This window comes from Mustela nivalis, assembly GCF_964662115.1.
Source record: "Mustela nivalis genome assembly, contig: HAP1_SCAFFOLD_428, whole genome shotgun sequence".
Classification (NCBI taxonomy): Eukaryota; Metazoa; Chordata; class Mammalia; order Carnivora; family Mustelidae; genus Mustela; species Mustela nivalis.
The window spans coordinates 379,704-451,792 of NW_028136226.1; the positions used below are offsets into that span (position 1 = coordinate 379,704).

The following is a 72,089-nucleotide window of genomic DNA, read 5'->3' on the forward strand; positions in this document are numbered from 1 at the left end:
CTGTCCAGATTTTCATAAACATAGGGACCTTTGAATATCAGGCTATAAATAAGTTCTAAATGGAGGGGGCAAAAGCAAAAAGTAGAAATTTTTATGTTTGATTTTTAATCATGATTAATTGACTTTATTGATTATTAAAAATACTAACATTATAAAAGTGTGGATCTTTGTAAAACAATGTCTTAATGTAAGAAAGAAGTTGCATAGTCCTTTTGAGAATATTAAACCAAGTGTTCAGGTGCCATCTAATTTCTTGTTTAATCCAGAACTTTGGTGTGCATCATCTTGAGGAATAGGATTTTGAAGTCCAGACAGACTAAGAGAAAACTGATCCAAATGTGTGTGTTTATATTTCTGCTTTTGTTGTAAAAATCAAAGTGTGATTGCTGGTTTAAAATGGTAAAACTAATAATGTTCATGGACTCGATTATAAATTTTCTAATTGTATGGGAAGAATCCAATAAACATAGAATTAATTGATTTGCAAATCCTCAAAGAGCTACAGGATCAGGTAGTGGTATGTTCTGATTCAACAGCATCATAATGCAGCATTTTATATGTGTGGCTAATGGATATTTTCATGAATGTTTGCTAGCTAGTCAGCCAATACAGAGAAATATTAGGTAGCGTAATTACTCACAGTTGTGTTTAATAAAATGAGAGAAAATTATCAAATGACACTAATAATAATAATCCTATAGCAGGCTAAATATTCAATGATAATTACAAGTATTAATCTAGCTTTCTTCCCTGATTATGACTCTGCTCTCCTTTATCATAATGGGAGTAGCACATTGTCTGCAATGAATTGTGAAAACCCAGCAGTGACTTTGGCAGTGAAGGCCTCCCATCAATTTTGATAGGTTAAAAGGATTCTGGTTGGTCTTGAGCAAATGTGTCAATTTTTTTATTCTGTGTGTGTCATAAAAGAAAGAAGCAATAGTAAATTCTTGCTGTTATTCCATGGAGCCAATAAAATCATACTGCCAACAAGAGGCTGTTGACACCATAGGTGTAGTTAACTGTCTTGAAATACTACGCCTGGAAATAAAATCCTAATATTTCACATAACCTCTTTTTTTAAAAGAAACAAAACAAAACAAAACAAAACAACTATACTGCTTACATTTAGGGCCCTGCTGTTGTGTAACTATTTTTGAACATGTCTTCTGTAAGTGTATATATATATATATATATATATATATATATATATATACATATTTTTCTGTGCAATAAATTCATTTAGAGATAAATTTGGATTGCAAATTATTTTGGGGGAGGCGTGGTATTTGTGGCTAGTCTTACAAGTAAAAAGGACTAAAAGAAAGAAGAAAAACATTTTTTATTACAGCATATTTACATCTGTCCAAAGTACTTATCTACTATAATACTGACTAATGTATAATACTGTACACAAAGAAAGAAGCTAAATGAGTTATAATTCAGTCAGTGTATAGCTGGCCATTTTAAAACTTACCACTGAATCTTTCTGGTATGCAATGTGATATCTGGCAATCTGGTCCAGTTCATTACATCAGGTCATTTGTATGTTCTTATTACCATTTTGATAGCATAGCACATTTTATAACCCAGACATTTTACAATGGAACTATGATGCATGTATTTTCAAAAGTATAGACATACATGAAGCTATGAGGTCAAAAAAGATGAATGTCCGTAGTACCATATAGACTCAACAAATAAAAGTGTCCAAGGGTCTGAGTGTGACTTATGAATATTGTATAAGATTAGGCCAACATGTGGTTTTGATATAAATAATCTGTTCTTAAATTAGAATTACAATCGTTGAGTACAGTGTTGAAAATGGCAGATAGATTTTAGCTATCTTTGCTCACTAGGGAAAATGGAAAAATGTTTAGTTTGGTCAGATTTTCACTTAACTTCTGAAAAATCTTACGTTTGAGAGAACCCTTCTGAAATAAGAATCCTTAAAGACATAACCCCTTTGGCACAAGTTTTCAAGAAACTTGTTTGATGTTGTAGACAATTCTATGGCACACGTACTGTTCTAGATGTTTCATGCCAATAATATGTAAGCCATACCAAGGCTACATATACATATAGAGATGTTCCTCAGCTTACAAGGGGGCTATGTACAGAGAAACACATAAAAAATTGAAAATGCATTTAATACCCCAAAACTATCAAATATCATAGCTTACCTTAAGCTTATTTAAACATACTCAGAACACTTACATTTGCCTGCATTTGGGCAAAATCATCTTAAGCAAAGCCTATTTTATAACAAAGTATCAAATATCACATGCAATTTATTAAATATTACACTAAAAAAAGAAGAATATATATATTCTATATATATATTCTATATATAGAATGCTTGTAAGAATATCAGGTGTTCACCCCTGTAATCTTCTAGCTGACTGGAAGCTGTGGCTCACTGCCGCTGCCCAGCATCACAAGATGGCACCATATAGAACAAGAGTTTCAGGTGGTAGGTGTTGTAAGTTTTACCCAAACTGACATTGGTTTTTGTCATCATATATGTCAAGTAGTTTTCTCAGGTTTATTTTTAGAATATCCTTGTATAATGAATATTTACACTGATATCTAGTATAAAAATCTTGCAATTTAACATTAGAAACATTAAGATATTGAAAATCAATCTATTTCTTTAATTCATTGAAGACATTTTTGGCTTGTTTTCAGTACTTTCTTACTGGTTAAAAAATGAATTTGAAGTAGTCTGGATTTCATTATTATATGGCACTTTCCCTTTGATGAATACAAAGACGATATTCTATATTAGCTATCTGAGAAGAATTTATTTTTTTAATTTTATTTATTTGTAAGAGAGAGAGTGAGAGAGAGCACAAGCAGGGGGAGCAGCAGGATGAGGGAGAAGCAAACTCCCGGCTAAGCAGGGAATCTGTTGCAGAACTGAGTCCCAGGACCCTAAGATCATGACCCGAGCTAAAGGCTCAGGCGTTTAACTGACTGAGCCACCCAGGTGTCCCAATCTGAGAAGAGTTCTGTATGCTATTCCTATTAATATGCAGTTTAAAGTCTAGGTAATTAACTTAATATTTTAGTGGCTATTGCATAGATAGCACTATGTTCCAGGCAGAGAGTAAGAAAGAAATATTAAATCAACCATATTCTATGCATTCTAAATGAAAATAATTAATCGATCATAAAAATCCTTCTATTTATGGAATATCAACTTATAAGCTTTCCTCCATATGAACAATGCCAAATACCAGAATAAAGGGTCATCTAATACAAATAAAGGATAGAATTAAAGAATTCTGGTAAGCCATTTAATTTTGAAAAATGGTGTTCTATTGTTGCTGAGTTGTGGTTTTCAGTTACATAATATCTGATAAGTGTAGAAGTAACATGAGTGTTACGTGAGATGAGAAATGGTATATAATTAAGATATTTTTAAAAGTACAGATAAATACAAATTTGTAAACATAGCATTATGGAGGAGTAAAAATAAATGATAGCTACACACTCTAAAGTGAATAAAACTTGGAAAGCTAATAGAGAAGTAAAACAAGGACAGTGCAAAAAGTATGGTACATTTTTAAGAAGTTCAAACTAATTCTGTGAAATCATAGATGGACTTAAAGATACTATTATGTATCAAATATTGTAAAAATTAAGCAAGGAAATAGCAAACATAAAACAACCAAAGCATACAAACTTGGGTAGATACAAGAGGTGTGATCATGTTCTACTTCATAAAGAGATGAGTTAATAGATAAATACAAGTAACTAGACTTTTTAGAAGTTAATAAAACGTTGCCTGTTATTTCTTAGTAATATAAAATATATGGTTTTCTAACAAAAACGTTTATCTTAAAATATTTAAAAATAAATTTCAGGCTACTCCTAAGGTTATATTTACTTTTCCACTGTAGGAAAAGCTGGTTGTTGTAGTTGTATTTGTTTGTTTGTTTTAGTCTCCTCCTAGTTTTTATTATTATAATGTGGAATGAGGAAAGTTAGATTGAAAAGTGAATTATTTTATAGACAAAAATCATTACTTGATTCACCTCCTGGTACAGCAGATGGAACTCCTGAAAATATGCCCTTTTGCCTTATGGAAGAGTAACAGTTATGCTTACTTCTGAACATACTTGGTGGTGGCCCTAAATAGTGACACCATAGTAAACATTTTGAATATTTGCAATTAATTTTTATAGTCATAGGGCTCCAAAAGGCACTGCAGGTATCTTAGCAGGTATTTCAATAAGGCTAAAATTTGCCTGACTGTTTAAAAATATTAGCAAGGCACAAAACATGGCAGAAGTATTGTCCTCAGATATTATTTATTTCCATATGCTCCTGATTCCAGACATGGCAAGTTATTTTTCAAATATTTATTATAAAAGTTTTTATTTATTTATTTGACAGAGATCACAATAAGGCAGAGTCAGGCAGAGAGAGAGAGGAGGAAGCAGGCTCCCTGCTGAGCTGAGAGCCCGATGTGGGCCTCGATCCAAGGATCCTGGAATCATGACCTAAGCCGAAGGCAGATGCTTTAACCTACTGAGCCACCCAGGCTCCCCCATGACAAGTTATTTTGATAGATGTATATACAGTGTATTTTCCAGTTATAAGAAAAATGGTTCTGCTATTTTTAACCTTTTTAAAAATTAAATAATTTTTTTCATTGAAATTTTATTTTTTAATGTTTTACTTTTCTTTTCTTTTTTTTTAAAGATTTTATTTATTTATTTGAGAGACAGAGATCACAAGTAGGCAGAGAGGCAGGCAGTGAGAGAGAGAGAGAGGGGGGGAAGCAGGCTCCCTGCGGAGCAGAGAGCCCGATGCGGGGCTCAATCCAAGGACCCTGAGATCATGACCCGAGCTGAAGGCAGCAGCCCAACCCACTGCGCCACCCAGGCGCCCCAATGTTTTACTTTTCAATATACTACTTAGAATATAAAACCTATTCCATTTTGTAAGATGTTTACCATTTAAAAAATGGTAATTTTCTCATTGTGTTTCCCCTCACATTGCTTTATTTTGAATAAAAAATTTCACAATAAACATAACTGATGCTTTCCTTCTGATGGTCCCTCTGTTGGTCATATTGTATATGAGCCATGACAATTAGTTTTACAAAATTTATTGATGTTTGTTGATATGTTTTATCATAACTAATTTTCCCTCCCTTATCTAGATTCCCCAGCTTTCAGACAGGTGGACACTTCAATAAACCATACCCAAGGGATGTATCAAGTACTTCTTAGACATTCTCTCAGATCCTTGAGGTGTCATTTTGCCTAGGGATTTGCAATAGGTTCTGCCAGAGGCACCACTGTGACAACTGATGTCCATGGTCTATCTCCTGCTAAGCTCAAGAGGTCACTGGTTTCCAAGTTTATCTATAAAATTAATGCATTCCAGCAAGTTCTTTTTTTTAATATTAACAAACTTATTTTAAAGTTTATATGGAGAGGCAAAGACTCACAATAGTCAACATAGTGTTGAAGGAGAACAAAGACTGAGGACTGACTTCAAAGTTTACTAAAGCGATTGGGCACCTGGGTGGCTCAGTTGGTTAAGCCTCTGCCTTCCGGCTCAGGTCATGATCCCAGGGGCCAGGGATCGAGTCCGGCATTGGGTTCTCTGCTCAGCAGGGAGCCTGCTTCTCCTCATCTCTCTCTCTGGCTGTCTCTCTGCCCATTTGTGATCTCTCTCTCTGTCAAATAAATAAATAAAATCTTAAAAAAAAAGTTTACCATAACGATAATTGTAAGCATGATATTGTAATACCACAGAGAGACTAGATTAAAGCAACAGAATATATATTATCAATTATATTTTATATTTAATAGAAAAGCAAAAGCAATACAAGAGAGCAAAATACAATCTTTTAAACAAATGGTTCTGTAGCAATGGTGAAGCTAAATCTAAAAATATAAAATAAAATAAATCCAGGCAGATATCCTACACTCTTCACAAAAATTAACTCAGATTGGATTATAAACCTAAACATGAAACATGTAGAAGGTAATATAGAAGAAAATTTAAATGACCTTGGTTTTCGCAATAACTTTAGCTACAAAAGCACAAGCACTGAATTTAAAAATGTCTACTCTGTGAAACACAATGCCAAGAGAATGAAAAGGCAAAGCACAGACTATGAGAAAAAATTTGCAAAATACACATCTGGCAAAGGACTGTTAATCAAAAATACACAAAGACCCCTAAAAACTCAACAATGGGGGAAAGACCGGATTAAAAATGAGCCAAAGGCCTTAGCAGATACCTCACCAAAGAAAATATTACAGATGGCAAATAAGCATATAAAAAGATGCTTCACATCATATGTCATCAGGAAAATGCAAATTAAAACAAAAAAGAGACACCAGTACATACCCAGAATCCAGAGCACTGACAACAGAACATGAAATGTTGGTGAGGATGTGGAGCAACAGGAATGTTCTTCCATGTGTATTGAGAATAAAGAATGGAAAACAACTTGGCAGTTTCTTACAAAACTAAACATATTCTTGCCAGATGATTCAGCAGTAGCAGCTCTTGGTATTTATCCAAAGAAGATGAAATCTATACCCACAAAGATGTCTATAGTAGTTTTATTCATAACTGACAAAAGCTTGGAAGCAACCAAGATATCCTTCCATAAGTGAAAGGTCAAAGAAAGTGTAGTACATGCAAACAATGGAATATTATTTAATGCTAGAGAAATGAATTACCAAGCTATGAAAAGATATGGATATAAATATTTAATAAATATTTGATTTTAGGCTTCTACAAGTCTATCAATGTTATTAGTATATTTTAACAGTGAATGCTCAGCATTCATGAATTTACCTAATAAAACATTTTGGGTTCAATATTTTAAATACTTCAACCTCTATGATTATATTCCTAATAATTTTGAATTGGGGTAAATAAACCTTAATTTTTTGTAACTTGTTTCTTATTGCAAGAGAGCTCAATGAAATTTTAGAAAATAAAAATTTACAAAAAAAAAAGTTTAGTTTATTATTGCCAAATAATTTAAAACTTTATCTTATATTCAAATACATATATTTTTCTAAATTGATTTATATGCTACTAAAACCAAAAACTTTTAGTTATACTAGATTTCATATCCTGCAATCAATGCCAGAAATCCATCTGGCAATGATTTGTCTTAAATAGAGTTAAGATGGGTGTTATTACAATGCAAGATGGAAACAAAGATAGTATAACAATTGGTGTTACATAACTTTTCCGTTTTGATCAAGTTACTAATCTACAAAAGGCTTTTATCAGTGACAGACTTGGGACTTTAACAAAACTTTTAAACTAGCATGTGCGACTCATTCCTAGAAAACTACACAATCAATAACACTTTATTTAGATTAAATCATGACTATTTCTCCATTTGAATAAAAAAGGTAGCAACCCCAATAAGTTTATTGAACATGAAAAGTTGAAATGCTATAATGCTCCTAAGGAATTAAATGATCCAGTCAAGAATTACTAAAAAAGGATATAAATTACCAAAGTGTTTGTATAATTGTAATGTACAACTGCCCATTATCGTTCCATAGTGTAGGCTTGTACAAGAACTCTATAAAAGAACTCCACTTCTAAACTGTGGAAAATATGTTCCCTTTTCCCCTATATACAACTATTAAGCCATTCATTTAGCTTTTAAAATATCCACTTAATACAGGCTTTTTACACATTTGAACAGGCAGCAGGGCTCTATTCTTATCGCTTACATCTGAAGGATAGACTTCTAGCGTAAGAGGTAAAGCCCATAAAGGAGCCCAATAATAACAACAAAATACAGTTTAGTGAGCCCTTACAATCTGCCAGCTACCTTTCTGAGAATACTTCAATTAATAAAACATATAAAATACCTGACCACAAAGAGCTTACATTCTTTTGAAATATAATAGTGAAATAAACCAATAATAGAGGGGCACCTTGGTGGCTCAGTCCATTGAGTGACTGCCTTTGGCTTGGGTCATGATCTCAGGGTCCTGGGATGTAACTCCCCAGCAGGCTTTCTAGGCAGTGGGGTGTTTTCTTCTTCCTCTGTGCACCCTCCCAATTCTCTCTCTCTCTGTCTCAAATAAGAAAATAAACCAGTAATAGAATAATGATTGATGGTTGATGGTGATAAGTGATACAAAGAAATACAAGAAAGGTAAAAGCCATTGGGGAATGCTGGGATGAAAGTTAATTTTATTTTGTTTTGGGTGGTTATATCTCATTTATGAGATGTTATTTGCACAAAGACCCAGGAAGTGAAGGAGAGTGTTATACAAATATTAAAGGAAAAGATTGCTCTAGGCAGAGCAAGTAAGTATATAGACTTTGTGTGAACAGCTTGTCTGTTACTTTTGAGGAAAAGCAAGGAGGCCAATGAGGAGTTCATAGTGGTGGAGAGAGGAAGAACGTATTGATGTATGACCTTCTAGTACATTGAAACGCCTTCAGTTTTTATTTAATATGAAAGGGGAAGATACCAAAAGTCTTTCAACAGCAGAATAAAATCATATGACTTGATTTTTAGGTTAAATTGCTGTACCAAAATAAATTTGCATGGAGAAAGGAGTGCAGTATGTGTGGAAGTGGGGTTATCAATCAAGTCAATAATTCAGGAACATATGATGGTGTTTTTAGCATGCTGGGTGGTAATAGAAGTGGTGAGGTATGGTTTTCATTGTGTATATATTTTGATGGTGAATATTCTGGTGAACAGGATGGGGTATGTGCAGGACAGACATCAACATTTATTTTACCTGCACAAACAGAAGGGTGGAGTCTTCATTCCCTGATATGGAGAGAACTCTGAGTTCAAATGTTCTTTCTCATTAAATGGCATAGTGATGATGAGGATTTAGTCAGACAGTGAAAGAGAGCAGTAAGCATAGTGTTAAGCGGTAAGACATTATAATACATTGGAACATCAAAAAACGTTGTGTTGGATCATCTGTTTATGTGAGTAAATAAATAAATAAAGCTTCCTGGGGTTCTGATAGAGGTAAAGAAGACTGCTATATGATCCAAAGGGGCACGTGCACCAAATGTTTATAGCAGTAATATCCACAATAGGCAAACTATGGAAAGAACATAGATGTCCATCAACAAATGAATGATATATATATATATATATATACACACACACAATGGAATACTACTCAGCCATCAAAAGAAATGAAATCTTGCCATTTGCGTTGACATGGATGGAACTGGAGGGTATTATGCTTAGCAAAATAAGTCAACCAGAGAAAGGCACTATCATATGATCTCCCTGATATGAGGAAATGGAGGTGCAATGTGGGGGGTTTGGGGAACAGGAAAAGAGTAAATGAAACAAGATGGGATCGGGAGGGAGACAAACCATAAGAGACTCTTAATCTCACAAAACAAACTGAGAGTTGCCGGGGGGGGGGGTGGGGAGGTTAGGGAGAGGGTGGTGGGGTTATGAACATTGGGGAGGGTATGTGCTGTGGTGAGTGCTGTGAAGTGTGTAAACCTGGCGATTCACAGACCTGTACCCCTGGGGCTAATAATACATTATATGTTAATTAAGAAGAAGAAAGAAGAAGAAGAAGAAGAAGAAGAAGAAGAAGAAGAAGAAGAAGAAGAAGAAGACTACTATAAATCAAATGCTATGGTTTTCAGCATAGAGTGTGTAATCAGGCATATTTTATTAAAGTAACCAAGTAAAATGAGGTCGAAAATTGGAATAACAGAAAACATAAAAATCAGAGATTTTAAAAAGAGATATGGGACAGTGTAGAGAATATAGTCAATGATATTATAATAGTGTTATATGGTGACAGATGGTGGCTATATTTGTAGTGATCATAGAATAATGTATGGAGATCTTGAAAACCTGAAACCAATGTAACACTGACTATCAACTACACTCAAATAAAAAAATAGTAAAAGGAAACATTTTAATTTAAAAAGATAAAAAGAGGGACAAGAATTTGAAAAGTGAATTTCAAAAAGAGTAAAGATGAGGCTAAGACATACTCTGAACCTTGAGGAAAACACCATTTTGAAAATTCTTCCCATTTTGAGAAAACTCAAATGAATCAATACCATAAAAGAACCCATTTTAACCGAGAGATGTAATGAATGCTCAAGAAATAATTTTATGACAGGATAATTCTTCCCTATGAAACAGCATACAGAAACCCGGGGAAACACCTGGAAGCCAAATAAACTATACTGAAAATAAGAATTAGGAAAAAGATAAATGATGAAAGATAAGAAAATTAGACCTGCGACAGAGACCTAGTGAAGAGAATTTTTAGCTTGTGGTTTAATGTTTTTGAGGATAATCTAGAGTTCATAACTGCCTTGAGGCAGGCTGGTTGTAGGCAGTTTAGGCAGACCCCTAAGAGAGGCCTACTTTGGGCTGGACAAAGACAAATCCAACCATTTGACTAAAGTGTCTGTGAAGATGTTGAAGTCAGATGCAGCAGAGAAAGACCTGTCAAACCTAATCTCAGAAATGGAGATGATGAAGATGATTGGACAGCACAAGGACACCATCAACCTGCTGGGTCCTGCACACAGGATGGTCCTTCGTACACTATCATGGAATATGCCTCCAAAGACAACATACAGGAGTACCTGCAGGCCCAGAGGCCTCCTGACCTGGAGTACTGTTACAATATCAGCCACAATGCAGCAGAGCAACTCTCCTCCAAGCACCCGGTATACTTTGCCTACCAGGTAGCCTGAGGCATGGAGTACCTTGCCTCCAAGAAGTGCATACACCAAGACCTGGCCACCAGGGAAGTGCTGGTGACAAAGGACAACATGATGAAGATCTCAGACTTCAGCCTTGCCAGAGATATCACCACATCAGTTACTATAAAATGAGAACCAACAGTGGACTGCCTGTGAAGTGGATGGTCCCTAAGGCCATGTTTGACCAGATCTACATCCACCAGAGTGACTTCTGGTCTTTTGGGGGTGATCCTGTGCAAAATTTTCACTCTGGAAGCCTCCCATATCCTGGAGTGCCTGTGGAGGTGGTTTTCAAGCTGCTGAAGGAGTCATTTGATGGATAAGCCAATAAGTGCACCAGAGAGTTATACACAATAATGAGGGGTGGCTGGCATGTGGTACCTTCAAGCTGCTGGTAGAAGACCTGGATCATACTGTGGCCTTGACCTCCAACCAGGAGTACCCGGACCTGTCCTTGGCCCTGGAACAATACTGTCTATGCTTTCCCAACACCCAAAGCTTCACCTGCTCCTCAGAGAAGAATTCCACCTTCTCTCATGTGCCGTTGCCCAGGGAGGCCTATCTGCCCTGACACCCAGCCCAGCTTGCCAATGGTGGACTCAAATGACTAGTATCCCTATTACTCCTGTCCAGATTCCGTCATAAGCTGTAACCCTTACCCCCCACCCTCCCTGCAAGACTCACTGCCTTCTCCTTTGTCCCTTTCCTACTGGCAGGAGCCAGCTGCCTACCTGAGGCCTTCACCCCTTGAAGTTCACCTCTCTTCCCCTTCCTCTTCCTCCTCCTTACAACCTGCTCATGAAAGAAAGGAACAGAGAGGCAGGTACTTGCTCGTGGCTACTTCCTTCCCTCCCATATGTTGGACCAAGACCCCTCCCTGTCATCTGGTACTGCCTAGACGTCGAGAGAGTTGGAGATGAGGCATGCCAGTGAAAGCTGTCGGAGCTTTCCTGGTTTGGTTTTGTCTGCTTAGCATAACATGTAAGACTGAGTTCTGGTGGCAGGGACCTAGTCCTTGGGGCTATAGCACTAGCGAGGGGAGGTCAACTGCTCTGGGCCTTGGCTAAGAGCAAGCCCTGCTCCAGAGATATGGTGCCAAGGGCTTATCAATTTTGATACTAATTTGCTTTGCTGACCAAATACCTGGTATCAAAAGATGGGAAGGCAAAGACTGGAAGCAGTGTTGTGACCATGGGGTCCAGCCCCAAACTATGAAGAAAACACAAACTGTATAAATCTGAGTAAGTATATATTTACACACCTTTTTAAATAGGTTGTTATCAAAGATTTAATCAATGGGTAATATGCTCCTCGTGGCTGGGAAGCATCAGTTGCCATATATTAAAAACAAAGAAAAGAGGTGTCTGGGTGGCTTCCTCCAAGAAGTGTCCCTTCTTTTCAGGTCATGATCCCAGGGTCCTGGGATGAAGCCCCACATCAGGCTCTCTGCACAGTGGGAAACCTGCTTCTCCTTTTCCCTCTGCCCTGCTTATAGTTCCTCTTCCTGTCTCTCTGTCTGTCAAATAAATAAAATATTTTAAAAAAAAAACAAGAAAGAAACAAAATGTTTTAAAAGGCCTTTTTTTTTTTAATTTTCTAGGGGTGCCTGGATGACTTAGTTGTTTAAGCAGATGTTTGCCTTTGGCTGAGGTCATGATTCCAGTGTACAGGGATCCAGCCCTGCATGGGACTACTTGCACCCCAAGGAGCTTGCTTCTTCCTCTCCCTTTGCACATGATTCCCCCTGTTTGTGTGCTTCTTCTCTCTCTCTCTCTCTCTCTTGCTGTCAATAAATAAAATAAAATCTTTTACTAAATAAATAAAAAAATAAATAAATTTCTAAACCTACTTTCAGTTTAGGTCCCTTAACAAAAATTGCTACTGCTTCATTAAAAAAAAAAAAAAAGGATAATTTAGAAAGATGCTTCCAGAGTTAAAAAGCTGTTTTGTTTCTTTGTCAGGATTCAATATAGAAGTGCTTTAAAAAGTAAAAGAAAAAATATGCTATATTAACTCTAATCACACTATAACTTTGGTGGTTATATCAAGATAATGAAAAGTGATTTTAAAGCAAATTTCATTATCAGACATAAAGATCAAGTCAAAATTACAGAAGAGTAAAAGGATGAATTCATCAGGGAGTATAATAATTCTTTTTTTTTTTTAAAGATTTTATTTATTTATTTGACAGAGAGAGATCACAAGTAGGCAGAGAGGCAGGCAGAGACAGAGAGAGGAGGAAGCAGGCTCCCTGCTGAGCAGAGAGCCCGATGCAGGACTCGATCCCAGGACCCTGAGATCATGACCTGAGCCTAAGGCAGCGGCCTAACCCACTGAGCCACCCAGGCGCCCCGGGAGTATAATAATTCTTGAATTTTAATACGTAACAACAGATTTGGGGATATATAGGGAAAAACTAAGAACAAAAATCATAACTTCTACCTTGGACGACAAATGGAAAATAATTTCAACACCCTTATTTTAAGATTACATAGACAAATGGTCATCATATTGGTAAGATATGTAAGACTTGAACAAAATGATCAACTAACTAGATATGCTTGATATTACATTACAGTAACTGAACTAAATGAGGTCAGTCTTTGGTGAATCACAGAAACAGGTGGAGTTGTCAAACAAAGGAATCTTTGTTTACAACATACAAGGAGTTCACAGGGAATAAGTTCCAAAGCCTTGACTGTTTGAACAGGAGAGAGATTTTTATTTAGTATTTAAGATGAATACTCAGAAGGGAGAGTTTTATTATCCCGTGTATGGTTGGTCATAAGGTTGTGGATGCATGCACATCCACATATGTATTTGTGCAATATGTATTGCATGTTCACCTGAATGAAGCTTGTATTCCACCGAGGGCAGAAACTTCAACGTTAGAATAAAGCAGAGGTAACTGTTGGACAAGGGAAAGGAACTCTGCAGGCTTCAAGAGCAGATAGAAACTAGATGGGGTCTTGGGCTCATTTTCTGGGACAAGGAATGAAAGGCCTTGATTGCTTTTGAAATAGCACTAGGAGTTTTACCACTGATTTATTGTCTCAATAGCTTAGGCTATTTCCTGGTCTGGTGGTGACTGTTAGTTTTCCCATTGCCTTGTTCCCTCAAAATCCTTAGGAGTGAGGTTTTTGCATTTCTTTGTAAGAACCTCCCAGGAATTTTTGGAAGAAGTGTGCTGGGGCAAGTACACAGGTGGGGTATAGATCATTGAAAATAGCTGGGGACAAAAAATGACTTTTCTTATGTCAGGAAAACTATATCTCTTCTTTAATTTTCTAGGAACCTCTAACTCTTTCTGCTGATGTTACCAGCAGGCATCTGAGATATTACTGATTGTTGTCTTGAACCCAAGGAAAAGGAAATGTAGAAAGCAAAAGAAAAAACTTTAAAATCTATCCTGCAACTCATCAATGTACTGCAGCCACCTCTCTGTCTTTCCCTTTCTCTTTTTCTCTCTTTCTCTTTCTCTCTCACTTTCTCTCTCACATACGCACAACACACGCAAATCGACTTAAAGCAATTTTTAATTTTCCCTATTCCATTTTAATATACTTGAGGCATGATCATTTTCTTAGTAAATACAAGAAAAAAAAATCTAGGATTCCATCATTCTGTGTGATTAAAGTATTGAGGAATTTACTTCCAATAGCACTTATAAAAACATATTTTATTTAAGGAATATTATATAATCAGGTGCCTGCATTTTTCTTATTCTCTAACTAGTGTTATTTGGCAATTAATATTTTGTCAATCAATATTCCCCTATACCTGAATGTGTGGGCAGTGAGAGATGAGTTAGAGGCAAGGATGGTGAACACTCCCAACAACTGCAGACTACATATATCTTAAGCCATGATTTTCTTTGCAAAGGTCAACATTGATAATGTTCTAGTCATACCTCCGTGTACCAGGAAAGAAGTAGCATATTTCTTGAAAGACACAGCTATCAAAGCTCCATTGAGAATCCGTAAAGATGGAGAAGGGATTTGCAAATTAAATATCTGATAATGGACATCTACTCTGATTATTTAAAAATGAATAAAAATAAAAAACCTTACTAATAACCAAACAGAGTATCCAATTTTACATGTGAAGGAAATAATGGAAGAGACATGTCACCAAAAGTATATGGATGGCTTATAAGTACATGGCCAATTTCTCAACATTTAAACATTAAAGAAATAAAAATTAAAATCATAATGAGACATGCTTACATATCTATTAGAATGGCTAAAATTATAAAGGCTAATTGTACTTGGTCTGAGCTAGATTGAGAAGAAACAAAAAATCTAAACTGTTGTTGGCATATATCATGATACAACCACTTTGGAAAATAGTTTCAAAATTTTTTTAAATGAAAAATATGTTGCAGTTACACAAATAGCCATTTTATTCTAGGCATTTCACCAAGAGAAACAATCCCTATGTTCATACAAGGACTTGTATGTGATTTTCATAGCAGCTTTATTTTTAAGAATTGAAAACAGTGGAAATGTTCATCAATGTCCATCAATAGAGCAAAGACAATTGGAGATTCTCAAAGTAATGATGCCGAGAAAAGAAAATCCAGGCCATGAATCGTATATACTGTGTGATTCCATGACTACAAAAAATCTAGAAAATACAAATTTATATATAGTCACAGTCATCAAATATATGGTGTGATTTTAGTGCCTTCTTCTGTGCTCCCATAGCTTCCTACACTTGGATCTCCGAGCATTTCTTACACCATGTGAAAATATGAACTCTTTCTCTTTATTCTGTCTTACTAGAATAAGAATCCTTGAAATTTTATGGACATTTGAACTCTCAGTTATTAGCAAAAATTCTATCACACAGTAAGTTTCCAAATATAAAAGCCAGAGTTTTACAATGACTTCGAAGCTTTTACTTGATCTAGCCACTCATTTAACCTCTGTGACCTCTTTCCCTGCTACTCTTCAGTCACTCACAGTGGCCTCCTTGCTATTCCTCAGATATGCCAGGCATGATCCAACCTTATGGCCTTCAAGATAGCCAATTCCTTTGTCTGGAGTGACCTTATTGCTGATAGTTCTGCGCAAATTCATCACCTTTCCATACATTTGTTCAATTGTCAGCTTCATTGTAACTACCCTGATCTTTCTATTAAAAGATTTAACTCCCCATCCCCTGCCTAGCAACCTTGATTTTTCTCACCCTGATCGAATTTTTCTTTTTCCCCATTGTACTCTTCCTTTTTGAATGCACTATGCCATTTTTATTAAGGTTTATAGCTTTGAATTGTCTCACCCATTAAAATAAAAGTTCTACAAAGCCAAGTATTTCATTTACCAGTGTAGTCTGAAGTAATATCTGCCATATAATAGTTCAGTAGACAACTGGTAAATTTCAAAATAAATCAATGTTGAGAGTATACTGAATTTCATAAGTCATTTCAATATTTTTTTCCAAAAAATAAACTACATAAAACATACTTTAAATTTACTTTCAAAATATTTTATAGCATATAATGGACAATATACATAAGCCTAAAGAAACAATCCTATAATTAACCATTTCATACCTACTTAAAAACTGCATAATACCACACTCTTAGATCCTCTTTGAATGCTCTAAAATAACCCTTCAAAGGAAATACATTTTTAAAACTCACAGATTTTTTGGCAAATAATTTAATAAAATAAAAGTTTCATTCATCTATGTAGATCAAAATAAATATTTTTAATAAGCATGAAATTATAACTCTGAAGTGTGCTAAAATGAAACCACCTGCTAAGGGTGAGAGAACAAAAATAAACATCCTTTTTCCAAATAAGAGGAATTTATTACCTTTGAATCAAAGCATGTGGATTTGTTTTAACTGGCAATAAAGCAATATGGAGACACAAACCATAGAAAGTCATATTTTAGATTTCTAAAAGACTTCTAAGTGAAGAGTATACATTTTTTAATTGCTACATAATGCTACATAATGACAAGATGACAGGTTGTGACAAATAGCATTTTAAAAGCTCTACTCATAATGGAACGAAAGATGTCATTTCCCTATAATTTTATATATGTCTTTAATTTACTATATCTGGATCAACATATTACCAAACAGATGTTCATCAAAGACTAAATCATTTTTAATGGAACATAATAATTTGAACCTACATCTATTAATCATTTTTTTCGATCTAACATTTATAGTCTCGCTAAACATTTTATCAGTTGTTGACAAAATTCAAAATAAATAGGATAAAAAGTCGTGTTTGGAAAAGTAGATTTCTTTTCAAATTTGCATTTAAATGAAAATATTTGCTGATATTTTTAAAACTTTAAAAGTAATTTTATATATATATCTGACCTATCAGATGATATAAAATTTTTGGAGAAAATATGACATATTTTTTGATCTTGGTTGAAGGTATTAATAAAGAGCAACTGTTTGTATTATTTGTATTGTGATATCTTAGTTAATAAACATGGATAACTGGTATAAAATATGTTTTTTTAAAAATTTTATTTATTTACTTGACAGAGATCATAGGAAGGCAGAGAGGCAGCCAGAGAGAGAGGAATGGAAGCATGCTCCCAGCTGAGAAGAGAGCCCACTGTAGGACTCAATCCCAGGAACCTGGAATCATGACCTGAGCCGAAGGAAGAGATTTTAACCCACTGAGCCACCCAGGTGCCCTAAAATATGTTTTTTTTTTAATATAGAAGTATAGTTCTTGCCAAAATATGGAACTAGCTGGAACTGAATGCCTCCTTCAAAGTCAGCTCTGGAGAAATTATGCCAGTGTAATATGGAACTATTTCAGATATTAACCAAAAAGAAAGAAATGATGATAAATTCCTTAAAAGACTCAAAGTTGCCCTTGACTGGTATGTTTCAAGCTCTATTCCTGGTTTGAAGACAGGTTTTAACAGGCCTGTCACTGTAGAAATCCACTAGATGTTTAGAGGCTATCAGAACTTTACAAAAACCTTGAAGGGGTAAAGACTTGAAAATTCTTTAGAGAGATTAGCTCCCTAAGGCATTATTCCTCCACACATTTTCCTCCAATCAATTAAGACTGATGGATGAGGGGCACCTGAGTGGCTCTCTCATCACGTGGGTGGTGGGTTAAGCCTCTGCCTTCATCTCAAGTCATGGTCTCTGGGTCCTGGGATCCAGCCCCACATCGGGCTCTGCTCAAAAAGAAGCCTGCTTCCCTCCCTGCTTGCCTGCCTCTCTGCTTACTTGTGATCTCTCTCTCTCTCTCTTTCTCTCTCTCTGTGTCCAATAAATAAATAAAATCTTTAAAAAAAAGCTGATGGATGATAAATTATGAAAACTGCTCCCTCCAAATGATGCTTCTTCATAAGGATTTAAGAATTTAAAATTGTAAGAATTTAAAATTGAAACTTGATCATAGGATTTATCTTATAGAATAAAATCAAGTGAAGGCAGTTATTATTAGTTCTGAAGTATTGGTGATTCTGAATTCTTGGCCTCATTAGTAAATTTATTTTTAAATTCTCCCATGGAGTGGTGATTGGCCTTCAGTCTTTCATTGATATACATCATTGGGTCAAATGAGATGTGTGTGCCCAGAACTATATATAATCTTTTTTGTATTTCACTGGAGATGGCATTTCTGAGTTTTGTTCAATTGAATTTGGACAGATGTTTTAATAGTCACTTCTAGAGTTGGCCCTGGAGAATATCTTCCTTTTTTTCTCTTCCCGATTCTCTGAAAAACCCTGACTAATTCACATTATCACAGTAATATCACATTTCAAGTTTTTCCAAACACTAAAGCTGCAAAATAGAAGGAAGCTACTCAGAATGGAATACTATTATGAATGATTGAGAAAGAAAACATTATTATAATTAAGCTACCAGGTTTCAATGTATTTTATTGTTGCTTAGAAAATCCTAGCATACCCAGACTTTACAGAGATTTGATGATCCTAAGAAGAGCTGAACTCATGGACCAAAATAACTATGCACATAAAAAGTACAATTACTTACCTAAAAAATATGATGTGGTTAACTTTATATGCCAATCCAAGTGTTATTGGAACAGGAATTAAAAAAATAGCTTAGGGGCGCCTAGGTGGCACAGTGGATTAAGCCACTGCCTTCAGCTCAGGTCATAATCTCAGGGTCCTGGGATCAAGTCCTGCATCAGGCTCTCTGCTCAGCAGGGAGTCTGCTTCCCTCTCTCTCTCTCTGCCTGCCCTCTGTCTACTTGTGATCTCTCTCTGTCAAATAAATAAATAAATAAAATCTTAAAAAAAAAAAAAAGAATGACTGTACTTTTAAAAAATAGCTTAAAAGGAGCGCCTGGGTGGCTCAGTGGGTTAAGCCGCTGCCTTCCGTTCAGGTCATGATCTCAGGGTCCTGGGATCAAGCCCCACATCGGGCTTTCTGCTCAGCAGGTAGCCTGCTTCTCTTCCTCTCTCTCTGCCCACCTCTCTGCCTACTTGTGATCTCTCACTGTCAAATAAATAAATAAAATATTTTTAAAAATAGCTTAAAAGTATATGATAAAATAATGATATACATATACAAGGAAAAGAAAGATACTATACTGTGAATATAAATTAAGTGAAAATTGTTGAAATAAAGAATACAATAAATGGAGACTAAGATGAATATAGCTGTAAAATGAATAAATGAGTTGGGAAAAACAAACAAATTAATGACTTCTGCCCAAATACAGCAGAAAAGAAAAAAAAAATAAAGAAAATATTTAAATAAGTACTGAGATAAATTTTGGAGAATTAAAGAAAGATAAAAGATACCAGACTTAAAATGATGCCAAACATGAGATATCAGAAACAAAACAAAACAAAAACTACACACACTAAAAACCACTCGTATACATTATGGTGAGTTTTAAGAATATCAAAAACAGAGAAGAGCATAAATGATGCCCAAGAGAAGAACAGATCACCTAAAATGTACAAGAATAATACTGACAGCACAATTCTCAATAGTAATAGCATATAAAGAGACAGCTGGGAGTTTTTATAGATGGAAAAGATATTTGAAACTAGGTATTATACATCAATCCAAATTATTGATTAAATTTGAGAGCACAGTAAAAATACAATGAAGCATGTTAGGTCTTAGAACATTTATCACACAGAGACACACATTTTGGAAAACTTCCTTGGAAGACAGCTCAATTGAGATCGAGAAAACAGAATTATGTACTCAAAGGCACATTTTGAAGGAAGGATTGAATATAGTCTGCACTGCAAATATTCTTTAATCGTATGTTCTGAATTTCCTAAATTTAAGAAGTATTTGTTCAAATATTTATCTTTAAATAAATCCTAGGAGACTTTTTCTTGGATTCTGGAAAATCAGTCCATTTGGATACAAATCTTTTTGTCACTGATGGAAATTTTGATAGCCCTTAACTGTGGAATGCCTAATGTATTGTTACAGCAATTGTGATTTGCCAATACATGGGTGATGTGTGTGTGTTGTGTGTGTTTATTTTTATTTTTGATGGTTTAACTCTTCTATGAGATTTTTAAGTAGACATGATTTTAATAAATTATGATTTGTTGAAATTTATCTGAGGTCATATATAATAAAATGAAATTTGTGTGAACTAAAGAAGTGCATCTCCATTTTTTTTGTTTTAAGAGTAGACTGGTCTTTAAAAATTGTCCAAAGAAGTACATTATATTCATTATTAAATTTGATAATATACAATAAAGTATTTATGGTCATACTGGACCATATCAAATTCTACTATTAATTCATATTCATAATTACCATAAGAGGAAAAAGGGATATTTTTCAAAATAATAAAAAATTAGCGTATTTTTCAGAATATGATATAGTGTTATTCACTGAACTGAGGGAACAAATGTCAAAGTCTAACACAGTTTACAGAATGTTTTAACATAAATTGAAATTTAAATCTGACCAAATTTCACAGTTTTACGTAAAATGATAGCACTTTATATCCTTGAAAAGTGGTAAGTGACCCAAAACATGGCTTAGAAAACCAAATTTAACACTACACTAGTCTGAGATGGTTAAGTTATGGTACAACTTGCCATTGTGTATCATCAAATGGTATATTTTTTTCTTTTGGGCTTGTCATTATATTTTATTTTAGCCATTCTGGTAAGTGTGTAGTGATATCTCAGTGTCATTTTAATTGCATTTCCTTGATGTCTAATTATGTCAAAATATATTACTTTGATGTTTAATGCTCTGAACTTTCTCAGTTCAAGACCATGAAGCCACTTAGGAAAAATACAGTTGCAGAGGCACTCATAGACCAACTCTTATTTCGAAATAAGAAGAAACATTACTACCCATTCCAACAAAAAATAGATTTGTTATGCAGCAGGGATTTTATAAATTACCTGACACAACTTATATAGTAAGATGAAATGGGACAGGCGGCTTCTTGCAGCTATATACAACATCATTTTAATTTCAGTTTTCAGTATAATTTTTCCAAGGTATACACAGAATATATATTTAATGTAAATTGTGAACATTTTAAACTCTGTATATGGAAATTAGTCAATTTTAAGTTTATAACAATCAAAATTAACGGAAGTTTATTTTAAATTAGTTAGCTTTCTCTGCATTGCAAGACAGAATAATCAAGAATTGGTAAGAAAAAAGTAATCTCTGTAAAATTACCGGGGGTGCATTATAAAGTGTTCGGTAACCGATCAAACTCACAATTTGGATTGAATGGCAAGTGATTTTTAAAATCTGGAACTCATTGTCAATTTTTTTTTCTTCATTGTGTCTTAATAAATTACTGTGTTCATTTGCATGGAAGTGAAGAAAAATGCATGACATTTCATCTCAACACTAACACCTTTAACTGGCAACTCTGAATGTACTTTACAGCAGTGTAACAAAGTAAAGATCAATGATGTTTCATGAAATATCTGTTATAATTCTCAAGGAGATAGGGAGTTTGTGCAAAAATGCAAATCACTTTGCGACTAAACACATTGTTTATTTCAGCTAATTTTAAGAAAATATGCTGAGAATCTCTCAAAAAAGGAAGCAATGATTTAGGTTTGCCTTCAAAATCCTTATCTAATCCTGAACCAACAGCACATAGTTCAAAGAGCAACTAATTTGAGTAGCTCCAATTTACACATTTCCTAACAATGCTTAATTTAGTGGAATTTCTGTCCAATTATGTTAATTTGATGTAATGAAAGACAAAAGTTCAAAAAGATCATCCTTAATTTATATAGATGCCAAACTCTGCATTTTCTGAATGACGCCCAGGAACGTATTTTCAAAAACAAACAAACAATGCCAGAACCACTATTAGGTCATCTCTAGGCAGAAAGTGACTCAGAGCTTACATTACTCTCTCCCTGAAAGTATACTGTAGGCACTGAAACTACTACCCTGAGTCTGTGCTATCAAATTCCTTAAGTTAGAAAGTTTTAAAACCCGTCTGTGTGGGAGTATTTCATTTACAGATAGAGATTTGGTTGTTTATACATTTTCATACTTGATTTTTAGGGTGTAATAACTATGTTTTAAAATTCATGGTGGTTTTGAATACTGTTGGATAATTGAGCTAAAATGGTATATCCATTCCTCCTAGGAAACAGAAATTATAGAAAGGTAGTGCTTTTCAAATCTGACATCTTTGAGTCATTGCAGTTTCATATAAATGCAATAGGAAAAGTGTCATTCATGTTTATGATATTTTCTATAAATAAATTAGAATGTACTGGAGGCCTGATATAAAGTGGGATGCCTAAACTTCAGTAAGATCTTGTTTTCAATTCAAAATAAATTTTATTTTTTATTTTTTTATAATGTCCCTCAATTTCAGATAAGCACCCCCATAAGGTCCACTCCGTTTTTTTTAAGATTTTATTTATTTTATTTGACAGATAGAGATCACAAGTAGGCAGAGAGGCAGGCAGAGAGAGAGGGAAGAGGAAGCAGGCTCCCTGCTAGGCAGAGAGCCCGATGCGGGGCTCGATCCCAGGACCCTGGGATCATGACCTGAGCCAAAGGCAGAGGCTTTAACCCACTGAGCCACCCAGGCGCCCCCAAAATAAATTTTAAATTGAATTATGCACCTCTAAGTTCAGAGACAATAAACATCAACCAACACAATTAATAAGTTCTATTTCTTGAAATTTCGGGAACATTGATAGTCTCATCTCCTGGAAGAACAACAGCTAAAATTTTTGGTCATGGATTCTTGCTAAAATATCACTTTCCCAAAGAAAATTAATGTTGTGAATTTTTATTGATTGTTATTGATCATGAAGAATATAACAACCACGATAAAAAGAGTAGGAAAAACATGATATCTCATCTGTAAGGGCATGTGGAAAGTAGGAAATGCTAATAAAAATAACTACCATTATTTCCTAAGTTAACATAATATAAAAGAACAAAAATATTTCAAAACAATATTTTCTTTTTTTTAAGATTTTGTTTATGTATTTGACAGAGAGAGATCACAAGTAGGCAGAGAGGCAGGCAGAAAGAGAGGAGGAAGCAGGCACCCTGCTGAGCAGAGAGCCCAATGTGGGACTCGATCCCAGGACTCTGAGATTATGACCTGAGCCAAAGGCAGCGGCTTAACCCACTGAGCCACCCAGGCGCCCCCATAACAATATTTTCTAGGCTCATTCTGATAACTCTTTTCTACATTCAAATTTAAAGGTTGAGGCATGTGATATATATTACACAAAAAACATCCCAAGGAATTCGTTAAAAAAAAACTTTAATAAAGAACAAATCCAAAGGAATTTCTTTTCTAATTTAATTAACAAATTATGAATTGACTTACCTATTTCATCACAGTGTATCAGGCACCAATAATATTTTTTAATCGTCACACCTGATGCAATAGTTATCATCTTTCAGACATACTGATCACGAACAAGCAAATAAACAAGAGCACCGTAGCTTAAGATCTACCTGCATAAATATAGGCTACTTCAGACAATCTCTTCACCACAACATAGAAATGAATAGAAATCATACATGCTCTGTATGGACATACAGATGAGATAGAAGGGGATGGATGTTAATATATGCAGAATCTTTATTAATTACATTGTAAACCATAATATGGAAAAACAGAATACAATTTTAGAAATACCCAGGTCACCATCATTGTTTTATTTTTATATGTGTAGATAAGGAGTTTAATAAACAATCCATGACTATTCAACTCTTTATATTTTGAAAATTTTAGTAAAAGTAACAAACCTACCACCTAGAAAATTATACTTATCTGCAACATACAGCTTTGCCAGCATGGTAGAGGAAAAGCAAAACAAAATAAGTAAGAAAAGTTTAACATTTCACAAGAGATTTACTTTTATTTTTTTATTTTTTAATTTTTATTTTTCATTAATTATTTACTTCTATTTTCTACTTTATTTTAATGAAAATGTCATGACCATAACATAAGAGCAGAATTAAACCAACATGAGAAATTATTTTTTCATAAGTTAAAATAAACTAGCTTGGTGATTAATTCAAAATTATATTACAAATTTCAGTGTTCTTGAAGTAAGTATCACTGCATAAACAAATGAGTCAGGAGTCATAAACTAATGATGATTCTAAATGTTATTTAGAGAGACATTCTGTACTTAATATATTTCAAATATTCTACACAAGGCAAAGTGGATCCAAGTAATCTGTAGGCAAAATAAGATTTTAGAGAAGTATATATTTCCAACAGTATTTATAAAATATTACCTTTATGTAAGGCATCATCCTGGACTTTGTGGAAAACACACAAAGGAGTAAGAAGTGGCCCTTCAAGAAACATATACAATATCAAGGTTTAACATGAAGCAGCATGTCTTCTCTAAGTAAAAAAAAAAAAAACATTGTACCAACTGACTTTACTGAAACTTTATATTTATTGCTCTCATTTTAGGTCATAGTGTCCTTCTGCATGCAGGCTGCTATAACGGACATGATATAGACTTAATAGCTTATAAAGAACAGGAATTTATTTCTCACAGTTCTAGAACGGAGAAGTTCAAGATTAAGGAATGGGCAGATCCAGGGAGAGCCCACTTCCTCATAGATGGCTATCTTCTCACTGTAAACGTACATGATGAATGAAGCAAGAGAACTCTCTGGGGTCTCCTTTAAAAGGACTGTAATCCCACTTATGACCTAATCACCTCCCAAAGGCCCCTAAGTTTTAATTCTATCACTTCCAGAGTTAGATTCCATAATATGATTTTGGGAGACATATACATTCACACCATAGTATATATAAACAAAAAAAGACACAAAAACAACAAACAAAAAAATTATTTTAACTACCTATTATTTTCAACTACATAAACTTTTAATTTGTTTCTATATAATATTAAATAACTCATTTGAGTGATTCACTTATATCCAATGCATCTGAGTGCAATTAAATTTGCTTACCCAGCATATCCAGAAGCATATTTCTTCAGACTATCCCATTCCCCACCTTACAGGATTTACCACAATTAGAAGACATGGGATAGAGGATAGATAGATAGATGTATACATAAACACACTTGTACATACCCATATGCATATTTTTTCCTGTTAATGATACTCATGCAAATAAAATTTAAGCTCAAGAAACCTGTCTTGTGTGTTACTTAATATCCAGTTTTTAGTCAACATCCAAAAACAAATAATCCAATAAAACCATGGATAGAAGACATGAACAAGTGTTTCCCCAAAGCACACATTCAAATGTTCAGTAGATACATGAAAAGATGTCCATCATCATGTATCATCAGGAAATTGCAAAGCAAAACTAGAAAGAGATACCACCTCACACCTGTCAGAATGGCTAAAATCAACACTACAAGAAACAAAAGGTGTTGGAGAGGATGTGAAAAAGTAACACTTGTGGGGGCTGCCTGGGTGGCTCAGTGGGTTAAGCCTCTGCCTTCAGCTCAGGTCATGATCTCAGGGTCCTGGGATCAAGTCCCACATCGGGCTCTCTGCCAGGCATGGAGCCTGCTCCCTCCTCTCTCTCTCTCTACTTGGATCTCTCTCTGTCAAATGAATAAAATCTTAAAAAAAAAAGTAACAATTGTGAACTGTTGGTGGTGATGCAAACTGATACAGCCATATTTGAAAGCAGTATGGAATTTCCATAAAATTTAAAAATAGAAGTCCTTTGTGATCCAACAATCCTGTTGGTGTGTATTTACCCAATGAATATAAGAAAACTTATTCAAAGGGATTCTAGCACCCCTATGTTTATAGCAGCATTATTTATAAAGCTAAGATATGGAAAGCACCCAAGTATCCATCAATTGATGAATAAATAAAGAATAAGTGGTATGTATATACAATGGAATATTATTCTGCCATAAAAAAGACTGAAATCTTGCCATTTGCAATAACATGGTTGGAACTAGACAGTATAATGCTAAAAGTGAAATAAGTCAGTCAGAGAAAGACAAATACCTTTACTCATATATGGAATAAAAGAAACAAAACAAACAAGCAAAGGGGAAATAATAAGACATAGAAAGAGAAACAAAGCAAGAAACAGACATTTCATTACAGAGAACAAACTGATGGTTACTTGACGGGATCTGAAAGGAGTGATGGATTAAATAAGTGATGGGGGTTAATTAGAGCACTTGTCATGATGAGCACTGAGTGCTATATGTTATATTGTACACATGAAACTAATACAACCAAATATGTTAACTAACTGGATTTCAAATGAACATTTTTTAAAATCCCAGTTTTTAGCTCACATTCTGGCTTACAAAAGGGATTTAGTCAGGAATTTGGAGATTAGTTAATGAACAAATAAGGGGTGAACAGGCAGTTGTTAGATAAAATTACTATCCTTTCTGGCATTATCTTATACCTTTTATCTAGAAGTATTTTTAGCACTTTAGACTCTTCCTATTTTATTTTGAGTCATTAAACAAAAATTTCCTCAAAGGACCTTAGACTCCATCCAATTTGAGCAACAGTGTGAGAGAGGAAATGGTGTCAGGAGGAAAAAAAAAAAAAAGATGAATCTACTTTTGTTTACTAGTGAATGCATAGTTCTTCCACAGAAGAAGCTCTAAATGGAAAGGGCTCCAGCTTTATATGTGTTCAGTCATATGTTCAGAAGTAGGTAACACTATCAAAAAATATAAAGCATCTGAGATTATTTTCCCTTATTTGAAAGCTGGTGTATGAGTCTGCCGTAGTTTCTTGGGTGTTGATAGAAGACGCAGACTCATGGTTCAGAAATAATATAGTTTATTATTCACAGCAATAGAGGTAGCCAGAATATTAACAGTATTTGTGTATGTGTGTGTATTTGTGTGTGTGTGTGTGTGTGTGTGTGTGTAGGGGTGGGAGTTATATATCAGTTCTGAGCCTCAGTTCCCACAAGAAGAATCAAAACAGAGGCAGATAATATTTGCAAACACAACAGGTTAAGTTAAAAAAAAAGATACTATTTCTGTCTTCCAAGTCTATTCAATACAACCATCTTCAAAGGATGGCCTAGAACAAATAATAAATGCAGAAATGTAAGCAACCAATTGAAAAGTGTCTCCCAAGAAACATACTTTGAGAGTATTCATTTGACAAAAATACTATAGGATATTACATGGATCAGGTGCATTGAATACTGGAAGGTTAAAATTACAAGGGACCAAATATTTTTAAGCAGTTCTGGCATCCAGTAGAGTTCAAATAGGTTTTATAAGATTGAGGAAAGAAGCCATCAAAACCTGGGCCCAGGGGCCCCTGTGTAGCTCAGTGGGTTAAGCCTCTGCCTTCGGCTCAGGCCATGATCTCAGGATCCTGGGATCAAGCTCTGCATCAGGCTCTCTGTTCAGCAGGGAGCCTGCTTCCCCCCCCCCCTGCCTCTTTGCCTACTTGTGGTCTCTGCCTGTCAAATAAATAAATAAAATCTTAAAACAAAACAAAACAAAAATCCTGGGCCCAATTTTCCCAAAAGTATGATTCTGATTCTAGTCTCTATGATGTTATCCCTTGAAGACAATGCCTCTAATTGAGTTGAATTAGTTTACTAAAGAGCATACCCCCATTTGTTGTAGGAGATGAACAATATGCAAGAGGCAAAATGCCACATGGAAGCCACCTGGTCTTCAGTGGAATATAGAATCAGTTCCTTTGGGATAAATTTGTTCCACATTTGACTTCCCACTTAAGGGAAAATAAGAGTGCCTTCTAATAGATTTTAAATAGGAAATGACAACGGAAGCTTATACAAGATTATAAAATGGGAAATTTCATTTAGATAAGCAATCATTTCAAAGTCATCTTCTTAATATTACAGACTCTTCACATAATCATAATTTTATTTTGGTATTATATGGTAATTTCAAATATAGTAAATATAAAGAATTTACCTCTGTAATTATAGCGAGTCTGGTCATAGTTTAATGGCAACAAATCTTCAATTTAGAAGTATGGTCTACCAATTATTAATACATTTGGAAATGGTGTGTCATCTTCACTCCACTTGTCTCACTAAAACAGTGAGCCAAAAAAAGTAGGTCCAAGCTGTTTACTATGGTCAAAATGGGTTGCTTTTGCACTTGGTAAAGAAGCAGTCATATTTTGGAAGAAGAAACTGAGGCTATTAATATTTTCAACTTATTTTCAGAAAAGGAAAGAAAGGATAATCTAAGCTAAAGCCAAAATCTTACACAAGGTGGCAGGAGAATGATCTTTTCCCAGATAAAGGGTTTTTCATCTTAGCCATGTTAGGAGGAAGAAGAGATGAGACATTGTGGACTTGACTAACGTTTGTACACTGTTCAAAAAGTTTTCAAAATAATGTGTATTATTTTTCTTCTTTTAGTTGAGACAAAAACAAACAAACAAACAAAAAACACTAATGAGCTTACTCTTAAAAGGAGGTAAACAAGAAACTAGCAAAGATTGAGTGTTAGGTATTGTCCCCCTCCTTTTCTTTTTAATTATGTTATGTTAGTTACCATACAATACATCATTAGTTTTTGACGTAGTGTTCCATGATTCATTGTTTGTGTAAAACACCCAATGCCCCATGCAATATGTGCACTCCTTAGTACCCATCACCAGTCTCACCCATCCCCACATCCTTCTCATCTTTAAAACCCTCAGTTTGTTTCTTGGAGTCCATAGTTTTTCATGTTTCATTTCCCCTTCCAATCCCCCCACTTCATTTTTCCTTTCCTTCTCCTAATGTCCTCCATGCTATTCCTTAGGTTCCACAAATAAGTGAAACCATATGATGATTGACTTTCACTGCTTGACTTATTTCACTTAACATAATCTCCTACAGTCCCATCCATGTTGATGCAAAAGTTGGGTATTCATCCTTTCTGATGGCTGAGTGATATTCCATTGTATCCTTGGATCACATCTTCTTTATCCGTTTGTCTGTTGTAGGGGATCTTGACTCTTTCAACAGAATGGCTATAGTGGACATTGCTGCTATGAACACTGGGGTGCATATGGCCCTTCTTTCCAGTAAAATAGAGCTAGCCTATGACCCAGCGATTGCACTACTGAGTATTGACCTCAAAGATACAGATGCAGTGAAAAGAATTAGGTATTGTTAAAGCACAAATGCAGGGGATAGAAGTTATGGTACAGAAGAGGGAAGGGCAACCATATGGCAGAGTAGAATAAAGTAGCTCAGGAAGAAATTAGTCATATCCAGATATTGTAAGGCATGTGGGGTTGGCAGGGAGAGCATGAGAAATCATGAGAGAAGAGAGAGAAAATGGACCAGGCAGGAGAGGTTTATAACATTTTAACATCTAAGGTAAGCATATGCAAAGCAGAATAGGGAAAGAAATAAAAGTTCTTATAAGAATCAATACATAAGGAATAACGTGGAGGACACTGGGAGATGGAGAGAAGTGTGCTGGGGGAAATCGGAGGGAGAGACAAACCATGAGAGACTGTGGACTCTGAGAAACAAACTGAGGGTTTTGAAGAAAAGGGTGGCAGGTGGTTGGGTGAGCCCAGTGGTGGGTATTAAGGAGGGAATTTATTACATGAAGCACTGGGTGTGGTGCATAAACAATGAATTTTGGATCCCTGAAAATAAACTAAAAGAAAAAAAAGACTGACTACAGACATGGAACTCAGTGTAACACAGATATGGAACTCACTGTAATACCAGCCACTTCCCACCGACACACACAGACTATGATAATAATAAATAATAATGCAATTAAGAAAATTTCCTGCCAAATAATTTTTCCTCTTTTTTATTTTTATGATTATTATTTTTATTTTATTTTTAAAGTTTTTATTTAAATTCCAGTTAGTTAAAATAAGGTTAATATTAGTTTCAGGTGTACAATATAGTGATCAACACTGCCATACAATGGCTTAAATAAAAAAATGAAAAAAATTTTTTTAAAGATTTTATTTTTAAATAAAACCTCTACACCCAAGGTGGATTTCAAACGTACAACTCCAAGATCAAGATTTATATATTTTACTGACTGTTCCAGCCAGGCACCCCAACAAATAAAAATTTTATAAAATTGTTGATTTTGTGGGAGTCTCATTTGCTTAGTCAGTTAAGTGTCTGCCTTTGGTTCAGATCAGGATCTCAAGAGTCCTGGGATCGAGCCCCATATTGCTCATGCTCTCTCTCTCTCTCTCTCTCTGGCTTTTGCTCTTAAATAAATAAATAAAATATTTTTTAAAAAATTGTTGAATTTGTTTAACTAGTTTTAAACTAGTAGACAGAGATGAAGATAAAGTATGATGTCATGGCACGGAATAATACAACTTACACTTTTTAAAAAAAAATGTGCAATGCAAGTTACCTCACTTCTTTTATCACCACACTGGGACTTTCCCTACTGAGTTGTTGTAATGTAAGGACCTATTTTATATTTTTATATTTTAGCAAGAGGCTTTCATTGAGGTTAACCCTTAAACTGTCCTTGCTCCCCTTCCCCCAGGGGATTCACTTAAAAACAAGTCCTGGAAATCAGCTCCAGGTAACAAAGCCCATATACAAGGGTGGGTCAGGCCAGGTGGAGACATCAATGAGCAGAGGGGGGGCGCGGTGTTTGCATATTGTCTCCCTAGATACTAAGGAGTATGCCCCACTCCTCTGCTCTTTGGGAACCTTTTTGGCACTAATCCTAATCAAGGTGTAATAGGCTGGGTCAAATGTCTATACTAGGGTAAATTGAACCTCAATTGGTCACCTAGCCTCACTGTGGAGTTTCCTGTGTGTGTTAAAATCTCATTGGTCACCTGTGCGTGGCCAGGCCTGACTGCATGGCCTTTGCCCTTAAAAGCTAGACTGTGAAACAGCAAAGGGTTGCCTTCTCTCATAAGAGGTGTGGCCCCAAACGTTCGGTTAGATTCTTGATGCTTCGCATGAAATAAAGCTTTGCTTGACCTTTGCTTTACATCAGTCTCGCTCCTTTAATCATAGACCCATTATTGGGGCATAACAGTATTAATCTTAAAGTTATAAGTCCACAATGCATCCATCATCCATTCTACCCCTTAACATTCCCCTTTGGACAGACCCATGATCTAGAACAAGCCTTATTTTATAGTGCCTTGTAGGAGATTTTTTCTGCTGCCTAAATTGCCTACTTTCCTCTCACCATTACCACGGAAATTGGGTCCACTGAAACAAAGGGGTAGTGTAAGAAATTAAGACTTCCATAAATCTCTTTAAATAATAAAGTATAAGATAGTGATACCTTTTTTTCTGCCACATAACCAATTCTTGCAAGAATAAGGTCATATAAAAGAATTTACAACACATGCTAGCATTATCCTACTGGACCCAGATCATTTGTATGTTTCTCTGTCTCTGAGAAATGTAGTTATTTACATGACTGAAACCTGAAAATTGTTTGATATGACCACTAATATCACCTTCTTTTTTTAAAGCCTGTTTAAGGCTTCTGTAATACATAGGTTTTTTAAAAACTTATTAAGCATATTGTATATATCAAACACTTTAAAAATCTCTGCTTTAAAAAAAAAAAAACTCTACCTCAATGGAACTTTGAGTCTGAAAAAGATACAGGCAATATACAAGGCAACAGATAGAATAATTACATATTTGATTATATACTCTGAGGATGTCACATTAAATTGATATGAAAACGATCAGAAGGATCTGGATTTCTTGTCAAAATTTTTTGCCTTACAAAGAAATTGATATTTAGGGAAAGTTGTTACTGAAAGAGGTCCTGTGTCAACCAAAAATGTTAAATCATGATCTCGCTAAATTTTCCAGTTGTGATCATTGCTTTGTTTAGCTGTCTTCTATTAAGACTGAATTTAGTAATTCAGTCTCAGATTTCAGTAAGTCTTTTTTTAAAAGATTTTATTTATTTATTAGAGAGAGAGAGGGAGGGGCAGAGGGAGAGGAAGAACCAGACTCCTTGCTGAGCAGGCAGCTGATGCAGGACTGGATCCTAGTACCCTGGCATCATGACCTAAGCTGAAGGAAGACACTTAACCAACTGAGCCACCCAGGCACTCTAGACTGTAAACTTCTTAAAGGTAAAAAAGTTTATTCTTCTAGTAGTTCCACAGACATTTCTAACATCCATAAGAAAGCATGTACTGATGTAAAATGCCAGCAAATCAAATTATTTAAAAAAGAAAGAAAGAAAGAAAAGATATATCTGGATAAAGAGAAAAACAGAAAATCTAATAATACATTGAATTATTAGAGCAAAGAGTGGAGGAAGAGAAAATAAATATGAAATAGAGATTTCCACTAAAAGAAAAAAATTGAATAAGGCAGGAGATTTAGAAAATTATTATGACAGACTTGAGAAAAAAATAAAATAGGAATTTTTAGAAAATAGCAATAAATGAAAAGGTAAATTGTTCCTACCTTTATAATATTAGCTGTTTGTTGTTGTTGTTGTTGCTAATTTACCTATTTAAGCTAATAAACATAGAAAGGTTTCATTTAGGAATAAGGTTTCTATGTATATATATATATATATTTTTTTTTTCCATTTAGGGATAAGGTATATATATATATATATATTTTAATTTTAATTGTTAGAAAATGTGTCACAGAAAGTGTTTAAACTTTAAGATACAGATGCAACATGTAATGAACTGCATTGTTTGAACGTCTAATTTGTAAATGCTGTTAGAGGAAACTTGGTGGAAATGTTCCTATGTGCTTGTGTTTCTGGAACTAAGTATATTTATTAATAAGGAATAGTTTAAAATTATGAAATGACCAGGAGTGGACAATTTTCCTAATCCTATCAGCTCTTTGCAGCTCTTTTATTAGCCCCCTTCAGGAATATCAGCTTTTTTATCTAATTAAATTTTATATTAATGTGCTTTTGACTTTTGGCCTTTCTCTTCCTTCTGTTCTTTTTTTTCCCCTAAATTACATGTTTCTGTTTAACAGCTACTATCAATTCTTTGATATGAATTCTCAACATCAATTTACTAACTCCAGAGATGAAGGAGCATCAATATTTAGAAGCGAAGAATACAAAGCCTTGGGCATCTGGATGGCTCAGTCACTTAAGCATCTGCCTTCGACTCAGGTGGTGATCCCAGGGTCGTGGGATGGAACCCCAGGTTGAACTTTCTGCTCAGCTGGGAGCCTACTTCTCCCTCTCCTTTTGCCTGCAGCTCCCTTTGTTTGCGTTCTCCCTCTCTTTGTCAACGAAATAAAATATAATAAAATAATGTAAATAATACATTTATTTATTTATTAAAATGCAATTATTACACAATACATAATGTATTGCATAATTATAATAATGGTTAAATAATTTATTAAATATTTATATTAAATATATCAATTTAATTAAATATTTTTAGAATTTAAAATATTTCAAATTTAGATTATTAAATATTAAATCATTAATTTAATAAATAAATATCTAAACATAATTAAATAAAATAATTTATTTATTAAAATGAATAAAATAATGTTGTCATTATCTCAGCATGTATTTTTAAATAGTCTAAAAAAAAATCTAATAAAGTCTAAATACATTGAGTTCAGATATTTATACAAGTTAACCCAGACACTCAACCCACAGTTTCAAAACTTTTGTTTTTATCTACTACTCAAAATACGATTTTAATGTATTTATTTGTAACTTTGACATAGCAAGGAAACTTGGAGGAAAAGGAGACATTTGCTTTTAATATTTGAAAATTATTTTGTTGATTTAAAAAAATAAAAACCTTAACACGTGAGCATTTCTTCTTAAATAACACTGTGAAGTTTCTGAGTCGCATTCTATTAAAAGTGCTGATAAAATGGCCTCAGTTACTCATTTAAATTATCAGCTGAATGGGTAACAAATGAAGTAGAGAGCTTTTTAATTATTTATGAATGTATTGCTTGTGGATGGAGTGCCACATAGAGTTACCTCTCTTTTTGGCTTTGTTTTGTGAGCAGCAGTGGAATCTATGAATGAGATTAAACATAAGGACATTCACAGAAATTCTTAATGAACTTCTGGGGAAGGGCAATAAGTGCAAGGAAAAACTGCAGCAAGACTAATTACAAATTTCAAGTGGTCATCGCTTAATTATAGAAGCTTTTAAGTTCAAGTAATATATCATTTTTATGAGCCTATCATATTGTATTAATTACCACAAACTGCACTCTTGAACACTTATCTTTTCACATATTTCTTATTCTTAGTACTTAAAATTACCCTTATGATTGATAAGTAAATGGATTTTACTGACAATGCATTTATTTACATAAATAAATAATGCTGTTTATATATATAAAAACAATTGAATATGTGTATGTGTTCAATGAATTTTTTTTCAAATTAACATCTTAATTCTACCACATTAGTTACAAATAGATATAGACTTTATAGATTCATCAAATATTTTATTCTCAAATTTATATGTCCTTTGTGAAGTAAATGAAACTGTATATATTAAATATAATCCTATCACATGTAACAGTTACTAGTGCATCCCAGGACATACATAGGTCAGGTCCTCCTCAAGGCATCACGGATAACTGGATTTCACTTTCTATCCTAGGAGTCTTCTGTATATTTCTGTGGCTTTTATACTACAATCAGGAGGAAGAATTCTTTTGCTAAAAGCTTCCAAATGACTATGCGAGTAGATTATTTGTAGACTAGTGATATAATATTATTGTTTAATATGTGAAGCATGATAAAATAAAATGCTATTGCCATATTTAATTTGTTCAGTAAAGCATTCATTTAGTTATCAAGCATTCATTTTCTTTTTTTAAAGATTTTATTTATTTATTTGACAGACAGAGATCACAAGTAGACAGAGAGGCAGGCAGAGAGAAAGGAAGGGAAGCAGGGTCCCTGCTGAGCAGAGAGCCTGATGTGGGGCTCTATCCCAGGACTCTGGGATCATGACCTGAGCAGAAGGCAGAGGCTTTAACACACTGAGCCACCCAAGAGCCCCAAGCATTCATTTTCTTTATACAGAAGAGATAGAACAATATTATATAGTAGAAAAGACAGTAAATAATCTAGAAACCTTGATCATTTTGTTTTGGCAATTTTAGAACATAAAATTAGCTAAAGCTCAAGTGCAAGTTATATTTGTATCATAGGAGGAAAAGTTAATTAAAAGTTTGTTTATTACCATAGTTTAACACTTCAACGAAATGATAACGAGTCCAAAATCAATGAATATATGAAGTATACAATAAAAACAATAATCTTGAGTGTATGTGACTCACTGTAGGTATTGATAGGCTAGAAATCAAAGGGAAAGTATCTATAGGGTTTGTTCAGTTCCATGCTCATCAGATTAATAGGCTTTCTCATATTGCTTCCTTCACCACATTAATTTGTCTAATGAAGTTTTCAAGAGTTAAAGACAGTGATAGGTTCATGGCTGGAGAGAAGGTACAGAATCTAAGATAGTTCAGCAGTGCTTATTATTTAAGAGAAAGACAGCATGGGAGGTGAGGGGTATATCATGCATCCTGTTTTCACTCCCTTTGTGGAGCACCTACCCTGGAGGTCATGTAATAATAACCAATGACCAAAAAACAATAAAAAAACCCAAACATCCATGTGGAAGTGCCATCCCTGCCTGGAGATGAGTAGACTGCTCAAACAGATCCTGGGCAGGCATCTCAGCCCAGGCCTGTGTTGGGGAAGCTGGTTCCTGGCTTTGGGCGCAATCTGGAAGCCAGCAAACTGACGGGAGAGTGCAGCCAGGGTTAACAGGACTGATGATCTTTTTGCAGCCAGGCCGCGGGTGGACACCCGCTCAAGGAGCCAGGCTAGGAGGCTGCCCAGCGCCAGCGCTGGTCAAGCTTGTAGCCCCCGGGGCTTCCCCCGCGCCCCAGCCAGGGCGGGGCCTCAGGAGGGAGGGGGCGGGGGCAGGGCAGAGAAGGGGCTTTGCTAATTGCCAAAGCGAAAAGGGAGCTCACGGAGGACTCAGGAGGGAGGGGGGCGGGGGCGGGTGGAGGGCGGCGGGGAGAAGGCGCTTTGCTAATTGCCTAAGCTGGAAGTGAGCTCACAGAGGATGTGGCTGAGAGTCTGGGAGGAGGTGGAGGGGCTGGCGGAGGAGGGGCGGGCAGCGCCGCGGTGCTGTGCTGCGGCTCAGTCGGGACTGCAGGACCCACCGGACTCGCTGCCCGTACGCTCCCATGTGAGGCTCCGCTGTCCCGCTCCTGCTGCCTGCTGCCCCTCCCCGCCCCAAGGCTTCTCCGGACCACCCTCTGCACAGGGGTAAAGTGACACCGCGCCGCGCCCTCACCTGGAGCAGAAAGCGCGGACCCGACCTGGGGGCGAAGAGGGGGGTTGTGGAGGCCCAGCCTCCCGCGAACCCCAGGGCACCGGGACCACCCCGGACGCTGCGCCAAACCCGGGTCCTCATGGGGTCGGGCTGGGGACAGCGCCTTGCGAGGTGCCCCCCGCCAGCAGGCACGCTAGCCCCCATCTTTCCGCAGCCCCATGAGCCCGTGCTGAGGACCCCCTTCCCTCCCCCGCCGTGGCCCCGCTGCTTTTGTTCTGGACTTGGGATCCCAGGTGGAAACTAGTCCCTCAGACCTCCCTGGCAGCAAGGAGGGCAGGGAGGGATTCTTGGTTTCCTGCCCTGGGTCCTCCTCTCTCCCCATTCACAAGCCTTCTGGCTTCCCTTTACTCTCCTCATTGTCAGTTTTCTGAAATGGTTTTCTTCTGCATGTTGACCCAAAGAGCTATTTCATGAATGAATATACACGAAACTGAGTTGGGGCCCACCTGTGAGAGCCCACCTGTAGAGGCCTTTCATTAGAATGGTCTCTGGTTCTAGCCTCAGTTCAGAATACTGCATGTACCTGAGGACCAAGTCCAGATGTTTCTTTCATCTCTGACTTGAATTTGAAATCCTCCTCAGACTTCAGCTTCCAGGATTTCTCCAGTCCTTGCTCTCCCACTGTCTTGCTGGGGATCCGCCATGAGTGTTGAACACAGGAATGAATGAATGATATATACCCCAGACTGCTGGGGCTTTGTCTTCTTTTGCTGAGGTTGGAAAGGCTTGGGAGAGACCCCCTGTATGCAGATAGAGAGCTGCATGCAATTGCTTAGATAAACGTGTTCCCCACTTAACTGCTTGGGCATTGAACATTTCGCCCTTAACCTGTGGCTTGAGCAGTTAGGAGGAGACAATCTGGAGGTGAATCAGAAGATGGCTGAATCCACATGGTGGTGGTCTGGGTTTGGGAGATTTTCCTGTAGATTCAAAGGAAAGATATAAATTCTTCCAGTGGGGAGTGGTAAACTTTTTATCGATGGGAGATGGAAAATAAATGGTCTGGTTAAACTTTCCCGCCCCCTCAAAACCCATTATTTGAAAACACAAAAAGCAAAGTGAAGGGAGAAATCCTCCCACCCCCATTCCCACTCACCTCCATAGCCATCTCCTCTTCCAAGAACCTAACAGACAAGGTGCCAAGAATTGTTAGGTACCAGCAGTGGTCTCAGATCTCATTCAAGAATCATGGTGAAAGGCTTTCAAATAGATTGTGGGGGAACAGGGGTCCAATTAGGGGGGACAAGTTTAAGGTTTGCCTGGTCCCCTAAAAATTAATGGCACTAGAGAAGATGACCTTTGGGAACTATAGCTTAATGGATACAATGTGTTAAAAGCTTCAGTGAGTCATGGTGGAAAGAGGCTATGAGGGCAGCAAACACAGTCCTAGATGATGTTATTAATAGCATTATAGGCTCTAGATTTCCTGTGGTGGTGTTCTTGGCAAGACCAGCCTGGCCAAAGTGGATACTCTCAACCTGGAACAGAGGGTCTTGGAGATGCCAGCACGTGAGGTATGATGAGAGGGTAAAATGATAGGAGGTGTCCTTTGGAAGGACTGACTCCTTGACTTTAAAAGGGAGAACCCAAATCTGTAGGTGAAATCTTTCTGGCTACAAAGAGGGCCAAGGCCTCCTAAGGCCAAGGTCTCCTCGTCACTTTCAAAGATGTCGAAGAATATATTCAGACTTTTCAAAGATGTCCTCATATCATTGGTTCCCACTCTGGAATTCTATCAATAAGGTGAGAGTTCCTCTAGTTGAAAAAGAGATCTAAAAAGACTTCCCTTTCTCATGTAATTTCTGTAACCTCCAGGACACACCCCTTCCAGCTCTGTAATGAAGCCACAGCTGGTGCCAATTTGTGGAACTCCTTAAAGTCTATTCTCCCTTATATACCCCCGGACCAAGTTCCCATGCTCCCTCACCTGATTTCCTGCACTCACCTCCCACCTGGTGTGTTCACACCTGCAAGTGCCTTTTACCAACCCCTTTGCCAAAAGGCAGCCAGAGTGACCTTTCAAAGACCTATCAGTTCCTGGCATTTGTCTCCATAGAAATCTGCACTGATCTTCTAACAAATTCTCAGTCCTCCAAAGGCACCCATAATCCTCCCATCAGTCTATTCATACCCCTCCAACTGACTGATGCCTGTTCTGCCCCATCTCTCTGCCCTTCAACCACACTGCCTCCTTCTTCCTGTGGAGACCTCTCATGGCACCTGCCTCCAAGCACAGGTGATTCCCATTGATGGGAAGACCCTCTTCTCTCCCCCATCTCCCCACTCCAGTTACTCCCACTTATTCGTGAGCTCACAAGCCCCATGGTACACACTCTCCATGCAGCCTGCTCTCTCTTTTCTAGCACTGGCCTCCGTTTCTAGCTGTGGTTGTGTCATGGATGTCCTTCCCCAGCCAGCCTCCAAGCTCTCCTTCCCTTTAGCTCCAACACCTGACACAGTGCCTGGCACGTAGTAAGCCCTGGCTAGCTTCTAAGAGCCTCACTGAGGGACTGAAAGCATTTTAAAAATGTCACTACGTAGGCTCCAAACTGTAGGCAGAAAAAGCTTTGCCTGGATTGACATTTTAGAGACGTATTGGTCAAGTTGAATGTGTTCACTGACTTTGCCTTGTAAAATTAAAAAAAAAAAAAGGACCTCTGTATCGCTTCGCATCTACCGAAGGCGCATGTATACTACTAGACCACGTTATGAGCTTAATGGAAGGAGACAAGATGTTTTCGCTAAGAAAATGTATAAGACTGTTGAGGTCAAGTGGGAGGAAACAGTCCGTTTGTTGGAGCATTGCTATCTTACTCTATCACAGCCACTCATAAAAATCTGACACGGGGTGAGTCAGAATTGTCTGTCGGAGACGAGTTAGATCTGGCTCATGTTCCTACAGACATGAAAGCCAGAAACGAAGAAGGAGGCTTTGAAAGCGTGGGTTGAGGAGGCCGTGTGGTTCACTGCGATGAGCTAAGTGCCCAGGGCCACCAGCAGACATGCTGGCCTGTGTCCCTCCTTTGTTCTGGGGTCCCTCTTGCACCATGTGGTGAGGCTGGTGGCTGGGAGCAGCTCAGGACAGGACCTGGTGGCATTTTACCTCTCCCACCCTCCTGTGGGCTCCAGTGGGTCCCAAGGGACAGCCTGCCTTCCTTGAAAAGCCCAGTAGCACTGGGAGCAGAAACTGGGGCCAAAGAGTGAGCACCCTGTTTCACAAGCTGGACCAGCCACCTCTTCTTCAGATGCAGGGGGAGCCCTGGCATGCTGACTCCTCCCTTCTCCCTTTCCCCTTTCCTCTCTTCCTCCCTCTTTCCTTCCCCTCTCTCCTTCCCTGGTGGTGCCCTTTCCCAATGCCCACTTCATCCCTTTTCCTTTCTACATGCCTGTCTTCTAGAGTTTCTTCTCTTTCCTCCCCATTACTTCCCTTCATCTGAATCTCCTCTTTGGTTCCTTTGTCCCTGCTCTCTGCTCCTCCTCCCCTTCCCTGGCTCCTGTTCAGCTCCATCGCTAATGCAGGCAGAGCTGGATTAACATGCTCACTTGCTAGCTCAGCCACCCTCCAGAGAAGTCACTCTTCGGTGGCCACCTTCCTGACCCCCTGGTCGCTTCTCCACTTGTTCAGATATTGCTCTGAAGTCTGAGGAGGACAGAGCGGGGCTGCCACAGAAGCAGGCCAGAGGAGAAACCAAACCATGTGTCCACACTGTCCCCCAGCACTGCTGCTCTGAGAGCTTTCTGAGTCCTCAACAGGGTTAGGATTTAGAGGCTTCTTCAGAACCGGGAGTGAAAACAACCATAGGTCAAAAGAAAAGCTACGGCCCCCACACAAAAATAATAATCACAAATGAAAACTATGTTAACTCTGAGTCCCAAAGTCGAAAAATTGCCTTGAATCTGTCACTAGAAAGCACCCAAGGCCTCACTCTCTGGGTTCTGGGTGCCCTGGGAATGGCAGGAGGCTCTGACAGGCGCGTGGGAGTGCGGAACTATGGGGGCTAGCCTGCCGGCTGGCGGGGGGGAGGAGGGGGTACCTCCTGTGGCGCCGTCCTGGCCCGACCCCCTGCGGACAGGGTGTGGTGCGGCGTCCGAAGTGGTCCTGGTGCCCTGGGGTTGGCGGGAGGCTGGGCCCCGACCACCCCACACCCCGCTCCTGTCCTGCGTTTTCTGCTTCAGGTGAGGTCGCATCGCGGTGTCACTTTACCTGTGAGCAGAGGGTCCTCCAGAGAAGCCATGGGGTGGGGAGGGGCAGCAGGCGGCCTGAAGGCCTGAACGGGAACGGGACACCGCTGCGTCAGGGGCTAGGCTGCAGCGTCGGAGCACAGGGGCAGCGAGTATGGTGTGTCCTGCAGTCCCGAATGGGCTGCAGCACAGCACCCTGGCGCTGTGCGCCCCTCCTTCCCGCCTGGGCAATTAGCAAAACCCCTGCTCAAGGCCGCCCCCGAACCGCCCCCCCCTTCCCTCCTGAGTCCTCAGAGAGCTCACTTCCAGCTTCAGAAATTAGCAAAGACCCTTCTCTGCTCCGGCCCCGCCCCCTAACTTCTGAAACCTGAGCCATGGCTGGGGTGCGGGGCTAAGCCCTGGCATGCTACTGCATTGCCAGCGCCAGCGCTGGGCAGCCTCCTAGCCGGGCTCCCTGAGCGGGTGTCCACGTGCAGCCTGGCTGCGAATAGATCATCAGTCTTAAACGCCGGCTGCACTCTTGGGTCAGTTTGCTGGCTTCCAGATTGCGCCCAAAGCCAGGAAACAGCTTCCCCAGCACAGGCCTGGGCTGAGATGCCTGCCTGGGATCTGTCTGAGCAGTCTCCTCCACTCCAGGCAGGGATGGCACTTCGACCTGGATGTTTGGGTTTTTTGTTTGTTTTTTTTGGTCATTGGTTATTACATGACCTCCAGGGTAGGTGCTCCACAAAGGGAGTGAAAACAGGACGCCATATATAAGCATACAGCCATTCTAGAAAAATAGCTTGGGGTTCTCCTGGAAACGCTGCATTGGTCCTTGCACTATGGTTTAATAGAAAAGGGATTATGCACCAAGTTACTTAAATGAGCATAGGTTGAAATCGTTTACTGAGAGTAAATATTTTAAATAGTTATATTTTAACTAAATCTATCATCAATCATAAATCTATTACACGAAGGTTACAGGCAATTTAAAAGCAAGAGCACTCTCTTCAGGGTTTTAAATAATCCCTGTCTGTCTTGGCACATGAGAATGCAAAGATAGGAAATGGTTTGTAAAAGATCATATAATAGCTTTTACTAATTCTATTTATTTGACAGACAGAGATCACAAGTAGGCAGAGAGGCAGGCAGGAGAAAGATGGGGAAGCAGGCTCCTGGTCAAGCAGAGAGTCTGATGAAGGGCTTGATCCCAGGACCCTGAGATCATGACCTGAGCCCAAGGCAGAGGCTTAACACACGGAGCCACCCAGGCGCCCCCAGATGAAATACATTTCTGACTTAGAAACTTCAGATAGAATTATTTTGTCCATGATGACAACTGAAAAAAATGTGTCATCCCTAAACCTAACCTTAAACCCTACCAACGCTGAAACCTAAGCTGACCTTAAAGCCCAAACTAGAACCCTGAATCCCAAACCTGGAATGGAACCCAAAGCCTGTACCTGAGCCCTGGATCCAAGCCCTGAACCACGAACCCAAACCCTAAACCAGACCTCCAAGTCATGAAACCTGAACCCAAATCTCAGCATGAAGTCAAACCCCAAATTAGACCTTGAACTTTATCCCATAAGCCCTGAGTCTTAAAGCCTAAATCATAAACTTAAAGCCCTAAACTATAACTCTGTTCCCTTGTCCTTCACTCTAAACCCTCACCCTAACACTAAACCCAAAGCCTGATCTAGAACTCTGACTAAAACCTGAACCTGTATCCAAATTCAAATGCTTCACCACACTTTGCTTAGGCACTTGCCATTGATGGATATTTGCAGTTTCTACCTTTTGATTCTTGTGAACATTGTTTGGGTTGGGGGCTAGGGTTAGGGTCTTGGATTAGGGTAGGGTCCAGGCTTGAGACCAAGTTGAGGTCAGAGTGTGGGTCTGCATCAGGGCCATGTTCAGTGACACTGTTTGGGTCAAGGACTGTTGTAATTCCACATTGTTTCCAATTCATTGTTCCTTAGCTATTTGGGGGGAAGTTGGGGGGTATTGGGCTCCATGCAGCTTGAATTTCCGGAATGAAATGGCATCAGCTGGACCCCAGGAGGGAGCAGGACCTTCCACTGAAGTGTGAGCTCCCACAGTCCTGCACTGCCTTGCACCGCCTGCAGAGGGCGCCAGACCCCAGCTCCGCCCTGAGCCAAGGCTGCACAGCCACAGCTGGGACCAGAGCCCCGCCTCTTCAGGACCCACTGTGGAGACTTCTGGAGAATGTGGGGCGCCTCCCACCCTGACAGGACAAGCTGAGGAGGGTGTGGCTCTGCATCCACACTGACCGGACCCGTTGTGGAGGACGCGCCCACACTGGCAGCAGTCCAACCTCCTAAGGACCAGATGCTGGAGGAGCTGAGGAGAAGCTGCCTGAGTGCACTGTCAAGGGTTTCGTGGTCTCAGGACCCCACAGAGGAAGGGCGCCCTGTGTAGACACTGGGGCTTCCGTCGTTTTGTGTGAGGAGACGTGGCCTCCTGCTGTGCTGTGCACGGGGCTGTGGGGTCCCCCCTTTCTGGGCTCGGGTGCTCCTCGGTCCTCGTCTGTGTTTGTGTGCTCGCGGATTCGGTTCCTTGGGCTCCTCAGATGGTCTGCAGTCAGGGAGCATCAGCCTTCTTCGGTGTTTGTGCTCTCCCCACCTCAGCCCTGCGGGGTCCTTCCCGTGTCCACACCCACTCCAGGCTTGCGCCGAGTCCAGAAATTCCGGAGCCAGAGTGAGGACTCTGTAGACGGTTTTGGGGAGAGTAGGTATTTTCCCAGTGTGGGTTCTACCCTGAGCACAGTGCCTCCCCATCTCCGTGTGTACCCCTCCCTGTCTGTCGTCATTGTTGCAGGGCTGTCAGATGACAGGTCTGTCACCTTCTTGGTTCAGGGGCCTCCCGGGTATCTTGCTGTCTTGGATGCAGGTGTAAATGAGATCGTTCTCCGCAGTCTCTTTTTGATGGTTCCTTCCGAGCACCTAGGAGTGCCACTAATTTGTGCATATTGATTTTGTTCCTTGCAAGATCTTGAATTTATTTGTTCGATTGGCCTTAAACTCAATCTGCCAGTTATTTGACCAGCAGCATGGATTTAATTGGGAAGAGCAGAGAATGGCAGTCTGGGCTGAGCAAGCTAAGGTCCCATCACAGGCAAGTGCGAGAAACAAAGGAGAGTAACATTATTTCATGGAGGAGGAAGAAGTTGGGAAGGGTGCTTGAAGAAAAGTCCCTTGGAGAAAGGCAGGGTGATGGAGAATTCTCACCAGCTGAGCTGCAAAGCTCCTACAAAAAGTCAGGAGATGAACCTCCAGCTTCTTGTGTGAGGCCTGGAATTGGTGAGTCTCTCCTGTGGGGGATTGCAATGTGGAGTCTGTAATGGGCACTGAGCAGCAGGCGCCCCCTTCCAGCCTCCCCTTCTGGCATCCCCAGTCCACTTTACTGGGGCTTCCCTTCCTGCTTTTGCACAGTTCTAACCAGCTTGTGGTGGAACGTTGTGGAAAAACTGAAATTCCAAATCCACTGCTTCTACTGCACCTGTGATACAGGGGCCCATGATTTAATTCTCCCACGAGTCTCTTGCTAACATGTGTCCTCTCCATGTTGGGTGACCTGGATCTGGGAGGGCTTGGACTCCATCCCAAAGTCTGATGTTCTCTCTGCTTCCGTGTCGTCGTGCTAACATGGTTGTTTGGAAGATTCATTTCCTCTGTGGTGATTTCAAAGTGCAGTCAGCTTGTTATAGCAGCACAAATACGTGCTGTCTCCACACTCAGATTCCCCAGCCGTCATTTCTTTACCACGTTTGCCACTTCACACGGGATGCTTCAGTGTGTTTGATCCCACACCAGGACAATGTCCTGCAGAACCACCACATAACCTGAAATGAGGAGATCATTACAGAACCCATCCAAGGGTTAGTGTTAGGAACCAGGGACATGGCAGGACTGACCTGAAGACCCCATGGAGAGCTGTCAGGGTGGCTGAGTTGACAGTGGAGGTGAGGGTGAGTGTCTGGCTCTGGCTTTGTGTCCAGGAGTCAGCTCTGTGTGGGTGTGTCCTCAGCTAGGCATGCAGATTTCTGCTCCTCTGAATCCTTTCCGGAGTTCCAAATGGCACAGTTTCCTTCTGGGCAGCAGGCTGAGTCCTCTGGGATTGCCCATGTGTCCCCAAATTGTAGGGCACCTACTGCAAGGCCTTTGGGGTCACAATCCTGAGAACCGAACCAAACCAAAGGTTATGGTTAGGGCCCACCACATGGCAGGCCCGATCTGCCAGCACTCTGTCCATCTTTCTGGGGGAGGAAGCAGTCGAGGGATTTGTTCAGGGTGAGTGTCAAGCTCCAGGTTTGCATCCAGGGGCCTGCTGAATATGGGGGTGTCCAGAGGTAGGAATGCAGATTTCAGTTCCTCTGAATCCTTTCTGGAGTTCCAAATGGCATGGTTCCTTTCAGGGTGGCAGGGTGAGTCCTATGGTGTTCCTCACTGTCCCCAATCTTTGAGGATTTGGAGCCAGGCCGTCGGGGACACACCTCTCAGGACAGAATCTAGGCTTAAGAGTTTGTGCCTATGGGCATGGCTGCACTGATCTGAAAGCACTGTGGCGAGGATCACAGGGGTCTGAGTTGAGAGCATGGTTCAGGATCAGTATCAAGGTCTGGGTTTGTGTCCAGTGGACCGCTGAATGTGGGGGTGGTCTCAGATGTCCAAGACGATTTCCCCTACTCTGAATCCTTTCCAGCATTCCAAATAGCCTGGTTTCCTTCTGGGTGGCAAGCTGAAATCTCTGGGATTTCTCAGGTCTTGCCATTGCCCTTGCAAGGGCAAGATACTTTTTACAGTAAAAGAATTCACCAGATGAGCTGAACAGCAGAAAAGACACAGCTCAAGAGTTAATCAGTGAACAGGAATATCATGCCAAAAACTTCTTTGATAACACACTACAGAGCAGGGGAAGATAGGAGAGAAAGCTGAGATATAAAGGACAAACCCTCCAACTTTACAACATCATTCCCTACTTGTTTATTTCCATTGCTGTCAGCTCCTTCCCAGTCAAAAATATGTCACCTGAGCCAGCCTTTTTTCTTCCTGAGATTGGGGCACTGCAAAGCCCACCAGAGGGGCCAAGGGCACCCCTATACCTGCTGAGCTGAGCCCATTTGTACCCCAACCGTGAGGAGGTACCAGCCTGTCCCCCTGGTGCTCCATGGTCTGTGGCAGTCCTTCCTTCTGGACCCTGCTTTGCTGCTCTATTTTCGCTAACCCTGGTCTCAAACTAGGGATTGCTTCTGGAAGAGGAACTCAGGGAGATGAGGCTCAGGAGGGTCTCCCTGCCTGGAATCTTCGTGTGAGGAGTGCACAGCCAACAGATTTTGCCCAGGGACTTGCAAAATGCAGAGAGGCAGATTTCTTTTCTCTCTTTCTCTCTCTCTCTAGCCTCATACTAACCAGGAGTTTTTAGAACTTTCTTCAGTGACTTCTAGGTGTAGCTTGGCCACTTTTTCACAGAAAGGCCACTTGAGCATGATGAAACACACGTATAAGCAATTACATTAAAAAAAAAAACAATAAGCCAATGCACACAGACCTTTGACAGCAGCACAGGACACTCAAGGGACCAGAGTCCCTACCTTGGGCAATAGTGGTAGAGGCCGGGTTCTGCCATGTAGGTCCCTAGACCTTTGGCAGTTTCCACGATTGCAAATCCAGACATGCAGAATCCTGAGGGACAACCTACTAACTGCAAAAGAGCAAAAATTCATCAGGATTCAGAGAGTGGAAATCCATTTGTACTGGAAAAGAAAGAAGTAGGCTTGCTGTGAATCCAGCAGGGAGGACAGGCATAGATAAAGGCTGGTGTATGGGTCACGGAAACTATTGTTTCTCAAGGGTCCTGCCCTCTCTGTAAAATGCTATGAGGACTGTCTCTTGGGGACCTCCTGCTTTCCTACCAGTGACACCCCCAGATTCTGCTTTGCTAGTCCCATGGATTCCTGGGGATACCCAGTTGATAAGCTATGCTGTCCTCATGACAACACTTGCTAATGGACTGAATGTTTGTGTCTTGTCCCAATTCAGATGTTGAAGCCCTGACCCTCAAGGAGTGCCATCAGGAGGTATGGGCTTTGAGAGGTGGTGAGGTCATGAGATTGGAACACTTGTGAATGAGATAAAAGCACTTCTGAGAAACGACCTGAGAGATTGTTCTGCCAGCTGTCATCCATGCAAGTCTACAACAGAAATATGGGCATTTGTAGATAATGAAGCAGTCTCTTGCTAGATATCAGATCTCCCAGGATCTTGCTTTTGGACTTCTCAGTCTCTAGAACTGCAAGGAATAGTACATGTTTTGCTGTTTCAGCCACCCAGTCTGTCATCATTTGTTGCAGCAACTTGAACTGAATAAAGCAGAGCCCAAGTCCTGGTTAATCCCTGCTTCTACTCATTTCCCCTCAGAAAGAGCTTCTAATCCAGAACTGACCTCTGCTTTCCATACACGTGCTTCAGACTCCTTCTGTGAGAGCCCAGACTTTGTAAAAGACTCCTCCCTCATGGCAACCAGCATTCTGTGACTCCTGAGGACTGTCCTCCCTGACTGTATTGAGTCAATCAAACTGATTTTGATTCTGGAGTCCCAGGATCAAGGACTGCATCAGGCTCCCAGCTTCATGGGGAGTCCGCTTCTCCCTCTGACCTTCTCCCCTCTCATGCTCTCACTCTCACTCTCTCTCTCTCCCTCTCAAATAAATAAATAAAAATCTTTTAAAAATCTGATTTTAACAGACCATAAGCTTGTTCTTGCTGGTCTTTGGAAGATTAGGCATTAGCCCTTCGGAGAAAGTTCTGAATGGCTGCTTCATGAAGGGGTGAACTGTGTCCCCAAAGTCTCTTTTTGCTGCCTTCTAATCACAGATGCTGAGACAAATCCTCCCAGGTGCTGGTTTTTCAAAGCACTTAATGCTTTGGCTTTGAAGTTCCTCACTTGACAGTTCTGCTTTAATCAGTTTGTGACAAAACAGCCAATTGGTGGTGGATGCAAAGTGCACTGATAAAGTTAATATCAGGGAACAATTTTTTGAATGTCATGCATGTGCACGTGTGTGCACACACATATCCATGTGCTAAGCATTATGGTAAATGTCTGACAAGAACTAAAAGATCAAAAAGTCAGGATACCCCATTAGCTGATATTTTTATTATTCCTACATCCTAATCTATGAAAAACAGGGTCAGAGAATAAGAAGTGGCAAAAAGAATCAAGATTTGAGGCAGTTCGATTTCTCAGCCAGCCTTGATCAATAGGCATGTACACCTGTGTCTAGTTTCAGGTCTGTGTAACCTTGCCATAACCTTGGATAAGCCATTCATCTCTCAAGTTCAGGTTCTTGGTCCAAGGAGGGAAGGGGCACAGGTTGAGTACCTCCAGTGGGACTTCCTGGCAGGCTTGTTCATCCAAGCATTCCTGTTTCAGTTGGAGTAATTGAAGCCAGTCTTTGTTTTACCGAAGGCCAAGCTTGTCCAGTGTGTCCATGCCACCAGCCAACAGCATTTGTCCATGCCATGTAACAACTGAGCAACATTCATAGGAATGGGGGGAGGAAAAGATGTCCACAGGTGTTGACAGATGTTCTGCATGGAGGAACAGGAGCTGGGGCCATCACCTGCTGTTTCTAGTGGCCTTCTCTGTCGAGTTAAAATAAATGGCAATTATTTGCAATGACAGGGGTGAAAGTAGAGGGTATTATGCCAAGCGAAATAAGTCAGTCAGAGAAAGACAATTATCATATGATCTCACTCATATGTGGAGTTCAAGAAACAAACCAGAATCATAGGGGAGTAAAGGAAAAAAATAAAACAAGATGAAGTCAAAGAGGGAGACAAACCAGAAGAGACTTTAAAAAAAAAGATTTTTATTTACTTATTTGACAAACAGAGATCACAAGTAGGCAGAGAGGCAGGAAGAGCGAGAGAGGAGGATGCAGACTCCCCAGGGAGCAGAGAGCCTGATGTGGGGCTCGATCCCAGGACCCTGAGATCATAACCTGAGTTGAAGGCAGAGGCTTTAACCCACTGAGCCAGCCAGGTACCCCTCAGAAGAGACTCTTAATCACAGTAAACAAACTGAGGGTTCTTGGAGGGGAGAGGGATGGGTGGATGGGGTAACTGGGTGATGGACATTAAGGAAGGCATGTGATACAGTGAGCACTGGGTGTTACAAAAGACTGATGAATCACTAACCTGTATGTCTGAAACTAGTATTATATGTTAATTAATTGTATTTAGATTAAAATTTTCTTTAAAAATAATTTTAAAATAAAATAAGTAACAATCCAATAATGATCAGAGTTATCCAGCAGGGAGTATCAGATCTAGAAGTCAGTTAAATTTAAGGGGCTTGCCAAAGTTTAGGAGAGTCACGCTAGGTCATTTTCCTGTGTGGGGAAGTCTTCAGGGGCAGTTCCAAAGACAAAGATTATTAATATTTCTCCTTCCCCCATTCCTCCTAGAGCCAAAGATGTTTCCTCCACTCACCCACTGGCCCTGTATGTAGGTGTTGCTTTCTCTCTACCAATCAAAAAATCAGTGAGTAACTATAACTTCACCTTTTCCAATATCCCCCTACCCCCGACCTTTGGTCTTTAATGGCCATGGGCAACAGGGACAAAGACATTTTTTAAAAACTTACAGAGATCTATTATGCTCTACTACCTTGGCCCGCATGGGCCACTGCAAAGGGATTCTGTGAACCGTGTACTCAGATGAATGGTCATTATCTTCAAAAAGGCAGGGGCAGTGATAGACACAGGAACCAAAAAAGCAAGAGTTAACGGACCATCAGAATAATGGAGTACCAACACTTTTATGTCCTTGGCTTGAATCCTCAAGGTCCAGTGTCTCAACAGAATTTTCATTTTGGTCTCATCTGCCTCACTTGTCCACCCCTGGGCCAGTTGGCAGTTATACTGAAAACCGGAAATTTTCCTTAGAAGAGAGAAAGAGTATTTGTCAGGTAAACCAAGGAAATGTCCATTATAGGAAGTTAGGCCTTTTGTCATGGTACTCCATTAGCACCCTCCTGACTGTTAAAGAAAAAAAAAATATTGTGACACCCATTAAAGAGAGTAAGGAAGATTTTATTCAAGGGATGCTACTATGATGAGATTTTATTGTATAGTATGGGAGAGAAATCTGGCTCAGCTCAGACAAATGGAGATTTACAGCTAAAGAGCATGGTGGGGATCACTGAATGTAAAATTAAGATGGAACATCAAGGGTAAGGATGAAGGGATTCTGGCTAAACCATCTGGACAGTAATATTGTTGAAGGAAGGCTAGGGTCATAAACTATTGAGATCAGGGGATAAGGAATTTTTTAAAAGACTTATTAATACATTTTAGAGAGAGGGAGCAGGGGTAGGGGTAGAGGGAGAGGGAAAGAGAATTTTAATCAGACTCTTCACTGAGCATAGAGCCTGAGGTGAGGCTTAATCTCAGGACCGTGAGATCATGACCAGAGTAGAAACCAAGAGTCAAACGTTCAACCAGCTGCACCAACCAGGTGCCCTGGGAATAAGGGATTGGATCAGATATTAAGGGTTATAGATACTGAAGCACCTGGGTGGCTTAGTTGGTTAAATCTCTGGCTTTGGCTTGGTCATGATCTGATCCCAGGATCAAGCCTGGCATTGGGCTTGCTGCTCAGTGGGGAGTCTGGTTCTCTCTCTCCCTCTGCTATTCCCCCTGCTCAGGCTCTCTCTCTGTCAAAATAAATAAATCTTAAAAAAAAAAAAGTGGTATGATACCAGGGGTGAGAGATAAGGAATTTGATCAGATATCAAGAGTAGGATAGAAGATTGCTGAAAAATGACCAAGCAGATTTCTTGCTAAAACTGGGCTAAGTGGGCGGAGCCTAAGGTCAAGGCTAGACAGAAAGAGGACTCAGAGGAACTTGACTCGAGTCTGGTCAAGGAGAAAATCTTCATCATCCATGACCATTGTATTTTCTGCAGTCACACATTTTATTAATTCTTTTATCAGACATTCAGTGAACGAGAAACATGAACGCAGCAGCAATAATATAACAAATGTAAGCGCTCTAGAAGAGACAAAGGCAGTATGGGAATCCACCTCATCAGATTTAGAATATGCATGACTCCATGACTGAATTACTACCACTGCTTGACTGTTGAGATTAAGATGTAGTACAGAGGATCAGAGGGAAGGGAGGGAAATCTGAATGGGAGTCATCAGAAAGGGAGACAAGCCATGAGGCACCTTTAACTATAGGAAACAAACTGAGAGTTGCTGGGGGGGAGGGGAGTGGGAGACATGGAGAAACTGGGTGATAGGCATTAAGGAGGACACGTGATGTGATGAGCACCAAGGGTTATCCACAACTGATGAGTTACTGAATTCTCTGAAACCAATGATGTACTATCTAATGGCTAATTGAATTTAAATATCTAAAAAAGGCACTTCAAAAAAAAAGATGTAGCATAACTCACAATATCCTTTGAGTGGAAGAATGTGCGGACTTTCCACACCTCTGCTGTCCAAGTCCCATGGCTAGTAGCCACATGTGGCTAATGACCACTTAAAAGGTGGCCAATTCAAATGGAGAAATGCTGTAAAAGCAGAATAAACACTGGCTTTCAAAGACATATTGTAACCAAAAGTCAGAGAGTATTGCCACCCTCACATCACAAACATCGCATGACTTCTACAGCTAATGAGAGTGGGACCCAAGATGAGAGAGGTCAACCTGAAAGTCCATGATGTCAGAAAGAACATGGAGAAGAAAGAGTCACAATCCTGGAGTGGATGGGCTGAGGACTGTCAGAATGCCTTTTTTTTTTTTTTTTTTTTTTGGTGATTCTGTATACGGACAAGGAGAATTCATTGGAGATGACATCTGTATGCCTCACATTTTCAAGGGAAAATTATGAAAACGCATATAGACCCACAGCCATAGTTTAATTATGTTTGAAATATATTCAGAACTACTCCAGTCAGTAAATTGCATATTTTCACATTTAGCTTCTCAATTTTCTCTTCGGCACCTCCCATTCTTGAAATCCCAACACAAATCACATCTCTTGCCTAAGGACCATAAACTACCTCACTATCAAAGGCTACAGTTCATTCATTCATTTGATTCATTCAAAGCAACCTAATCTTGAGTGATGTCTTAGGCGCTCTTCTAGGGACTGGTGACACGGTGAACAAAATAGGTAAAAATCTCACTTTCATGGAGCCTCTCTGGTATTTAGGGGAAAATCTTTCCTTATCAACATGAAAATACTTTTTATGGATGTTGCTTAGAATTTCAGTTTTTTTTTTTCTTGACAGTATCTCAGGTGATCATCTTTGAGGTGGTTCTCCTGAAAATATTTTTGGGGGGTACTGACTCGACTTTCTGAGTCAGACACTTTCCTAAAGACAGGGGTCAAAGGAAAAGTGACAACTGTCACTCTTGCAGTAAGAACAGGGATCACAATGCTTGAAACAGATATGCTGCTCAGCTGTCAGAAAGTCCACAAGGCTCCAAATGTGTGTGGCCAACTAACGGAACCTGTAACTCAGAGGTTATCATCCTGAGAGCAATGGGAAATCCCTCTAGTTAAGGACTCTCCTTGACGGAAGCTTGACAATGGCCTTGATTTACTTACTATGATGTTTAGGTAATTATACACATTAAGAAAAGTGCACAAGGCACTTACATTTCCATGATACCATCAAAGATATTGTTGTTTTATTAAAATGTTACATCTAGAGTTGTAACGTATAGAGTAGTTAAGTCAATCACTATGAGGTACAGGTGAGACTATTGTAACAGCCATACTTCCATAAAAAAGAAAAATTTTTTGTGGTTTCTGATCTAGGAATCAGCCAGTGAATAATTCTATATCAGTGTCCAGTTACCGGGCTAAACATGTAATCTATTTATATTTCTGAGGGTAAGCAGAATTGTGATCACTGAGCCAGCTGTATTCTAGTAACTACTCATTTACCCAACATAACAGATATAAGAAGGTAAAAGGCTTCTAAGGAGACTGGTTACTTATATTTTGAACCACATTTTGGCAGGTATAACTTGCAACTTGTGCTTAGTGGTAAGATTTCTGATATTTACTTTCTCCTTCCTTTGGCAAGTCAAGTTAGTTAAAAAGTAATTAGAGTAGAGTCCATTGTTTTTCTTAAATGCTTACAGAGATATAGAACTCTCAAGTTTCTTTACTAGACAGGATTAGATCACATTAGTGATAAAGATCAGAATGATTTACATTGCTAAAACGAGAACTTCCTGTCAGTTTGGAGAAAGCTCATTTTTATAACCAACATATTGGCTGGGCTAGAGATTAATGAGTGCTATGGGTGGGGTGATGAATGTGATATATTCAATGACCTGTGGAATTTGTTCTGTAATTTCCCCACTCCTCTGGTCAGCAGAGCGTCTTCTTCAGTACCCAGCACTGCCCATAACTGCATTCAGAAAATCACTCTCCAAAAATGGTTATTTGTTTTGCCTTTTTTATAATTTTTTAAAACATTTGATTTATTTACATGTCAGAGAGAGGGAATGAGAGCACAAGCAGGGGGAGCAGGAGAGGGAAGGGGAGAAGCAAGCTTCCTGCTTGGTGGGATTGCACAAGGGCTGAAGAAGACAGAATGGGAAGGGGACAAGGAGAATAGTGGGTTTCAGATTCTTGGGAACAGAGCCCACATCTATTTCTATGTTTATCTCACTGCTATAAACCCAGGTCACAGCAGAGTGCCTGCAGCAGAGTCATGGAAGTGCTCCAGAACTGATAACTATTGCTATTTATACTACTAACATTCCTCCACAAAGGGCCAAGTGTCATAGCTTCTCCCAGTTCCCCACACTGAACGCAATGAAGAATCAAACTATCGGGTGGAGGATGGCGAGGGGCATTTAACAGGACCCAGATCACAGGAGCCATATTGTATTGCAGGACCAGGGGTCTTACCAGTGACTAGGTATTCACTCCTCTTGAGAGGCTAGCTCCTTGGATCTCCCTCTTCAATCCTCTGAACCCATGTCTGGCATCAGAAACAAAAGTAAACATAACGTATCGCCCTTGTTTATTTTTTACTATTATTTGTTACAGAGGAAGAGAGAGATCACAAGCAAGGGGAGCTGCAGGCAGAGGGAAGGCAGGCCCCCCACTAGAGCCTGGTATGGGATCCAATCCCAGGACCCTGGGATCATGACCTGAACCAAAGGTAGATGCTTAACTGAGTAAGCTACCCAGGCGTCCCTTATTGTCCTTCTTTAAAATTTAATGTATTCTCTCTCCCTCTCTCTTTGTCCCCACTCTGTCACTCATACTCACACAATCACAGAGTCACAGACAATAGCAAGGCATTTCCCATTCTAATTCGCTAAGGCACTGTGAGCTTAAGCTCAACAGAATCACTTTGCCAGCTGCTGCTCTACCGTGCCCTGATCCCTTCTCTATCCCCAAGCTCGATCTGTAACTCAAGTGTCATGGTGGTGGCTCTTTCTGCCCTCCCTCCACAAGGCTGTCATCAGCACACTCTTCCCCGTGGCTCCACTCCCCAGCACTGGCTGCCTTTGGTCTACGGGTATGCCCTCTCCTAGAGCTTTTCCACTCTCCCTGAGGGGAAGACAACCCTTACTTCTCCCCGGTGGCTGTCACGTGTCCGCTATATATTGTGACGATCAGCCCGATTAAGAGATTGGGAACTAAAAGACCGGCTTCTGCTTATGGATCAAACTAACTCTGGGGCTTGGCACACATGACAGCAGCACATGGTGGTAGAACTGAGATGGTTAGGGAGTTAATCTGCATTTTCACATCTGGTCAGCAGCAGAACAAAGAAGACACCCCAGATCTCCTATCTCCCAGAACAGTACTCTTCAAGTAACTTACAGCACCATCCTTCTCCAGCTTTGGAAGTGGCACTTTTCCAACCCCAAAGTCTTGATTCTAGGCAGCACTCCGAGAGATACTCCCTCCAGAATCACCCCTGGCTGGAAGTAGTGGTCGGCCAAGGCCTCCCAAATATCTTCCCTTCAGAGTTGCGCTTGCATCAAACTCAAAACTGTGGCACGTACGGGACTTTCCTGTCAGCCTCTAGCTCTAATGACCTATTGGACTTCAGAGGTGCTCTTTTATACCCACTTACCTTATAACATCAACGTGTGACTCCTCTAGAATTCTCTCCATGGCTTTTCTCCTGTACTAATTGTTATGGACTGAATTGTGTCCCCACAAAAGTCATATGAAGAATTCCTAATCTCCAGTGTGACTGCATCTGGAGATAGGGCCTACCTAGAAGGAGGTACTGAAGGCTTGGTGAGGTCACAGGAGTCCTAATCTGCTAGGACTGGTGTCCTCATAAGGGTGAAACACATGAAAGCACTCCCCCTACCTCCCCTCTGGGGGCCCACAGAGAAGAGGTCATCTGAGGGCACAGTTGAAAAGGTAGTGATCTATAGAACAACAAGAAAAAGCTCACTGGAGACCAACCTTGCTGGCACCTTGATCTGGAACTTCTGGCCTCCAGATCTGTGCGAAAATACATTTCTGACATTAAAGCTCTCCAGCCTGTGTTTGTCTGTCCCCGACGGCCTGGCTCCAAAGCCTCAGAGATTGGGGACAGTGAGGAACACCATAGGACTAACCCTGCCACCCTGAAAGGAACCATGCCATTTGGAACTCCAGAAAGGATTCAGAGGAACTGAAATCTGCATTCCTACCTCTGGACAGCCCCATATTCAGCAGGCCCCTGGATGCAAACCTGGAGCTTGACACTCAACCTGAACAAATCCCTCGACTGCCCCCTCCCCCAGAAAGATGGACAGAGTGCTGGCAGATCGGGCCTGCCATGTTGTGGTCCCTAACCATAACCTTTGGTTTGCTTTTCAAGATTCTGACCCCAAAGGCCTTGCAGTAGGTGCCCTACAATTTGGGGACACATGGGCAATCCCAGAGGACTCAGCCTGCTGCCCAGAAGGAAACTGTGCCATTTGGAACTCCGGAAAGGATTCAGAGGAGCAGAAATCTGCATGCCTAGCTAAGGACACACCCACACAGAGCTGACTCCTGGACACAAAGCCAGAGCCAGACACTCACCCTCACCTCCACTGTCAACTCAGCCACCCAGACAGCTCTCCATGGGGTCTTCAGATCAGCCCTGCCATGTCCCTGGTTCCTAACACTAACCCTTGGATGGTTTCTGTAATGATCTCCTCATTTCAGGTTATGTGGTGGTTCTGCAGGACATTGTCCTGGTGTGGGATCAAACACACTGAAGCATCCCGTGTGAAGTGGCAAACGTGGTAAAGAAATGACGGCTGGGGAATCTGAGTGTGGAGACAGCACGTATTTGTGCTGCTATAACAAGCTGACTGCACTTTGAAATCACCACAGAGGAAATGAATCTTCCAAATATCCATGTTAGCACGATGACACGGAAGCAGAGAGAACATCAGACTTTGGGATGGAGGCCAAGCCCTCCCAAATCCAGGTCACCCAACATGGAGAGGACACATGTTAGCAAGAGACTCGTGGGAGAATTAAATCATGGGCCCCTGTATCTCAGGTGCAGTAGAAGCAGTGGATTTGGAATTTCAGTTTTTCCACAACGTTCCACCACAAGCTGGTTAGAACTGTGCAAAAGCAGGAAAGGAAGCCCCAGTAAAGTGGACTGGGGATGCCAGAAGGGGAGGCTGGAAGGGAGCGCCTGGTGCTCAGTGCCCATTACAGACCCCACATTGCAATCCCCCACAGAAGAGACTCACCAATTCCAGGCCTCACACGGGAAGCTGGAGGTTCATCTCCTGACTTTTTGTAGGAGCTTTGCAGCTCAGCTGGTGAGAATTCTCCATCACCCTGCCTTTCTCCAAGGGACTTTCCTTCAAGCACCCTTCCCAACTTCTTCCTCCTCCATGAAATAATGTTCCTCTCCTTTGTTTCTCGCACTTGCCTGTGATGGGACCTTAGCTTGCTCAGCCCAGACTGCCATTCTCTGCTCTTCCCAATTAAACCCATGCTGCTGGTCAAATAACTGGCAGATTGAGTTTAAGGCCAATTGAACTAATAAATTCAAAAACTTGCAAGGAACAAAATCAATATGCACAAATTAGTGGCACTCCTACGTGCTCGGAAGGAACCATCAAAAAGAGACTGCGGAGAACGATCTCATTTACACCTGCATCCAAGACAGCAAGATACCCGGGAGGCCCCTGAACCAAGAAGGTGACAGACCTGTCATCTGACAGCCCTGCAACAATGACGACAGACAGGGAGGGGTACACACGGAGATGGGGAGGCACTGTGCTCAGGGTAGAACCCACACTGGGAAAATACCTACTCTCCCCAAAACCGTCTACAGAGTCCTCACTCTGGCTCCCGAATTTCCGGACTCGGCGCAAGCCTGGAGTGGGTGTGGACACGGGAAGGACCCCGCAGGGCTGAGGTGGGGAGAGCACAAGCACCGAAACAGGCGGACGCTCCCTGACCTCAGACCATCTGAGGAGCCCCAGGAACCGAATCCGCGAGCACACAAACACAGATGAGGACCTAGGAGCACCCGAGCCCAGAAAGGGGGGACCCCACAGCCCCGCGCACAGCACAGCAGGAGTCCACGTCTCCTCACACAAAACGACGGAAGCCCCAGTGTCTACATAGGGCTCCCTTTCTCTGTGGGGTCCTGAGACCACGAACCCCTTGACAGTCCACTCAGGCGGCTTCTCCTCAGCTCCTCCAGCATCTGGTCCTTAGGAGGTTGGACTGCTGCCAGTGTGGGCGCGTCCTCCACAACGGGTCCGGTCAGTGTGGATGCAGAGCCACACCCTCCTCAGCTTGTCCTGTCAGGGTGGGAGGCGCCCCACATTCTCCAGAAGTCTCCACAGTGGGTCCTGAAAAGGCAGGGCTCAGGTCCCAGCTGTGGCTGTGCAGCCTGGGCTCAGGGCGGGAGCTGGGGTCTGGCGCCCTCTGCAGGCGGTGCAAGGCAGTGCAGGACTGTGGGAGCTCACCCTTCAGTGGAAGGTCCTGCTCCCTCCTGGGGTCCAGCTGACGCCATTTCATTCCGGAAATTCAAGCTGCATGGAGCCCAATACCCCCCAACTCCCCCACAAATAGCTAAGGAACAATGAATTGGAAACAATGTGGAATTACAACAGTCCTTGACCCAAACAGTGTCACTGAACATGGCCCTGATGCGGACCCACACTCTGACCTCAACTTGGTCTCAAGCCTGGACCCTACCCTAATCCAAGACCCTAACCCTAGCCCCCAACCCAAACAATGTTCACAAAAATCAAGAGGTAGAAACTGCAAATATCCATCAATGGCAAGTGCATAAGCAAAGTGTGGTAAAGGGTTTGAATTTGGGTTCAGGTTCAGGTTCTAGTCAGAGTTCTAATCAGGCTTTGGGTTTAGTGTTATGGTGAGGATTTAGAGTGAAGGACAAGGGAACAGAGTTATAGTTTAGGGCTTTAAGTTTATGATTTAGGCTTTAAGACTCAGGGCTTATGGGATAAAGTTCAAGGTCAAATTTGGGGTTTGACTTCATGCTGAGATTTGGGTTCAGGTTTCATGACTTGGAGGTCTGGTTTAGGGTTTGGGTTCTTGGTTCAGGGCTTGGATCCAGGGCTCAGGTACAGGCTTTGGGTTCCATTCCAGGTTTGGGATTCAGGGTTCTAGTTTGGGCTTTAAGGTCAGCTTAGGTTTCAGCGTTGGTAGGGTTTAAGGTTAGGTTTAGGGATGACACATTTTCTTCAGTTGTCATCATGGACAAAATAATTCTATCTGAAGTTTCTAAGTCAGAAATGTATTTCATCTGGGGGCGCCTGGGTGGCTCCGTGTGTTAAGCCTCTGCCTTGGGCTCAGGTCATGATCTCAGGGTCCTGGGATCGAGCCCTTCATCAGGCTCTCTGCTTGACCGGGAGCCTGCTTCCCCATCTTTCTCTCTGCCTGCCTCTCTGCCTACTTGTGATCTCTGTCTGTCAAATAAATAGAATTAGTAAAATCTATTATATGATCTTTTACAAACCATTTCCTATCTTTGCATTTCTTGTGCCAAGACAGACAGGGGTTATTTAAAACCCTGAAGAGAGTGCTCTTGCTTTTAAATTGCCTGTAACCTTCGTGTAATAGATTTATGATTGATAATAGATTTAGTTAAAATATAACTATTTAAAATATTTACTCTCAGTAAACGATTTCAACCTATGCTCATTTAAGTAACTTGGTGCATAATCCCTTTTCTATTAAACCATAGTGCAAGGACCAATGCAGCGTTTCCAGGAGAACCCCAAGCTATTTTTCTAGAATGGCTGTATGCTTATATATGGCGTCCTGTTTTCACTCCCTTTGTGGAGCACCTACCCTGGAGGTCATGTAATAACCAATGACCAAAAAAACAAACAAGAAACCCAAACATCCAGGTCGAAGTGCCATCCCTGCCTGGAGTGGAGGAGACTGCTCAGACAGATCCCAGGCAGGCATCTCAGCCCAGGCCTGTGTTGGGGAAGCTGGTTCCTGGCTTTGGGCGCAAACTGGAAGCCAGCAAACTGACCCAAGAGTGCAGCCGGCGTTTAGGACTGATGATCTTTTGGCAGCCAGGCTGCGCGTGGACACCCGCTCAGGGAGCCAGGCTAGGCGGCTGCCCAGCGCAGGCGCTGGCAATGCAGCAGCATGCCAGGGCTTAGCCCCGCACCCCAGCATGGGCTCCGGCCTCAGAAGTGAGGGGGTGGGGCCAGCGTAGAGAAGGGTCTTTGCTAATTTCCAAAGCTGGAAGTGAGCTCTCAGAGGACTCAGGAGGGAGGGGGGCGGGGGCGGGGGCGGGTCGGGGGCGGCCGGGAGAAGGGGCTTTGCTAATTGCCCAGGCGGGAAGGAGGGGCGCGCAGCGCCAGGGTGCTGTGCTGCAGCCCATTCGGGACTGCAGGACCCACCATACTCGCTGCCCCTGCACTCTCATGCTCCAGCCTAGCCCATGAGGCCCTGGTGTCCTGTTCCCGTTCCCGCCGCCTTCTGCCCCTCCCCCCCCAATGGCTTCTCTGGAGGACCCTCTGCTCACCACGACGCGCCCTCACCTGAAGCAGAAAACGCGGTCCAGAAGCTGGGCATGGGATGTTTGGGCCCCAGCCTCCCGCCAACCCCAGGGCACCAGGACCACCCCAGACGCTGTGCCACACCCTGTCCGCAGGGGGTCAGGCGGGGACAGCGCCACAGGAGGTACCCCCCCCCCGCCAGAGGGCAGGCTAGCCCCCATAGTTCGGCACCCCCAGGCACTTTTCAGATCCTCCTGCCATTTCCAGGGCACCCAGAACCCAGAGAGTGAGGCCTTGGGTGCTTTCTAGAGACAGATTCAAGGCAATTTTTCGACTTTGGGACTCAGAGTTAACATAGTTTTCATTTGTGATTATTATTTTTTGTGGGTGCCATAGCTTTTCTTTTGACCTATGGTTGTTTTCACTCCCGGTTCTGAAGAAGCCCCTAAATCCTAACCCTGTTGAGGACTCTGAAAGCTCTCAGAGCAGCAGTGCTGGGGGACAGTGTGGACACATGTTTTGGTTTCTCCTCTGGCCTGCTTCTGTGGCAGCCCCGCTCTGTCCTCCTCAGACTTCAGAGCAATATCTGAACAAGTGGAGAAGCGACCAGGGGGTCAGGAAGGTGGCCACCGAAGAGTGACTTCTCTGGAGGGTGGCTGAGCTAGCAAGTGAGCATGTTAGTCCAGCTCTGCCTGCATTCAGTATGGAGCTGAACAGGGGCCAGGGAAGGGGAGGAGGAGCAGAGAGCAGGGACAAAGGGACCAAAGAGGAGATTCAGATGAAGGGAAGTAATGGGGAGGAAAGAGAAGAAACTCTAGAAGACAGGTATGTAGAAAGGAAAAGGGATGAAGTGGGCATTGGGAAAGGGCACCACCAGGGAAGGAGAGAGGGGAAGGAAAGAGGGAGGAAGAGAGGAAAGGGGAAAGGAAGAAGGGAGGAGTCAGCATGCCAGGGCTCCCCCTGCATCTGAAGAAGAGGTGGCTGCTCCAGCTTGTCAAACAGGGTGCTCACTCTTTGGCCCCAGTTTCTGCTCCCAGTGCTACTGGGCTTTTCAAGGAAGGCAGGCTGTCCCTTGGGACCTACTGGAGCCCACTGGAGCCCACAGGAGGGTGGGAGAATTAAGATGCCACCGGGTACTGTCCTGAGCTGCTCCCAGCCACCAGCCTCACCACATGGTGCAAGAGGGACCCCAGAACAAAGGAGGGATACAGGCCAGCATGTCTGCTGGTGGCCCTGGGCACTTAGCTCATCGCAGTGAACCACACGGCCTCCTCAACCCACGCTTTCAAAGCCTCCTTCTTCGTTTCTGGCTTTCATGTCTGTAGGAACATGAGCCAGATCTAACTCGTCTCCGACAGACAATTCTGACTCACCCCGTGTCAGATTTTTATGAGTGGCTGTGATAGAGTAAGATAGCAATGCTCCAACAAACGGACTGTTTCCTCCCACTTGACCTCAACAGTCTTATACATTTTCTTAGCGAAAACATCTTGTCTCCTTCCATTAAGCTCATAACGTGGTCTAGGAGTATACATGCGCCTTCGGTAGATGCGAAGCGATACAGAGGTCTTTTTTTTTTTTTTTAAATTTTACAAGGTAAAGTCAGTGAACACATCCAACTTGACCAATACGTCTCTAAAATGTCAATCCAGGCAAAGCTTTTTCTGCCTACAGTTTGGAGCCTACGTGGTGACATTTTTAAAATGCTTTCAGTCCCTCAGTGAGGCTCTTAGAAGCTAGCCAGGGCTTACTACGTGCCAGGCACTGTGTCAGGTGTTGGAGCTAAAGGGAAAGAGAGCTTGGAGGCTAGCTGGGGAGGGACATCCATGACACAAGCACAGCTAGAAACGGAGGCCAGTGCTAGAAAAGAGAGAGCAGGCTGCATGGAGAGTGTGTACCATGGGGCTTGTGAGCTCACGAATAAGTGGGAGTAACTGGAGTGGGGAGATGGGGGAGAGAAGAGGGTCTTCCCATCAATGGGAATCACCTGTGCTTGGAGGCAGGTGGCATGAGAGGTCTCCACAGGAAGAAGGAGGCAGTGTGGTTGAAGGGCAGAGAGATGGGGCAGAACAGGCATCAGTCAGTTGGAGGGGTATGAATAGACTGATGGGAGGATTATGGGTGCCTTTGGAGGACTGAGAATTTGTTAGAAGATCAGTGCAGATTTCTATGGAGACAAATGCCAGGAACTGATAGGTCTTTGAAAGGTCACTCTGGCTGCCTTTTGGCAAAGGGGTTGGTAAAAGGCACTTGCAGGTGTGAACACACCAGGTGGGAGGTGAGTGCAGGAAATCGGGTGAGGGAGCATGGGAACTTGGTCCCGGGGTATATAAGGGAGAATAGCCTTTAAGGAGTTCCACAAATTGGCACCAGCTGTGGCTTCATTACAGAGCTGGAAGGGGGAGGTGGGTGTGTCCTGGAGGTTACAGAAATTACATGAGAAAGGGAAGTCTTTTTAGATCTCTTTTTCAACTAGAGGAACTCTCACCTTATTGATAGAATTCCAGAGTGGGAACCAATGATATGAGGACATCTTTGAAATGTCTGAATATGTTCTTCGACATCTTTGCAAGTGACGAGGAGACCTTGACCTTAGGAGGCCTTGGCCCTCTTTGTAGCCAGAAAGATTTCACCTACAGATTTGGGTTCTCCCTTTTAAAGTCAAGGAGTCAGTCCTTCCAAAGGACACCTCCTATCATTTTACCCTCTCATCATACCTCACGTGCTGGCATCTCCAAGACCCTCTGTTCCAGGTTGAGAGTATCCACTTTGGCCGGGCTGGTCTTGCCAAGAACACCACCACAGGAAATCTAGAGCCTGTAGTGCTATTAATAACATCATCTAAGACTGTGTTTGCTGCCCTCTTGGCCTCTTCCCACCATGACTCACTGAAGCTTTTTACACATTGTATCCATTATGCTATAGTTCCCAAAGGTCATCTTCTCTAGTGCCATTAGTTTTTAGGGGACCAGGCAAACCTTAAACTTGTCCCCCTTAATTGGATCCCTGTGCCCCCACAATCTCTTTGAATGCCTTTCACCATGATCCTTGAATGAGATCTGAGACCACTGCTGGTACCTAACACTTCTTGGCACCTTGTCTGCTAGGTTCTTGGAAGAGGAGGTGGCTATGGAGGTGAGTGGGAATGGGAGTGGGAGGATTTCTCCCTTCACTTCCCTTTTTGTGTTTTCAAATAATGGGTTTTGAGGGGGAGGGAAAGGTTAACCAGACCATTTATTTTCCATCTCCCATCGATAAAATGTCACACAGGAGAGAGGTGGCAGAAACGCACTTTCAGGTTAATTTTTTTACAAGGAAGATTGACTTATGAACCTACTTTGTTATTCCCTTTCATTCAATTTCCCTGTACCTCCTTTTCTATGAAGTGTAACGGTAACCCATTATTATTTTTATTGTTGGCACGTGCTTTGTGAACCATAAAGTGTACGCTATAAATGGGAGCGCTTTTCTTTTTTTTTTTTTTGTAGTTTACGAAAAACTAATATTTTTTAAATTAATTTTTTATTTATTTTCAGCATAACAGTATTCATTCTTTTTGCACCACACCCAGTGCTCCATGCAAGCAGTGCCCTCTATGATACCCAACACCTGGTACCCCAACCTCCAAATCCCCCGCCCCTTCAAAACCCTCAGATTGTTTTTCAGAGTCCATAGTCTCTCATGATTCAGCTCCCCTTCCAATTTCCCCCACCTCCCTTCTCGTCTCTAACTCCCCATGTCCATGAAAAACTAATTTAAAAACATTCATCCACCAGAGTACCCAAAGGGCTCCCATATAAACTATCTGTCGTTACATTATGTCCCGATGTGGAGCTCGATCCCAGGATCCTGAGATAATGACCTGAACTGAAGGCAGAGGCTTTAACACACTGAGCCACCAGCCCCAATGTATTCTCTTCAGTACCAGAATTTGTAACCAATTGACAGATGAAAAAGGAGGCAGTCAAGTGAAAAACAATAGGTCTTAGACCTGCAAGAAATTTGAATTAGATGAATTCAGCTACTCAGGCACTGTTTCACATTTTCAGATCTCTGCAGAAAAGGGGTTAACCTTTTTACAGCATGTAAAAGAGAAGACTATAACACATACTATGTGTAAGCATGTAAATATCAAAAAATATCCCATTAGATGCTAAGACACACAGGGCCTATATTTTCTCTCAAATTCATGAATATGTAGGAGCAATAAGTGAGAAGTGAATGTATACTCTTCACTTCTAAAGAAATCTAAAATATGACTTTCTATGGTTTGTGTCTCCATATTCCTTTATTGCCAGTTTGAACAAATCCACATGCTTTGATTCAAAGGTAATAAATTCCTCTTATTTGGAAACATGATGTTTATTTTTATTCTCTCACCCTTAGCAGGTGGTTTCATTTTAGCACACTTCAGAGTTATAATTTCATGCTTATTAAAAACATTTATTATGATCTACATAGATGAATGAAACTTTTATTTTATTAAATTATTTGACAAAAAATCTGTTATTTTTAAAAATGTATTTCCTTTAGGGTTATTTTAGAGCGTTCAGAGAGGATCTAGGAGTGTGGTATTATGTAGTTTTTAAGTAGGTATGAAATGGTTATTTATAGGATTGTTTCTTTAAGGCTTATGTATATTGTCCATTATATGCTATAAAATATTTTGAAAGTAAATTTAAGGTATGTTTTACATAGTTTATTTTTTGGAAATAAATATTGAAATGACTTGTGAAATTCAGTATATTCTCAACATTAATTTATTTTGAAATTTACCAGTTGTCTACTGAACTATTATATGGCAGATATTACTTCAGACTACACTGGTAAATGAAATACTTGGCTTTGTAGAACTTTTATTTTAATGGGTGAGACAATTCAAAGCTATAAACCTTAATAAAAATGGCATAGTGCATTCAAAAAGGATGAGTACAATGGGGAAAAAGAAAAACTCGATCAGGGTGAGAAAAATCAAGGTTGCTAGGCAGGGGATGGGGAGTTAAAATTTTTAATAGGAAGATCAGGGTAGTTACAATGAAGCTGACAATTGAACAAAGGTATGGAAAGGTGATGAATTTGCGCAGAACTATCAGCAATAAGGTCACTCCAGACAAAGGAATTGGCTATCTTGAAGGCCATAAGGTTGGATCATGCCTGGCATATCTGAGGAATAGCAAGGAGGCCACTGTGAGTGACTGAAGAGTAGCAGGGAAAGAGGTCACAGAGGTTAAATGAGTGGCTAGATCATGTAAAGCTTAGAAGTCATTGTAAAACTCTGGCTTTTATATTTGGAAACTTACTGTGTGATAGAATTTCTGCTAATAACTGAGAGTTCAATTGTCCATAAAATTTCAAGGACTCTTATTCTAGTAAGACAGAATGAAGAGAAAGAGTTCATATTTACACATGGTGTAACAAATGCTCAGAGATACAAGTGTAGGAAGCTATAGGATCACAGAAGAAGGCACTAAAATCACACCAATATATTTGATGACTGTGACTATATATAAATTTGTATTTTCTAGATTTTTTATAGTCATGGAATCACACTGTATATACTATTCATTGCCTGGCTTTTCTTTTCTCAGCATCATTACTTTGAGAATCTCCAATTGTAAATAGTTCATTTTGATGTTGAATAGTAATCTCTTTAATGAATAGATCATAATTTTTCTTTGCTCTATGGATGGACATTGATGAACATTTCCACTGTTTTCAATTCTTAAAAATAAAGCTGCTATGAAATTCATATACAAGTCCCTGTATGAACATAGGGTTTGTTTCTCTTGGTTAAATGCCTAGAAGTAAAATGGCTATTTTTGTAACTGCAACATATTTTTCATTTAAAAAAATTTTGAAACTATTTTCCAAAGTGGTTGTATCATGATATATGCCAACAACAGTTTAGATTTTTTGTTTCTTCTCAATCTAGCTCAGACCAAGTACAATTAGCCTTTATAATTTTAGCCATTCTAATAGATATGTAAGCATGTCTCATTATGATTTTAATTTGTATTTCTTTAATGTCTAAATGTTGAGAAATTTGTCATGTGCCTATAAGCCATCCATATACTTTTGGTGACATGTCTCTTCCATTATTTCCTTCACATGTAAAATTGGATACTCTGTTTGGTTATTAGTAAGGTTTTTTATTTTTATTCATATTTAAATAATCAGAGTAGATGTCCATTATCAGATATGTAATTTGGAAATCGCTTGTCCATCTTTACAGTTTCTCAATGGAGCTTTGATAGCTGTGTCTTTCAAGAAATATGCTACTTCTTTCCTGGTACACGGAGGTATGACTACAACATTATCAATGTTGACCTTTGCAAAGAAAATCATGGCTTAAGATATATGTAGTCTGCAGTTGTTGGGAGTGTTCACCATCCTTGCCTCTAACTCATCTCTCACTGCCCACACATTCAGATATAGGGGAATATTGATTGACAAAATATTAATTGCCAAATAACACTAGTTGGAGAATAAGAAAAATGCAGGCACCTGATTATATAATATTACATAAATAAAATGTGTTTTTATAAGTGCTATTAGAAGTAAATTCCTCTATACTTTAATCACACAGAATGATGGAATCCTAGATTTTTTTTTCTTGTATTTACTAAGAAAATGATCATGCCTCAAGTATATTAAAATGGAATAGGGAAAATTAAAAATTGTTTTAAGATGATTTGTGTGTGTTGTGCATATGTGAGAGAGAAAGTGAGAGAGAAAGATAAAGAAAAAGAGAAAGGGAAAGACAGAGAGGTGGCTGCAGTGAATTGATGAGTTGGAGGATAGATTTTAAAGTTTTGTCTTTTGCTTTCTACATTTCTTTTTCCTTAGGTTCAAGAGAACAATCAGTAATATCTCAGAAGCCTGCTGGTAACATCAGCAGAAAGAATTAGAGGTTCCCAGAAAATTAAGATGACATATAGTTTTCCTGACATAAGAAAAGTCATTTTTTGTCCCCAGCTATTTTCAATGATCTATACCCCACCTGTGTACTTGCCCAAGCACACTTCTTCCAAAACTTCCTGGGAGGTTCTTACAAAGAAATGCAAAAACCTCACTCCTTAAGGATTTTGAGGGAACAAGGCAATGGGAAAACTAACAGTCACCACCAGACCAGGAAATAGCCTAAGCTATTGAGACAATAAATCAGTGGCAAAACTCCTAGTGCTATTTCAAAAGCAATCAAGGCCTTGCATTCCTTGTCCCAGAAAATGAGCCCAAGACCCCATCTAGTTTCTATCTGCTCTTGAAGCCTGCAGAGTCCCTTTCCCTTGTCCAACAGTTACCTCTGCTTTATTCTAACGTTGAAGTTTCTGCCCTCGGTGGAATACAAGCTTCATTCAGGTGAACATGCAATACATATTGCACAAATACATATGTGGATGTGCATGCAGCCACAACCTTATGACCAACCATACATGGAATAATAAAACTCTCCCTTCTGAGTATTCATCTTAAATACTAAATAAAAATCTCTCTCCTGTTCAAACAGTCAAGGCTTTGGAACTTATTCCCTGTGATCTCCTTGTATGTTGTAAACAAAGATTCCTTTGTTTGACAACTCCACCTGTTTCTGTGATTCACCAAAGACTGACCTCAGTTAGGTCAGTTGCTGTAATGGCTTTCACTACTCTGATTCTACCTCTGCAAGTCTCCAAATTTAACTATTTTTTCTCCCAATTCCGCATGTTCTTGGCTTTAAACTGCAACTCTGAAGAGAAGATTTGCTTGTTTAAAAAAAAAATCAAGAAAAGGGAGTAGTAGTCAACATTGTTACTTTGAACTTCCTGCCCTACGGGGCTCTCCTGTTCTTTCTCTTTGACTTCCTGGACTAAAACGACAGAAATTTGGCAATACATCACTCCCCAATCCAGATTACTGCCAGAACAGTTTATACTCTTAGAAAAATATTAGTTTAAAAGATCACATAATTAAATACTTAAGCATGTAGTGTAATATAGTGGTTTACAAGAAATATATTTTGGTCATCTGAATATTTGGTTTTCAACCATGGCTACTGACTCACAGCTCCTAAAACTCTTGGGATTTCCTGTGATAAGGGTGAGAGAGGTGTGTTTTGTTCTGTTAATGAAGTGACCTTCAGACCTCACTCAAGGCAAGGGCTGTTTGCCTGAAGGACCAACCACTTGGTGAAAGCCTTCACAACTTTTTGCCCAACGTGCCTCCCCTTCCTCCCAATACAGGATTATCTGGGGAGGGAAGAGGATCTGGAGATTAGATCAGCAAATGACAATGATTTAGTCAGTCATGACTATGTCATGAAGCCTCCACAGAAAAGCTGAAAGGACTGGGTTCAGAAAGCTTTTAGTTTGTGAAATGTATGAAAAGGCAGGAAGAGTGGCAGTCTTACAGAAGGTAATAGAAGCTCTGTGCCCATTCTCCATACCTTGCCCTGTGCACTTCTTTATCTATCTATTGATTTAAATCTTCTATTATATCTTTTAATAAGCTGGCAAACATAAAGTAAGTATTTTTCTGAGTTTTGTGAGTCCCTGTAGCAAATTAAAAGAACGTAAGAAGTAGGCCACTGGGACCTCCAACCTGTAGTTGCTCAGTCACAAGCACAGGTAATAACCTGGGGCCAACAGTGAGACTGGCATCTGAGGTGGGGTTGGAGATAGTCTTGGAGGACTGATCCCTTAACTGATGAAATCTTACACTATGTTCAGGTAGATAGTGTCAGAATTTAGTTGAATACTTGGAGATCCTGCTGTTGTCTGAAAATTATTTGGCATTGTTGGTATGATGTCCTAAAACCCAAAAAGATATAGCTACCTCAAAATAAGAATACGGTTGACAGCTTATATATAATAAGTGAGTATTTCAGGGATTTAAAATATACCCAATAAATAATGTAAGGAAATAAGGAAAGATTTTGAAATAAAAACAAGAATAAGAACCTAGTGGTACTAATAGATTAAATATATGTAATCTAGTTGAATTAAGAATACAATGGATAGAATACATAATGGATTCAATAGAGATAAGAAGTCACTTAAGGATATAGTCATCTGGATACCAGCAAAGCATTAAAATTATCAATATAAAAGAGGTGTAAGATGTAGGTGATGTGTGTGGAACAAAAGCTAGAGAAGAAATTAGATTTCCTTACTACTCATAGCCTGTTGACAAGTCCTTGAAGCTCCTCTGGGGACTCAGCTGCTTCCATGTGGACACATCCACTCAGGGCAAAAAGCATTCTTAGTCCACCCCCCAGGATACTGAAAATCTACTTTCACATGTAAAAATTACTTTGGAAACTTCTTTATCTCTACTCCCCACCCCTGCCCTCAAGATATACATTGGCAATCATCTCCCAAGCATATACCCACTGATACACATCAGAAGAGTCTCTTCCCTGAGTTTTTACTAAATAGTAATAAATGACCTTTCCCTAACAATAGCTAGCCCCCTCAAGGTCCTGGAAACCTTGTTTATAAAATACCTTGGAGGCTTGTGCTATCCCTAACCTCCTCCCAAATTGAAAGTATATAATCAGCCACTCTTCATGACCCTCTCTCTCTACTCCAAATAAATAAATAAATATTTTTAAATAAAATAAAATAAATGACTTTTTTTAAATGAAAGAAGAAAAAGGAAAGAAATATTTGAATATTAATGTACATCTATTTCTCAAGCATAAAATAGTCAAGACACTGGATTAAAACTTACATACAAGAAAAGAAAGAAAATATTCATAACTAGAGTTGACTCTATGAATCCCAAACTAGGGCATACATACCAAAGACACACAAAAAAAATCACAAGTGTTAGAGAGAAAAAAAATAATTCATTAATAAAGAAACAAGAATCAGACTGACAGAAATTTTTTAAATAACATCAGATATAAAAAAGAATGAAGTAATAGCTTTATTATCTTGAAAAAAAATCACAAATGGAAACATTTAGATCCTTATAAAATGTCATTGGCATAGGAAGGCATAATAAAAAAAATATTTTCAGGAATACAGACCACAGATAATTTGCCTTAATTTGTGTAGGCAGCACTTAAATACTAATATTATTTTAACAGTTAAAATATACTCTATGATCTTTGAGGTTGGGGAAAAGAGGATGACCAAGTCATCTTGAAATAATTCAGTTTTATGAAAAAAGTAAAAAGATCAAAAAAAAAGACTTGTAGAAAAGAGAGATAAAACATATGCATAATAAAAATAAATAAATAAATAAACAGCTGGAGTGCCTGGGTGACTTAGTCGGTTCAAGTGTCTGCCTTCAGCTCAGGTGATGATCCTGGTATTGAGCCCTGCATCAGGCTCCCTGCTCAGTGGAGAGTCTGCTTCTCCCTCCCATTGAGAAAAAAAAATTTGACTTATTTATTTGAGAGAGATAATCTTTAAATTTTACTTATTTATTTGAGAGAGAGTGAGAAAAGAAAAACATGCACACAGCAGAGGGAATAACAGAGGGAGAGGGAGAAGCACGCCACTGAGCAGGGAACCCCCTGCGGGGCTCTATCCCAGGACCCGGGTATTATGACCTGAGCTATAGGTAGACACTTAACTCAGGTACCCCAATAAATACAATCTTTTAAAAAAAATAAATAATAATAAAAATAAATAATATTTCAGATAGTATGATTTTTTTTAATGTAAGACTTGGTATAAAAACAGGATGACATACTTGTCTAATTATAGCAAAAGACTTTGATAAGTTTAGATGCAGTAGTACATAAAAAATTTAACTTCTTTCATTAACTGATAATTTAATTAGATTAAATTAAGAGACATCAAAATTTAGAGAATCTAATAGTCCTGATCTATTAATAAATGTAGCCATCCTGACCCCAAAACAAGAGTCTTCAGTAAGTATATAAGCATAAGTTGAACATTTACACAAACAGGCCATTATTTAGGCCAGAAGTATATGCCAATAAATTCCTAGAGTTAAATATCAGGCTATATTTTCCAAGAATAAGGCAATAAAATTAGAAAACAATGACCAAAATATTAAATTCATATAATTGTAAGTTAACTTCATACCTAAAAAGAAATAATACAGCTAATTCAGAAATTTTTAGAATTACAGTACTTTGGTAATATCAACTATCAAAATGAGTAACGGACAGATGGGGCTAGCAAGAGACTCGTGGGAGGATTAAATCATGGGCCCCTGTATCTCATGTGCAGTAGAAGCAGTGGATTTGGAATTTCAGTTTTTCCACAACGTTCCACCACAAGCTGGTTAGAACTGTGCAAAAGCAGGAAGGGAAGCCCCAGTAAAGTGGACTGGGGATGCCAGAAGGGGAGGCTGGAAGGGGGCGCCTGGTGCTCAGTGCCCATTACAGACCCCACATTGCAATCCCCCACAGGAGAGACTCACCAATTCCAGGCCCCACAGGGGAAGCTGGAGGTTCATCTCCTGACTTTTTGTAGGAGCTTTGCAGCTCAGCTGGTGAGAATTCTCCATCACCCTGCCTTTCTCCAAGGGACTTTCCTTCAAGCACCCTTCCCAACTTCTTCCTCCTCCATGAAATAATGTTCCTCTCCTTTGTTTCTCGCACTTGCCTGTGATGGGACCTTAGCTTGCTCAGCCCAGACTGCCATTCTCTGCTCTTCCCAATTAAACCCATGCTGCTGGTCAAATAACTGGCAGATTAAGTTTAAGGCCAATCGAACTAATAAATTCAAGAACTTGCAAGGAACAAAATCAATATGCACAAATTAGTGGCACTCCTAGGTGCTCGGAAGGACCCATCAGAAAGAGACAGCTGAGAACGATCTCATTTACACCTGCATCCAAGATAGCAAGATACCCAGGAGGCCCCTGAACCAAGAAAGTGACAGCCCTGCAACAATGACGACAGACAGGGAGGGGTACACACGGAGATGGGGAGGCACTGTGCTCAGGGAAGAACCCACACTGGGAAAATACCTACTCTCCCCCAAAACCGGCTACAGAGTCCTCACTCTGGCTCCCGAATTTCCGGACTCGGCGCAAGCCTGGAGTGGGTGTGGACACGGGAAGGACCCCGCAGGGCTGAGGTGGGGAGAGCACAAGCACCAAAGAAGGCAGACGCTCCCTGACTGCAGACCATCTGAGGAGCCCCAGGAACCCAATCTGCGAGCACACAAACACAGACAAGGACCAAGGATCACCCGAGCCCAGAAAGTGGGGACCCCACAGCCCCGCGCACAGCACAGCAGGAGGCCACGTCTCCTCACACAAAACGACGGAAGCCCCAGTGTCTACACAGGGCGCCCTTTCTCTGTGGGGTCCTGAGACCACGAACCCCTTGACAGTCCACTAAGGGACTTCTCCTCACCTCCTCCAGCGTCTGGTCCTTAGGAGGTTGGACTGCTGCCAGTGTGGGCGCGTCCTCCACAACGGGTCCGGTCAGTGTGGATGCAGAGCCA

At 40.4% G+C, this 72,089-nt stretch overlaps 1 long non-coding RNA gene across 1 annotated transcript; it reads right to left on the bottom strand.

The window, feature by feature from the left end:
- Positions 1-12,494: 12,494 nt before the first annotated feature.
- On the bottom strand, positions 12,495-40,714 carry LOC309857145. The gene is made up of 3 exons (XR_014307498.1): positions 40,689-40,714; positions 24,449-24,508; positions 12,495-12,514 (listed from the first exon to the last, which is right to left on the bottom strand). It is a non-coding gene; the product is annotated as an uncharacterized lncRNA (long non-coding RNA).
- Between the last annotated feature and the right edge of the window lie 31,375 nt (positions 40,715-72,089).